The sequence below is a fragment of the Pezoporus flaviventris genome, unplaced genomic scaffold, assembly GCF_033815535.1.
Source record: "Pezoporus flaviventris isolate CSIRO_AGI_PZ_B2104156 unplaced genomic scaffold, CSIRO_AGI_Pfla_v1 ptg000025l, whole genome shotgun sequence".
Lineage (NCBI taxonomy): Eukaryota > Metazoa > Chordata > Aves > Psittaciformes > Psittacidae > Pezoporus > Pezoporus flaviventris.
The window spans coordinates 33,229,495-33,298,534 of NW_026892573.1; the positions used below are offsets into that span (position 1 = coordinate 33,229,495).

The 69,040-nt window shown below is 47.1% G+C and overlaps 1 protein-coding gene across 4 annotated transcripts; it reads left to right on the top strand.

Annotated features, from left to right (window-relative positions):
* Positions 1-16,144: 16,144 nt before the first annotated feature.
* WNT11 (Wnt family member 11) lies at positions 16,145-46,020 on the top strand. 4 transcript variants are annotated; one of them, XM_061458141.1, is made up of 7 exons: positions 16,366-16,705; positions 20,477-20,703; positions 29,752-29,987; positions 30,682-30,795; positions 30,880-30,959; positions 32,411-32,703; positions 44,656-46,020. In XM_061458141.1, exons 2-7 carry the CDS (start codon positions 20,621-20,623, stop codon positions 44,828-44,830), a joined length of 981 nt encoding a protein of 326 aa, XP_061314125.1. In that variant the 5' UTR covers positions 16,366-16,705; positions 20,477-20,620; the 3' UTR covers positions 44,831-46,020. The 4 variants fall into 4 exon arrangements, with proteins under 4 accessions (XP_061314124.1, XP_061314125.1, XP_061314122.1 ...); XM_061458140.1 differs by lacking the exon at positions 16,366-16,705 and adding an exon at positions 16,145-16,359 and having other exon boundaries at positions 30,682-30,959; XM_061458138.1 differs by having other exon boundaries at positions 30,682-30,959.
* Positions 46,021-69,040: the final 23,020 nt, after the last annotated feature.

The window sequence follows — 69,040 nt, forward strand, 5'->3', positions numbered from 1 at the left end:
TCTGAACCTGTTTTGTCGCCTTCTGTCTGATGCATAGACCTATATAGCATTATCCCAGCAGGCTTCACACCCTCAAGCATCAGTTTCGTGCTAGAAACCACCACTCCGGTGGTCTGCAGCACACCCGCATTGTATTTCAGACAGCTTAACTTGGCCAAAACACACAAAACAGTTGTTATGTCCTGGGGCCAGAGGGGCAACATGTGAGCTGGGGGAAAGCTGTCGTTGTGTGCAGTGTAAGGGGTATGTGCTCCAGAAAGGGACACCCGCTGCTCCATAGCCCTTGCCTCAGGGCCAGGAACACTTCCTAGGCCCCTCTTATTTGGCAGTATAACTGTGACCTATGAGTCTTTACATGTCTCTTTATATGATCTTCATGCATACCTCAACATTAACTATGGCTCCTTGGGTGAAGATGTCTGGCCATACCCACAAAACTAGGCTTTGAGAAGTGAAAAAGTGCTGAAGACTTGAGATCTACACTTCAAAGAGGGGTTTTCTGGTCCTGTAGACTTGTTCTTGGTTGGCATGTGGTAGGTGCTCCCCAAGAGTGAGCTGAAACATCAATGGAGATGTAGGCCCTCCCCTTGGAGAGGTGCGATGGTGAGGAAGACCAGGAAAAGCTTCCCCCCCCCTTAAGTCTGTGTTCTTTGACTTCTGCTTCAGCTTTGAAGTTCAAATAAAAGCAGAAACTTGAAAGAAAACCTCATCCAAAGCTCCCCAGAGGCAGCTTCACCCTTGCAGCCATAGTGAGACCACAAGCTGTTTGCTTGGGGAGGTGTACCTTGGCCTGCAGAGTCTCACCTCCATCTCAGATCCCAAGTCCATATGATCTTTGTCTGCCCAGCATTTAGCTTTTACGTTTGACCCCTCTAATAATGCCATTACTATTCATAGAATCATAAAATCACAGAAGGGTTTGGGTTGGAAAGGACCTTAAGATCATCCAGTTCCAACCCCCCATGCCTCACACTAGACCATGTCATCCAAGGCTCTTTCCAACTTGGCCTTGACCACTGCCAGGGATGGAGCATTCACCATTTCATTCCAGTGCCTCACCACCCTCACAATAAAGAACTTCTTCCTTATATCTAACCTGAACTTCCCCAGTTTCAGTTTAAATCCATTACCCCTTGTCCTATTGTTAATGTCCCCAGTCATCTTCAGTAATACAATGAATGTCTTATCTCTTTTTCTCTGAGGATGAATTTTGCTGAGTCTATTCAGCTATTACTTTAAGGTGCATTATGGATTTACTGTTATCAGTGCTTTCTGTCTTTCTAACGCGGATGAAACCTCCACAAAGACAATAATCAATCGTGAATAAATACACATTGCCACACACTTCACAACAGATTTACAACCTGAATACCCTCAAGACTTCTAAGTGAAGACCACATCAGGGATTTTTTTCCCCAAACACTTTATTTGGAAGGTGTTCCTGGAAGACCAGGGCTCTGAGTAGGACTGGGAGCTGACTGAACAAGACCCGTAGCCATGCTTATGGGTTTTTAATGCTCTTGGAGAAAACACCAAACAAAATAGTTTGGAATTAGGTTGAAGGCACTTTCTCAAGGCTTATTTTACCCAGAGGCAAAATATATCAGGCAAGACTCTTGTCTTTCTATCGCTCACAGATAGAGAGGAAGGGAACTCATTTGATGTTCGCTCTGAGTAGACCTGCCTCAAGCCTACCATGCATTTTTAATATTAGCCCTAAAAGCATTCCAGGTACAGTTCTAGATGCTGGAGGGATTTCAGAAATGCTTTTGTGCTGCATGCCAAACTGCTCAAAGCAGGGCTCCATTGTGTCATCGGTTTGCAATCAAGCCTCTCCGTGACTCTTTTTGGGAGTTGCTAAAAGAGTTCCACATAAAATGGTGAGCAAAGACTTTCCATAGAGCCTAAAAACTGAGGTTCCTCATCGCAGCTGCTGTAGGTGGGTTGGGGTGCTCTGCTGAAGGACCTGGTCCCGTCTGGGTTCATATGGCAGTGGCGAGAAGAGGGGAATACTTTAGTTTGGCTTAGTTTGCACATTAGCTGGGTTTTGCACCAAATTTGATCATCATATTTTACAGTTCCATCCCAAGCAGGAAATCTAGACTATGGATCAGTGGCTGCCCTAATTTTTATTGGCAAATCATGATCTTTATTGGTGGAATTATGAGCTAGCTGGGCTTTACAGTCTTGTGTAATGAAGCCAATATATTACTACCAGCATGATGTTTTAAATTTAATGTAGCAAAGAACAAAGGTTGCTTTCTCCTTGCTTTTCTTCTCTTTCTTTCTTTCTCTTTCTTTCTTTCTTTCTTTCTTTCTTTCTTTCTTTCTTTCTTTCTTTCTTTCTTTCTTTCTTTCTTTTTCTTTCTTTCTTTCTTTCTTTCTTTCTTTCTTTCTTTCTTTCTTTCTTTCTTTCTTTCTTTCTTTCTTTCTTTCTTTCTTTCTTTCTTTCTTTCTTTCTTTCTTTCTTCTTTCTCTTTCTTTTCCTTCTTTCTTTTTCTTTCTTTCTTTCTTTTCTTCCTTCTTTCTTTCTTTTTTTCTTCCTTCTTTCCTTCCTTCCTTCCTTCCTTCCTTCCTTCCCTTTTCTTTTCTTTTCTTTTCTTTTCTTTTCTTTTCTTTTCTTTTCTTTTCTTTTCTTTTTTTCTCTTTTCTTTTCTTTTCTTTTCTTTTCTTTTCTTTTCTTTTCTTCCTTTCCTTTTCTTTTCTTCCTTGCCTTGCCTTGCCTTGCCTTGCCTTGCCTTGCCTTGCCTTTTCTCTCTCTTCCTTCCTTCCTTCCTTTCCTTCCTGCCTTGCTGCCTTCCTGCCTTCCTTGCCTTTCCTTGCCTTTCCTTGCTTTTCCTGCCTTCCTTTCCCTTTTTCTTCATTTTATTCTATTTTGTTCTTTTCCTTCCTTCCTTCACAGAATGGTTTGGGTTGGAAGGGACCTTAAAGCTCATCCAGTTCCAACCCTCACACCATGGGCAGGGACCCCTTCCACTGGAGCAGCTTGCTCCAAGCCCCTGGGTCCAACCTGGCCTTCAACACTGCCAGGGATGGGGCAGCCACAGCTTCTCTGGGCACCCTATGCCAGTGCCTCAGCACCTTCACAGGGAAGAGCTTCTGCCTAAGAGCTCAGCTCAGTCTCCCCTCAGGCAAGTTCAAGCCATTCCCCTTGGCCTGGCCCTACAGGCCCTTGTCCAAAGTCCCAGCACCTCCATTCCTAAGCCAGGATCAAACCCACCAAGTTGCTCAGCAGGACTTTGTGTTTCACTTCCAAAAAGCTCAATGAAAAAATAAATAATAATAATGATGAAAAAGACATTTTTGTGACATTTTTGTGTGTTTTTGTCGTGTTTTCAGAATGAGAGTGCTCACAGCAGTGATGTAAAGGATGAGAGGATCGGGCTCCCGATGCTGCCAGAGGTACTGCTGTAGCCAGGGGAGCACATCTGGCTTCTCAGATCCTGGGACCGTGGGTTGGCAGCATGAAGGAACTGTGCTTTACTTGTAAACCGCACCAAGTTACGGTAGTGTCACCACAGAACCATAAACGTCGAGTCCCACAATACCCATTTTACAGCCTCCATCCAGCCCAAAGCCTCACTTCAGTATTGCTTGCACATAATCTTCGGTTTGTAACATTTGCTTAATTCCTTCTTGTTAAAAACCCCAGAGGAAGAATAGGCTTGTCCTAACCTCTTCTGGCCTGCAGTTCTGAGCTATTAATCTGTCATGTCAGCATATTTTATTAATACTCTTTTCCTGCGGACGAGAGGTGGAATACATCATAAGTCACTAACCATCTGCTGTGCAAGTGCGTTGTAAAGTATCTTTCTTCCATAGATTATTGCTTTGATAGATTAGGGGCTTGTACAGCCGTGATGCCTCATCCCATCAATTTTAAGCTCCCAGAAGAGCCTTCACGGCTGAAGTATCTGATCAATGTAAAACTCTTCAACAGCATCTCACTGTGCCTCTGCGGGTTAAGAGAGTGCTATTACACCCACCTTCCAGATGAGGACATGGTGTCCCAGGTTTCTGATGCATTGCTTAAATAGAGTGCTTTCTCCTTCTCTTCCATCCCTGGCAATGGGGAGAGATATGCAGGTCTAGAGGAGAACAGCCTTTTCTCCAGGTTGAATCAGGGGTGGATCTGGATTCTAGGGGTGCCTCGTAGCATCTCAGCCTGTGAGCCATCTGCTCTGCATTTTGGAGCTTGAACACATCTACACCACCAGCTCCTATGGTCAGAGCTGCATCAGTGCCGTTGGGGTGCTGCAGACCTAGCTAGGGCAGCAGCATCTGTGGGTGCAAAGCTCACCCGTTGCTGTCAGAATCCACCTCATGCTGTTTTAGCTGTATTTAAACCTAGCTCCTTAAGAATGAAGAATTGTGCTGAGATTAAAAAAAATGAGAAAGAGGGAGGCCCCAGGACAGAAGGGGTTTATTTCCAGCCTAAAGAAGGCATCTAAAGAAGGAGGATGACCCTGAAGTGTCTTGCTCCATCTCACTGAAACTGCAAGATGGTGTCATCCCTTTCATTGCACTTGTTTATTCGCATTTACAGAGATGAGGGATCTGTGGGCAGCTGATACATCAGCGGTTCCCATTCTGCCTTCCCTGATGCAGTGTCTCACAGCACATCCGTAGCCTCCTCTGGCCTCACTCCAAAAGCTCCACATCCCTCTTGTGTTGTTGCCCCAGAGTAGAGGGGGAGAATCCCCTCCCTGAAGAGCTTTCTGAGCTGCTGGTACATCCGAGCCACTGACTGCATGAGTTTGGCCCCAGAAACCAGCAGTTTCTGGTGTACTGGAGCTGGTGTCGGACCTGAAAACCACCTGAACTTAAGTGGTCCTTTTGGGAATACTCAGTCTTTCTGAGGAGGGCTCGGAAAACAAGGGCTGATCAAAGGCCTGATTGAGCAAGATGTAGAGCAAGGGGCACAAAGTGCTTTTGAGTGCCGTACATAGAATCATAGAACAGTAAGTTCATAAGCCTGGGGTTTTGTATGAAAGCATGCATTAGCTGCATAAAGAAATTCAGTGTGAAGACCTCAGGAATAGATCAAACATGAGGCACCCATGAAGATGGGGAATAAAGGTGTCAATCAAAGGAATAAGGCTTATCAGTCTGTAGTCCAAGAGTTGCTGAGAGGCCATGGTAGTTGGGATGTAGCATTGCCCACCTGGATTTTCCCTGTATCTTGCTCTCCAGATACCACAAATCAAAGTGGACCACCCCTCCTTGCTGCCCTAAGCCCTCATCTCCCTCACCTTGGCACGCTTAGCACTCCAAAACCCTCACCTACCCAAAAGCAGTTCAGCATTCTCAGGGTTAAATCAGATTTGGTATCCAACCAAGACCTGGCAGCTGAATTTTAGCCCAGCATGAGATTTTTTATGATCAAATTATAGACCCCAGAAAAAGAAGGAAATATACCCCAAAAAGTCCAGTCTGAGGTTTATAATGGAAATCATGACAGAGCCCTGATTGTAGTAGCAGGAACAGCATCACTCTTACACAGTCGTAAACTGGTATTGTCCTGTAGGGTATTGTAAAAGGAAATAAAGGCGTCTAAAGTGCACTTGGTACCCACAAAACCTCTGAGGGGGTGGGTGCCATGACTGGATGGGAAAAGGGCTGCTTGCCAAGATGAACTTTAAAGGATTAAATCTACTCCCTGGTGCAAATCATCATCCATGGTGTCCCTGTATCCCTGTGTTGAGGGAGGTGAGATGCTGACCTGGCCTCTTTGCAGGGCTCATGGTGATTCTTTGCACCCTTGAGGTAGGGAAAATGAAACATGTCCATTTCCAGGATGGATGGCTGTCTATATGGGAGTAAATTCAAATTATATTGGGCTAAGAAAAGCTGGACTGCAGTGATTTTTCATAATGTGGGTCTAACAACATGGAGGCTCAGCCTTTTCGTAGAATCATAGAATAGTTAGGGCTGGAAAGGACCTTAAGATCATTCCAACATTAAAGTAGAAAAGCAAAAAGTAATAAAGCTTCTGCACCTCATCTTTATTATTATCTGGGCCATAAAGGGAGGCAAAGCATTTGTGAGCTGCTTGCAAATCCCAGCTTCTGAACCCCTGCTCTAGATGCTGAGTTTGCAATGAGTTTGGTTCATCGTCTCCAGGACCTCTTAAAGATCTACTGTGAGATGTCCCTGCCCATGGCAGGGGGGTTGGAACTGATCTTAAGGTCCTTTCCAACTCAAACCATTCTATGATTCTATGGAGCAGAAATGATGTTAGGCTCCAGCAGAGAGTATGATACAATAAAGAACAAAATACTCACATTTTATTGCCTTACTCACGCATGGTTTCTTGAGTATGACTTATGGAAGCTTTGATTTACACTGGTGCAAGCTTTATCTGCTGCTGTCTTGGCCAGCTCATTCTTAATACTGAGACCTATGGGCCTCTGCTGACTTTCTTGGTTAAATAAATTCAAGCAAATATAAATGTTAATGGAAGGCTCTTTATTTATGGCTAGATTGGAGCACAGCCTCTTACACCATGGGTCCAATCCAAAACCCATTAATCCAAAGCCTACCGACATCCCTACATCGGGCCCTATCTTTGGGCTTTTCCTTCTCACTATAAAAGGGGCAGTTCAAAATTCACTTTAAACCCGATTACATTATCCCACAAAAGCCATTCTGCACAAAACTCCCAGCCTTTGGCCCCTCCAGGGAGGCCGAGCATCGGGATGTTTTAGTGGCTGTTGTTTGAAGGCTGAAGATATTCCTCCCGCAGCAATGCCTCTCCCCCTTCTCCTCTCCATGCCAACCATCCCACACTCTGAATATCTCCTCATGAAGCGTTTTGCAATGCATCACGAGCTGTTTGTGGCCAAACACATTTTTGGCTCTTCTGGATGATACGGGACCTACTTGCAGCTCTTCAGACACTTTCTCAGATTGTTCCTTGCCAAACCTTGATTTGTTTTGGCCTGGTTGGATGGGAGAGAGCTTTCTGCTGCTTTTATTAGCATTATTAGTATTGTCTTGTTATTGTTTATTCAGGGATGCTTTCTGCCACATGTGCTTGGATAACCGCTGGGTTGTCATTCCAGTGTCTGCCTGAATGCGTTCTTAAGCTTCTTCCCTTCGCCCCTATATTTTACTTTCTCCAGTTCAAAAAAAACCCAAACTAACCCCAAACCACCACAAAAGCAAGAAAACAAAACACCACCCCAACAGCCAAAGAAGAGTTGCGTGCTCTTTTGGTGCAGAAGAAGGAAGAAGCAGCACAAAATGTTAAAAGCATGGAAAAATATAGGAGTTGTCCCACAGCGGATTAAGATGAGTCAGTAATTGAAGCTGTTGTGTTTTCACATGGAAGTAGCAGGTTCGGGGTTATTCTCTTAGCATAAAGACTTATTGTTATCACAGCTGTGGGAGGGATAAAAGGAGCAGTGAGAAGGAGGATCAGCTCCTTGGTGAATATGAATTATTATAGTTTATTAAGGCTGTGGCTTTTCACATCTGATCGTGCCTTGCTGGTATCAATAGAGCTTTTACACGGAGTCAAGTGGGGACTGGACTCAGAAGCTAAAAGACAAGAAGAAAGTGTTTGGTTAGACCTCCAGAATGGTGAGAAACAGGGAATCTACCCAAAGCATCAAGCCCTAAACCTCTGTGCGAGCAGAAATGCATCCTTTAGGATGGCATCCAAACTTGTTGGGTTTATAGACAGCGTGGTCCTTCCCAGCCATGCCTGTTAAAGCATGTGGGCATCCAGGCATGGTATGTGTGGCTCTGCAGGATTAGGAAGCTGCCAATCTGACAGAGTGGGATAATTCAAAGCATCCTGATGCCTTTATATCCGTGTTTAAAAATAAAGAATACTATTTATATTGCAGCAGTGGTGTTTGGGAGCCCTGGCTTGCTTTGTGCCAGGGAACTTGTGTGCATATAATAAGAGGGATTTTGTACCCTCTGGTGTACCACGCTGCTATAGTCCAGTTTACAGACCAGATCTGGGGACTGCTTGCAGGTTGGTTGCACTATTTCTTACTGAATTTAGGATAACAATCCTGACTCCCAGGGAAAATGGGGTGTTAGGCAGGTGGGATGGGATGTCCTCTATAGGACACAGCCTATGTGAGCTGGTGAAACAGCACTATACTCCCAACTAGGTCATACCAACGTAGCCACACTCTGCCACACACATCCTTTGGAGGCATCCAGAATCCTCCTTAGACCCATCTCACAGGGCCTGATGGGGACCTGGGATGCAGGTGGGATCAGAAGAGAGGATTTTGCCTGCTGTCTTCAGGCTTTTGTGGATGCTGGGCATGTAACTCAGCATGGGAAAGGTCTGCTTGTATTTTGCCTTCCTTTTCATGCTCAACAGCACTGGTGGGACGGGGGTATGTACCCGGGTATCACTGAATCATAGAATGATCAGTTCCAACCCCCTGTCATGGGTAGGGATGCCTTCCACTAGAGCAGGTTGCTCCAAGTCCCTGTGTCCAACCTAGCCTTGAACACTGCCAGGGAAGGGTCAGCTAAGGTGGCTCAAACAAAGCCCTATTTCTCTTTCCCATTACCTCACCTTAATGAACTCCCTATAACCACCCTCCTGCCAAGCCCTTGACTTTTTGAGCGAAGTGACAAATGGCTTTCAGATCTGCCCTGAGTTTTGCTGAGGGAAAAAGGAGCTTTGTGAATATTTACCCTGCAGATTTCCTCAATTAAAATAGCTTGGAGAGTATTTGTTCTGGAGATTCCATGCAATTAAGTGAATAAGCGATAAGGAGCAGCCCATGTTTTCCAAGAGCAGGATGATGTCCAAGCGATAGCGCAGCAATGGCAAGAGGAGCAAATGCCTGCCTGTGTTTTTATGCCAACCTATAATTAACCCTTGGAATAACTATGGAATAAAATTCAAGAAACTCAGTGCAAAGTCAGGCCCTGAATCCATACTACAACCTCAAAAGATTAACCAAGCCAAGTGCAAGGTCCTACACCTGGGTCGGCGCAATCCTGAGCACAGCTACAGGTTGGGCAGAGAAGAGATTCAGAGCAGCCCAAGGAGAAGGACTTGGGGGTGTTGGTCCATGAGAAAATGAACATGAGGCGGCTTCAGTGTGCGCTCACAGCCCAGAAAGCAACCGTATCCTGGGCTGCATCAAAAGCAGCGTGACCAGCAGGGCGAAGGAGGTGATCCTGCCCCTCTTCTCTGCTCTGGTGAGACCTCACCTGGAGCACTGTGTGCAGTTCTGGTGTCCTCAACATAAAAAGGACATGGAGCTGTTGGAACAAGTCCAGAGGAGGCCACAAGGATGATCAGGGGCTGGAGCAGCTCCTGTATGGAGCCAGGCTGAGAAAGTTGGGGCTGTTGAGCCTGGAGAAGAGAAGCTGCGTGGAGACCTCAGAGCAGCTTCCAGTATCTGAAGGGGGCCTATAAGGATGCTGAGGAGGGACTCTTCATCAGGGACTGTAGTGACAGGACAAGGGGTGATGGGTTCAAACTGAAACAGGGGAAGTTTAGATTGGATCTAAGGAAGAAGTTCTTTCCTGTGAGGGTGCTGAGGCACTGGAATGGGTTGCCCAGGGAAGCTGTGAATGCTCCATCCCTGGCAGTATTCAAGGCCAGGTTGGACAGAGCCTTGGGTGCCATGGTTTAGTGTGAGGTGTCCCTGCCCACGGCAGGGGGGTTGGAACTGGATGATCTTAAGGTCCTTTCCAACCCAAACCATTCTATGATTCTATAATTCTATGGTTCTAAAGTACTCTATCTTGATCAGTACTTACTTCACAGACTTTTCATGATTGACATGCTCGGTCATGGAAGATGAACCAAAGCCTGTAATCAGGTGTTTGTCAGTAAACAGGAAGCCTATCTGAACCAAGAAGGTGGAATCTGAGAGAAGTCACCCCAAGATCAGGAAGAAATCGCTCAGGAAAAGAAATCAGTGCTTTCAACAAAAAGCATTCACCTCCAGCAGGGTTTTCCTGGTAGTTTTAGTTAAGAACAAAACAACCAAGTCTGTGTGTTTCTGGGAAAGGATGAAGGGATTTTGTACCTGGAAGATCATTCCTTAATAAAACTACCTGGAAGATAGCTAAAGCTGGGATGGCTTAAGAATGTGTGAGGGATGTCTTAAAGGATGCCTAAGAAAGTAAGAGACCAGGTTCTTGGAAGCTCGGCTGGAGCAAGCTGCTCTAGGGGAAGGTGTCCCTGCCTGTGGCAGGGGGTTGGAACTGGATGAGTTTTAAGGTCCCTTTCAACCCAAATCAGTCTGGGATTCCATGAATCCATGAAGCAGAGTCATCTGGGACAGATTTTCTTTGCCCAAATGGTTCCCGGCTGAGTTTCAAAGCATTGTACTTTGCCTGGTACCTTGCCAGCTCTTTTCAATTAGGTCACGATGTGATTATGCCATTAATTCCCTTTCTGTCCCCAATCTCCATCAAAAAAAACAACTTTTTCTCACAGTTACAAATAGAAATACTTGGCTAAGATGGGGTTTTGGGATCCTTCACATTCTGGGTGCTGTAGGTTCTCCATTCACTCCATGGATTGCAATAAACCAAAGCGACCCGTGTCTCATCTTGGTTTTGCTTTATTCTGCCTTGTCTGAAAATGTGTCCCATCAGCAAAGTCATGACTGGATCTTTAGGAGTGTTCAGCCCCTTTGATCACAGCTGGGTTTGAAGGACGTGCACACGAACAGCATTGGAATAGCTTCCCAGGAGCTTCAACAGCATAAAGTCCACCTTCTTTCCTGCAAGGAAACTTGCTTGAAAGCCTCTCCAAAAGCCCTTTGGATAACCTGGCCCTCATTCTGCCTTGCATGAGGTGGTCCCAAGACCCATTGAGTCAGAGCAAAACCTGGCGCAGCTCTCTCCTGGTCCCTGCTTCCCACTACAGAGTCAGAATGGATGTTGGGATCAGGGACGAGGTTAAAAATGGGCAGAAATAGGGATGTCTAACAAATGTCTTGCTCACAGATGAGGTGTTTTTACTCTCGGCCAGCATTTGCAAAGCCGGGACCATAATGGCAGATGCTCCCCTGAATATTTAACACTATTCCCTCTATTCCAAACAGGCTATTCAGACATTTTATCCTTTCCAGTCAGTCTCCATCTCTTCACTCTTGCAAATCACTGTTATTAATTATGCACCCACTGCTAAGCCCCCATGTGAGGAGGACTCACAGCACCATAGCAAAGGAGGGGTTACTGGGCTTCATAGGGAAGAGAAAGCACTACCCCACCCTGAAGGGATCCTTCAGCTTTGGAGAGAGGAGCTGACAGCTGGTTTTTATTAGGATAGAGGCCTTTTAAAGGCAGCATTGGGGTAGGGGTGGGACCTTTGGTCCGGAAGGGAAGCGTGTTCTGCTCAGTCCCAGGGCTGGAAGGTCGGGCTTGCGTGGTCTGCAGCCAAATGGTGCAAGAGTCATGAAGCTCTGCTTTGGTTTTCCTCTGGATGGTGATGGGAATGGGGCTGGTGCAGTGGGACAAGAGCTGGCCACTGCCGTGGCTTGGACTGGGCAGGGACTGGGCAGTCCTGCAGCATAGGTGATGAGTGATGGTATTAAAGACAAGGTGAGGGAGACAAACAGCACTGAAATACAGGGAAAATGAGCTGTGGCTGTGGGTCTGAATGCAATCCCTTTACAGGCAGGTAAGCAGGGTGTTAGTGCACGAAAATCTCTGTTACTTAATGGCAGGGTAGGAGGAGAAAAGGGGCAGAATAAAGCAGAGCTGTGAGGCTGCAGGCTTGCGTTTTACCCTGGGAAATGCTATAATCTTCTGTAAGGTGTCTGGTGGGGGAGAAACCTCAGGTTGCTGCAATCTTGCTACTTTATAGGGACGGCTTTGCATGTCAGAGGAGGATAAAATGTGGCCTCTTCCCCTTTTAAAGCTGTCCATGCTATAGCTACAAAGGAGTTTGTCTATGGGCTCTGTAAGATCTGGCCTCTGTCACCAGGGTTTAGGCTCTACAGGAGCCACAGAGCATTCACCTCCCTCTGAGTGCACCTTCTTGGGACAAAACCCCCATTTCCATCATTTCCCTCAGAGCTGCCATGTACCACCGAGGTGTAACTGGAGCTGCATCCCCTCCACATGCATAGCAGTGATGCGATAGATGCTCACACATTGCTCCGCTGCACCCCGTTACCTGCCATGGTGTGCTCCTGTTTTAACTCCCTGGCTGGCCTCAGAGCAACCTGATGTTAAAAAGGGAATAATCCATTTCTGAGGAGCTGTTTTCCTTTTTCCAGACATGTGGCATTTCCCCCTGGATGCTGCACAGACCAGGAAGGGCTGTATTGTATTGACCCCTGTATTGACCCCCTGTATTGTATTGACCCCTCAGGAATATCAATGCTTCCTATAAGGCAATCTAGAGAAAGCACTCCTTAAGTCCAGAGTGCTTGAGCGAGTCCAGAGGTGGCCATGGAGATGCTGCGAGGGATGGAGCAGCTCTGCTCTGGAGCCAGGCTGAGAGAGCTGGGCTGGGTCAGCCTGGAGAAGAGAAAGGGGAGACCTTATAGCAGCTCCAGTGCCTAAAGGGGCTCCAGGAAAGCTGGAGAGGGGCTTGGGACAAGGGCCTGTAGGGGTGGGTTGGAGCTGGAGGAGCTTTGATGTCCCTTCCAACCCAAACCAGTCTGGGATTCTGTGAAACCAGTAACTGAATAGGGTCAAGAGCACAGACCCGTCACTGACCTCTAGTTCATCATTAATAGGCATTGTTCAGTAAAATCTGGCAGGGCTTGGGGGAATTAAGGTAGATATTTCTCAATGTGTGGATGTGATCGCCCTGTTTTGGGTACCAGAGCTTAGTTTCCCATGCCAGTTGTGCACCAGGCCGGTAAATGACCATTAGCCTGAAGTTATTTATATTTATAGCTGAAGCCTATGTCTGAAGATGGCCAGAATACTTGTTTAAAAGGGAGGAATGTCATCCTGTCCCTGGCTATGCTGCCATATGGCACCTTCCAGCCACCATTCCCAGCTCTGTGATTTAAACCACCCCCCTCCAGGACATTTATCAATGGCTCCTTTGAGCTTCACATGCAGAGCACACCCCGACACCGGGTGAAGTGCTATCCTAACCCCTCTGCGGGTGTGATGGCTTTCATAGCTCATTCATAGCTCACAGCACCTTGAAACTCACTGATAAAACCCTAATACCACAGCCCACAGCGCACATAACTATGTCATAGTGATAAATATTTGCAGAGTGCCACGACTTGGCACAGCTCTATAGAGATCTGTTAAATAAAGGAGCGCAGCCGCCTGCTCCAGGAGAGTTTATGCTTCAGTCCCAGCTCTGCATATGTTTAATGTTATCCTGAGTCATCCATAGAGGGCCTTCTCCTCTAGGCAGGATGGAAGAAGAAGAAAGGGTGAGGAGACACGTGCAGAGAAATGACTGATAAATGATGCCACTGAAACAGCATGGGTGGGCCTGTGGGTTTAGGGATGCAATATGAGCCCTCAGCATGTCATCCCACTGGAGGGAAGGGACGGGATCCAGAGGGACCTGGACACGTTGGGGAGGTGGGACTGTGTGAACCTCATGGAGCTCAACCAGGCCAAGGACAAGGTCCTGCCTCTGGGTTGGGGCAATCCCAGCACAAACCCAGGCTGGGGGAGACTGGATGGAGCAGCCTGAGGAGAAGGACTTGGGGTGCTGGGTGAGGAGAAGCTCCCCATGACCCGGCTTCAGTGAGCGCTTGAGCCCAGAACCCCCCCCGTGTGCTGGGCTGCACCCCCAGAGCTCAGGGAGGGGATCCTGCCCCTCTGCTGTGCTCTGGGGAGACCCCCCCCTACAGACCTGATCCAGCTCTGGGGCAGCAGCACAAGAGGGACGTGGAGCTGCAAAGCCAAAAAGGGTTCTTTGCTCAGCAACCACTCATATCCCCTGGGTTAAATGCATTTGGAAAGCCCAGCCCTGATTTATTTATGGTCACACCGGTGTGGTGAGTTCTCTTTCATGAAAGAGCCTGGAATATGGTGAATCAAGTTATCTTCTAATGGTGAAAACTGTGATAGCTTTGACTCATAGAAGCAGTGGGAAAGGTAATGGTTGCTAGAAATGAAACCCCAGATGTATCCCTGTATGTATCTCCTCACTTTCCAGGTGTCCCCACAGCATCCTTGCTTTGCCACCAGACGCCACTGTGTGCATGAGGAGCAGGAGACAAAGATCTGCAACGTTTCAGTTATGGGCATCCCTGATTCATCAAAGCACTTAAAGCACACACTGTCACATAGGAATTAAAAGGAATTAAAGATGTGCTGAAATTTTTATGGCATAGGGCCTGGGGGCTTCTCTGTGCGCAAAATTGTCTCAGATTAAAGGTTTTGGTTGGTTTTACAGTTCCTAAAGTTCTTCCTGAATAGCCACTATATGCATGGGGTTAGTCCAGAGCACAGATGATCTAAAGGTCTTTCCCAACCCTAACCATTCTATGATTCTGTGGTAATATCTTTCATGTATACATCCTTTCTCACTAGCCTTCTGGTTTCTTACCCTTTATCCCACCTTTTGGCTTCTGCCTCCTACATCCTTCTGTCCGGATGAACGCTGTGGACAAGCAGCTCTCATGAGCACTGCAAGGAGCAGATAATTCTGCTCCTAACGCCATTATTTATGGTTCCCCAGCGTGTTGTCCTGTCAAAAGAAACCTTAACAAACTGTTAGGGCTCAAGACAACCATGCAGAAACATCTCCTCCTTTTCACATTCCTCCTCTACACCATCATTTTGGGCCATTCAGCTCAGAGCCCTCATATTTAGACCACGGAGGGCTGGTGGTAGGACTTGCCTTGGTGTGTTGTGTCTGCACAGCTCCAAGCACAGCAGGTGCCTCCTGCAAGATCATGACTATTATGACTACCACAACTCACTACTTCTGCTCCTATTGATTAATAACAACCTCATTTCCCCAGCAGCCCTTTTAAAGATTAAGGTAATATGGAAAAAGGCTGTTTGTACAGAAATCAGGGCAGTTGCAGAGCGAGCTGCACTGCAATCGGTATTCCAGGCAGTGTAAATAAGTCCTCCTTGGAGAACCCTGACAAAACCTCCTCCTTGTAGGTACATGTATCTGGGGGGCACTGGGGTGGAAATGGGGGTCTGTAGCAGTCTGAGCACTTATGGGCAGCTGTCACGCATAGAAAAATGGACACACTGTGCAAAGCTGCTGGCAAAACCGGGTCTTAAATAAGGAATATAGTGCCTTGGGGAGCTTGGGGTTGTGTGTACAGCGTTCTTTGCTGTTCACATAGGAAAGCCCATTAGCGACCTGTGCATATGAACACGATCTTTCCGGCACAGGGACACACGCATAAACATGCGATGCTGTATAAATAGCTGTTCCCAAAATAGACCTTTAGGAAATGTATTCTGGGTCTCTTGGTGCTGGGACTAAAGCGTTTATTCTGCTCTTTCCTTCCACCTGACAGTCACAGTTACACTCAGTGGTCAAAATGACACCGGTGCTTTCGCAACCAGCACCCGTTAGTGCAGTCCACAGCTGACACAGACTCATGAGGTTTGAGGTTGAGGAGCCAGTTGTGCTTTACTTTCTTAAGGGTATTTTTTCTTAGCCTTTCTTTTTCCTTTTCTTTTTCTTTTCTCTTTATCTTTTTCTCTTTTTCCCTTTCTCCTTTTCTTTTGTATTTTCTCCTTTCCTCCTGTCCATTTCCTTTTCCCATTTTTTCTTTTCCTGTTCCCTTTTGTACTTTTCCTTTTCTTCTACTTTTCTTTTGCTTTTCCTTTTCCTTTTTAATTTCTCCTTTTCCTTTTTTCGTTTCCTTTTCCCTTTCCTTTTTCTTTATTCTCTTTCTTTTTCTTTTCCCCCCTTTTCATTTTCCTTTCTTATCTTCTTTTTTCTTTTCCATTTCTCATTTTTTTCCTTTCCCTTTTATATTTTTTCCTTTTTCTTTTTAATCTCTTTTTCTTTTCCTTTTTATTTCCTCCTTTTTCCCTTTTCCTTTTTTCCCGTTTCCTTTTCATTTTCTCTTTTTTTTCCTTTCTTTTTTTTTCTCTTCCTCATTTTCCCTGTCTCCTTTTTATTTCCTTTCCTTCTTTTCAATTTTATCTTTTTCTTCCTTTTCCTCTACCACGCAACCCCCATCCCCAACCCTGCCGTGAAATCAAACCCCCAATCTCAACATCTGAACTATCCCACCGCTTTAAAGCCAGATCAAAGAGCAGGAGGCTGAGGACCCCGAAGGCTGCGGCAGCACCCGGCGCGGCAGGACGAGTACCCGCACCCCGCGGGGACAGTGCAGGGCACTGATTTCCTCAATGCCCGGAGAAGGAAATCCACCTGACGGCATGAAAACTATCTTTGTGCTGTAATCGCGGAGCGCAGCAAAGCGCTGAGCGCCCTCGGGAGAGGTAACGGCGGAAAGTTTCCGGTGACCACACGAACGAGCTATTTCTGCTGCTAATCATTAACCGCTCATTACAATAACGCCCGTAGCACTTGCGGCACCGGCTCCCGGCCCCTCGGTGGGGCAGAGGAGGGGGGGGGGAATCGATCCCCAAAGGGGGATAACTCAAACCCCGCGGAGCCCCGGCCCTGCCCGCGGGGGGATGCGCGGGGCGCGGAGCCCTTTGTTATGCTAATCCGGGCTGACATCACGCCGCATATCAAAGCCGAGGGGGCCGCATATAAGGAGGCTCCGCGGGCTGCCCCGCCAGAGCCGGTCCGGACCCCCGCGCAGCCCCGGCACGGGTGCAGGTAAGCGGGGAGCGGGATGGGGGGGGTTCGAGCCGCTGCTGGGATATGGGGGAGCGGGGAGTGACCGGATGGAGCACCCCGAAACGCTGAAGGGGTGGCCAAGAAGAGGGCAAAGAGACTGGGGGGGGGGGGTAAAGGGAGGGGATGGCTTGGAGGATGCAAGGGAGATGGGAGACCTCGGGAGGGAGGTGCAGGGATTGCGGAGACCCGGTGGGATACGAGGAAAAGTGAATCTTGGAGGCTGCAAAGGAAAGAGGAGACCCAAAGGGGCTGTAGGGGTATAGGAGGTTTGGAGGCTGCAAAGGAGAGGGGAGACCCAAAGGGGCTATAGGGGTATAGGAGGTTTGGAGGCTGCAAAGAGGTGACCCAAAGGGGATATAGGGGTATAGGAGGTTTGGAGGTTGCAAAGGAGAGGGGAGACCCAAAGGGGCTATAGGGGTATAGGAGGTTTGGAGGCTGCAAAGGAAAGAGGTGACCCAAAGGGGATATAGGGGTATAGGAGGTTTGGAGGCTGCAAAGGAGAGGGGAGACCCAAAGGGGCTATAGGGGTATAGGAGGTTTGGAGGCTGCAAAGGAAAGAGGTGACCCAAAGGGGATATAGGGGTATAGGAGGTTTGGAGGCTGCAAAGGAAAGAGGTGACCCAAAGGGGATATAAGGGTATAGGAGGTTTGGAGGCTGCAAAGGAGAGGGGAGACCCAAAGGGGCTATAGGGGTATAGGAGGTTTGGAGGCTGCAAAGGAAAGAGGTGACCCAAAGGGGATATAGGGGTATAGGAGGTTTGGAGGCTGCAAAGGAGAGGGGAGACCCAAAGGGGCTATAGGGGTATAGGAGGTTTGGAGGCTGCAAAGGAAAGAGGTGACCCAAAGGGGATATAGGGGTATAGGAGGTTTGGAGGCTGCAAAGGAGAGGGGAGATCCTGCAGAGGGAGGATGCAGGGAGAAGGGAGACCCAGGGGAATGCAGGGAAAGGTGGGTCTTGGAGGCTGCAAAGGAAAAGGGACAGCCGGGGACATGCACAGATTTAGGAGGTTTGAGGGCTGCAAGGGAGAAGGGAGACCCCAGGGGGATACAGGGAGAGAAGATACCAGGGGGGTGAAGAGAGGGAGGAGACTCAGGAACCTGGGACCTGGTGGGGTGCAGGAGAAAGGGGGGATCTAAGGGTTGCAAGGGAGAAGGAGACCCACAATGTGTAGAGAGACCTGAGATGGACACGCTGCATGGCAGAGGGGTTGCAAAGGTCCCATCTGAGGGTTGAAGTGAGAGGGGAGAGCTGGAGGCTAAAAGAGAGGGGGAAGATGGAGAAGGGTGTGGGGACACCTAAAATGCAGGGGCTGCAAGGGAGGGGGTGCAAGGGACACATGTGGGTTGCAGTGGAGAAGGGAGATGGAAAGAGGAGACCTGGGAGCTGCAAAGGAGAGGTGAGGCTGCATAGAGAGGGGAGACCTGTGGGCTGGAATCAGCCCCACCACCTTGTCCCTGCTCCCCATCCTCACTGCAGGTCAATTGGGGATGCGCTACCCCTGGGGAAGAACTGGAGGGTGGCACCAGGTTCAGGGAGATCTTTCCTTCTTGGGTGGGAAAGCTGGAAAAATGAGATGGATACTCACACATTTCTATATAATTCATATTGCCTATTCTTATCTTTGGGATCAGACTCTTGGAGGTGTTGGATGGGAGCCTTCTCAGTGCACAGGAGTGGGACTGGCTGCAGACAGCCTCGGGTAAAGAGAAAAGAGAGCATTGAGTTAAAACCAGCTCCAGTTTTTAGGAGCCCACAGGCCACTTGCTGCTGGTTTGATCAGTGACCCAGAGCTCTCCAGAGCTGTAAACATCACGTCTGCCCCTACGAGTCTCCCTCCCCTCCCCTTGCAAATTCCTCTTGCAAACGTAACCTGTGCTGGGCTGAGTGGAAAAAGGCATTATTACCTCCCCAAGTAACAGGGGTGTGATTGCAGGCCAAGCTTGCTGCTCTTAGAATGGGCATAGGGGGGTACATCACTTCTATTCCTTCCTGGGGGTCGGAAACACCCCCCAGAATGTGTGTTCTTTAAGGTAGGGGGTAAAGCAGAGGGTGATGTTGTCTGGTCAGGGTTAGCGAGAGGGTTTTAGAGCATCTGAGACATTTTACACCCAACTCTTGTGTTGTTCAGCAATTCAAGCAGAGGGAGATAAGGGGTCTGAAATATCTAAATGGACACTAAAAGGCATGGGCAGGATTAAGGGCTGAAGGTTTCCAGTGTGCTCATGGAGGGGTGGGAAGAAAAGAGCTTCCAGAGATTAAGAGATACAGAAATACCCTGAAACAAGGAGTCTGCCTGGATGCTCGCGGGAGCGCTGCCTGCAAGGGACACATTGAACCCAAATCCAAGCAGGCATTAAGGAAAAACAACCCACAGTGATGAAATCCTGCCTCCCTTGTAGTCAGTTGGAGTTTTGTCTCGGACTTCAAGGGAACAGGGAACTTGCCCCTAGAGGTTATTAAAATCCTTTGTAATAACAGCACTTCTCTAGTAACCCTTTACATCAGGCGCTGGGATTGGGGTAGCCAAAAATGAGCCTGAGTGGAAAAATACACTGCAGATAGCAGAGAAAACACCCCAAAATATGCCTTCCCCCAACCCAATTGCTCCCAAAATTGAGCTATAGGGGCAAAAAGCTGCAGATGGGACAAATCCCAAGCCTGGGGGCAGGTGGGATGTGCTTTTCCCAGGGTAAGGGGTTCGCTGAAGTGATGCTGACTGCTCCAGCCATTCCCAGTCCTATCCCGAGCCCCTTTGAGGGTGCAATGAGGGGGCACACCAGCATGCAGTGCGACCCCCGAGGCGCAATGTGGCAGGCAGGGGTTTCTGTTTATTGTAGTATTGGCTTTCAGCTGGGGTGGGAAATCACCGCAAAGACCACAAAGAGCAGCCCGGAGCGGTGTCTGAAGTGAGTAAGTGAAGGGAAACCCATTTACTGCTATTAATACCACTGCTAAAATAAGCAAGCAGTGCCCTGGAGACACAGAGGAACCCCTCTCTAAGAATTTAAGCCCTGCACCTGGTTTGTTTGTGTGTTTGGGCTGAAGAAGGGAACAACAACAGTAAAAGGCAGAGGGAGGAAGGATCCTTGAGAGCTTTTGTGTCCTCCTGGCTGCTCCCTAGAGCCAGAAACGTGATTTCATGTTTACGGAGTTGCAGCCTTTTCCGTGAGCTCCAGGTGCCCGAGGACTTGGAAGGAGTGAGAGGCAGAGTTAATGAGGTGAGAAGGAAAGCAGAAGGGAAAAGAGCAAAAGGCATTTTGTTGTAAGAGATCAGACCGAAACATCTGCAGGGCACGGGCACCTGCGTTGAGCTGGGCCGTGCTGCCCCCATCATTTGTCTTCTCTGCAGGGAAAGAAGGGAGAGGAATAAAGAGGGAAATCTGGAGAGATGAATTTGGGCTCGTTTAAGGATTTATCTTCTTTTCTTTTTGTTACACAAACCTTTTGGAGAGAGAGGGGGGAATAGAAAACCTGAAGCAGCGAATGAAGCCTTGCCATGTGCAGGGTTAAATGGAAACACACAATCAGACCATAACTCAGGGTGTAATTCAAGCCATACGGTTTGTCTGTCTGTTGACTCGGAAGGTTCTATCAAGGCTTGGCGAGGGAGGGGACTGAGAGGGGAGAATCCAAACTCTTCGTGATTCATAAACCACTCCTTTGCAATTGGGATAATAGAGCTCTCTCTTGCGACGGCTCGCTCAGCCTCGGAGCTAACCGTGGCTCGTGCTCTTTCTCTCTCCTTTCAGGTTGCTCAATCCCCAAGGACGAGCGACACCCAAACTGAAGGGAAATACGCTGTGCAGAAAATCAGGAAAACCCCTTTTTTTTGTGTTATTGTTTTTCCTGTGGAGAAGCCGATTTCCTTCATCAAGTGGGGGAAAGTGGAGAAAATGAAGCCGAATCCGCGATTTTTCTTAGCTGGTTTTCTGTCCTTGATTCTGCAGACGGGGCTTTGCCATGGGATAAAATGGATGTAAGTACCTGCCTATCTCTCTCTGCGTTTTTAAAGCCTTTGTAGGCATTGCTGTTCTCCTCCCCAGTTTTTGCTATTTGAGGCACGCTGTGAAGCTGTTTAAAGAGCAGCGAGCGCTGCGTCTCTCCAGGCATTCATTGATTTCAAGTGTGTGTGTACTAGGGGCTTGTGCTAACAATACGTCTCCATCTTCTTTCCAAAATATGCATGATTTAGGCTCTCTTTTAATCTTCCCCTCATTGATACCCAAGGAAAAGCACACACTTGAGCGCTCACATGAGCCACTTCATGAAGTTTCTAGCATTAGCTCCTACCACGCTGGGAAACTCTCCCTCCGGGACCGCTGGTCGTGCTGAGTAGGAGATGAGAGCAATAGGGACGGCTGCTAAGATAATGCCGCCAATCTCCAGCCACAGGGGATGCTTGACAGATAACATGGGTGTTTTTTTGTGGACCTTTTAACCTTTGGATTTCATGAAGGGTGTTAAAAACGACGCAGGGGGGAGGAAGGAGGGTGAAGAAATACCAGGGAGTGTGGCCAAGTCTGGATTGAGTTTCCCCGGAGGTAATGTCACTGCAAACAAAGTGAAAACATCACTATCTCATTTCTTTGCTTAAGCAAGCAATCAATTAGTTGCTTGCTGCAAAATAAACAAACAAGCCCCTCCAGCACCCATCTGGTTTCGTGGCCTCGATGAGTGATCTGTCTTTTCTACTTGGGTTTGAAGCTGTGCACAGAATAAAGAAGGGGATGTGGGCTAGCCCCAAATGAGCATCTTGCGTAGAAAAAGCCCAGTTAAATGCAATGACAGGAAGAGTTTGTTGTGTAGGGTATAGCGTGCCGAGGTGAGGATCTTTGGGTTAGGTGGAGAAACGGAGATGAGAGGTCCCTGCTTTGTTCTCCTTATGACACTGGCCCTGTGCTACCTCTCATTCCCATTTCACTGTTCCGATCATTGTCATTTGAGGCTCTCCTGGAGTCACCTTTTATAAAGGCTCTCTGAAATCTGGATATCTGCAGATTAAAATGTCTTGTTGGAACCAGTGTTTTCAATGCCCTGCATGCAGTCAGGGGAGAGATGACCTTCCAGGTGTCAATTCACCCTCTTCAAAGAGAGACATCCAGCACAAGTGTCAAGAGATGCAGGGAGCTGCTTGAGACCACAATTATATGTGTAAAGAGAAGCAGGGTGAATCCTGTAGAGTGCTTAAATGCACATGACTGGGGGGGGAAGGAATAGGCAGCCTACTTTAGAGCATTTTTCACTTGCTGTCTCCATACTCTAAGGACCACCTTGGAAATAGAGGAGAGTCAGGATCTGATTTGCTCTTCACTGTCCTTGCTTTACACCTTGTAGTAGTGACCATGGCTAAATTACACAGCCCAGCTATTTCTTTCTGTCAGCTTCCTTAAGTATTTAGGGTCTCAGCTCTGCATCTATCTATCTATCTATCTATCTATCTATCTATCTATCTATCTATCTATCTATCTAAAATATGAGATAGATATATATACATCCAGCACCCTGCACAGGGTGGGCATCTCCTCTCTGCAGGGCATCACCATGCCCATAAGCTGGCAGAGCCTGGACTCACTCAGAACCTTTATTTCTATGCAGCACAGAAATCAAGCTGGTTCGTGGCACCCTGATTCCTCAGGGCACTTACATACAGACCCATAAATGAGTGGAGGGGCTCTCTCAAGCACTTGCCATTAGGGTCACACATAAGCAAGATGCTAAATCCGGAGCAAAGAGCCTGGGTTTTCCCCAAAGGGCAGAGGTAAGATGAGCTTCAGAGGGAACCTGATAGCATTGTGACAAGCCATAGTCATGAAAAACAGGCTGGAAGGCAGCGCAGGGTCCCCATTACTTTGCTGGCAGAAGCAGCTTTTTGGCTGGTAAGTGGTTAAGTGCAAGAGTTGCTTTTGGGGATGGGGGAGAAGCAGTTGGAGGAAAGACTCTGCAGTTGCCGCTCCTCCCCTTCCCAGCAGACATATCCCCCCTATTGCAGAGCGAGTGGGGAAGATAAAAGCGAGGATTAAAGTGGCATTTGAAGCACGAACTGCATCCAGATGTGCTCCGCTCACACCTGTTTAAAGCCTGGCAGGGACCTGCACTCCCTGTCCCAGGGCACTTCACCACTGGGATGCTGCCAGTTGGGATCTCACTGAGTTTTTTGCTTTCATTTGCTGTTTTTCCTCACTTCTCCACCCTTGTTTTTCTATGGAAACATGGGCCAATTTTCCCCTCCTCCCCATCACTCTCTTTTGCCTGCCACCACTGGGGCTAGGGTACCATCCTTGGAACCCCCTGGGTAAACTCTTACGGAACAGAGATTGTTGCTACTCAAGTAATACCTCAGAGCTGCAATCACAGCCCTGGACTCACATGCTGGGTGCTGCACAAATCAAACCCTGCCCTTTCCAATGCTCGTGGATGGAGAAGGAGGTGTGGGGGGAAAGGGACGGGATGAAGAGGGAGGAAAGCGCTACGAGATGTTTTCAGTCTTAGGCTTGTCTCAGCGGTCTGCCCGCTGCGATGTTATTGTAGGCACAGTGCCAGGGAGAGCTTCAAAGAGGGTTTGGGAGGGAAGGGGGGAAGATAAGGGGGTGGGTTTTGCCAGCCTGGGGAAGAGGGAGCGACTGATAGGAGAGGCGATAGGAAACTCAATTTTGATGCAGGGTGTGATGTAATTGCAGGGAAAAGAAAAACACCCTCTTCAGCTGTTTAGTGCTTCCCTGTAACGCAATTACCCCCCATAAATTAGGAGAAGCAGGGAGAAGCTAAAAGGGAGTTATTTGTTTTGTTTTAGTTGGCTTAGTTTTACGAGTTCTATGGTCCAGACCCCCATGGCTGTAAATCACCACTGTGCCCTTCCCTGCCACAGATGCACTGCCGAGCATCCAGCGTGGTGCATGGATGGTGAGCAGCTCATAAATGTGCTCTTGCTGCTGGAGAGATTGCATTTTGGCCCCTTCCATCTGAAATCCAGGGAACTAATGGAGTATGGACAGATCTTTGCAAGATCAGGGCTGTCATGAAGAGGCAGCCTTTCAATTCGATGCATATAAGACCCGGAGTCTAATTTTTGCATGCTGCATTCTGCAGCCACTTTCCCATCCTAGAGCAGAGTTTTATTGCATCACTTTGTGGTCCTCAAGGCTTGTTTTGCATAGGGAGGCGAGGCAGCCATCGGTTTCCATGGGATACATCTTAGTGCCAATGCCTGTAGGGACTCTTGTCACACTACCCACCTCCCTTTGCACCCCCTTTAGCTTTCCTAGGGGGGCTTGGGTTTGGCCAAGCAGGTTGCTGGAACAGTGGTTTTGGGTAGATCTGACAAATAGATGAGCGCTAGAGGGAGCTGCAGCCAGATGTGCACGCCGCAGGTCTGCAGATGTTGGGATGTCCAGGCACCAAGTCGGTTTTGAGACACTTCTGTCTCCTTAGGGGTTGGCATCTCCTCTGTTCAGGACACAGGTCGGACTGTCCCTTTGTATTGAGTGTCAACTACCTTCAGTACAATAGTAGTTGTAAAGAAGCCCATTGCAGCAAGTGGTTGTGTGGCTTTTGGGATCAGCCCACAACAGCAACTGGTGGTGTTAGGAACCCCATCATTTATGCATGGAGCTTGGCCACTTCGAGAGAAGCCCCTGTTGTGGTGCCCTGGACGTGCCCCATGCCCTCTGGAGCCAGCCCAGCTTTGCTGCACATGGTTAAATCACTGCACTTCGGGATCACTTTGGTGAACTCAGGATGTCCCCCAGCTCCCCAGCCTCGAGCAGCACCTCTCTGCAGCCAGCAGAAAGCAAGGAGGGAGGGAATGGAAAGGGTTTGTGCTTCCCAACACTGTCTGCTTCTCTCCTTTAACCAGGGAAGGGGGGGAACTGGGACACGGGGGCACGGGCGCCTGCGAGGAGCCCGTCTGCCTGGCAAAGGGGCTGCTAGATGAGCTGCCGTGAAAGGACTGCAGGACGGGGAGCGAGGGAAAGACGAAGGGGGGGGACAACACACAACGGCTTTGAAGTTTGCTCTTCGCTCAGGAAAACTTGACAGAGCTCCATGGCCTTCCCCAACGCTCGGGGAGCCAGCGCGCCGCTGGCATCCACTTCAGTGGAGCTTGGGGGGAAGTCAACAGCCCTGTGCCCACTGCTGCCAGCGCTGGGTTTGGCACCGTGTCTGAAAGCAGCTCTTATTTTAAGCTTTTACTTCTGGGTTGGTTCTCCCCCCCCCCCCCCCCCCCCCTTTATTTCTTTTTTTTCCCCTCTTTTTCTATATAAATCTTGCTGCTCTGTCTAAAAACTCTTTGCAGATGCAGTGGGATGTGGTGGCTTTTCCAGCGCTTGTTGGTCCCGAGACCAGAACTGATGCAGGGCAGGGCAGCAGGAGCATGGGCTTCCTCTGATTACCAGGACAAGGTTATTGTAGCAGTTCTGCAAGGCTTTTCCAGTTGAAAACTTGGGAAATGAGGCTTCTGCAGGTTAAAAACCCTCAATGAGATCGAATGTGAGAAACCCACAGACTCAATCTCTGCCTCTATTACAGTCTATAGCACAGTTCACTGTGCTTAAATCTTTCTTTTCCCACCCAAATCTCTGCAAGATCGAGCTGTTTAAGAATAGGCATAAAAGAGTGTCTTTGCAGAAAACAAAGTGGACAGTTTGGAGGAGAAGTTCATGGTTTCACTAACAGTCCTTCCGTGAGGCCTTTCTTGGGTCACATCACATAAGAGAGGAAGGGGAGATGCCCTCCAGAGAGAGCCCACGTTAGAAAGAGAGAAGGTTCTTCCCCCCTTTAAGGGTGGTTTAAAGGGCACCAGTGCTTCACTGCTCAATTCAAGGAGTTCTTCCTCCATCTGGCTTGACCAGGAACAGTTTCGTGCTCACAGTGGTCCTTGTAAACCAAATAAAGTATGGCTTTTACTGATACCTGCTCAGATCTGGTGGTACTTATCCCAAGATGCTGCTCTTATGAATAGTCTCCTCACAGAGCCCAGATGTGCAGGAATGGGCCCATACCTCTCAAAGGACCTGACACTGTGGAGCATTCATGTTTCGGAATGAATTTATTAGCTGGCTGAGATAATTAAAAGAGTAAATGAAAGTCATGATCCATCCGTGCATCATGTTTCCTCTGTAATTACGTTTATGGTTTGCTGTCAGTACCCATAACTTCAGTTGAAAGCTCTGCTATGCTATATATAAAGCAGGAGATGTTTGGCTTGGGGCCTGTTTATTTAAAGGGATGGGTCAAATATGTGTGTATAAAAAAGCCCAATCATCTCCTCCGGTGTCCTCAGCTTTCTGGAGAATGAAAGATGGGGCACGAGAATCAAGGGAGGAGATCATGACATTAAGAAGAGGAAACAGTGAAAAAACAGCATTTATAGGGTGGTGGCAGGTAAAAGTCTGAGTCCAGATAAAGGTATTTAGCAGGTTATTTTTTGCCACCAGATGGAGGACTAAAGGGTATTCTGCAAACTATGCCCTTGAGGGCTGCTTTATTCAGGCTGGCTGTGCCCTATTGGCCCCAGTTCCCCTTCCATCGATGGTGGTCAATGGAGACTGGGTAGAGATAGGATAGAAACCACTGAATACCACCATGGACAAGCCTTATCTGGGGGAAGATGATTTCCTTTACACTGCCCCACAAATGGACTTTGCTCCCCATCAACGTCCTTTGTGGGCGGTGGGCATCCCTCTATGGTGCTGCCAGAATGTGGGGAGCAGGGAGGGTTGGTGCCTTTCCATTGGGAGGGTTTGGAGTGGCAATGAGTGGAGAAGACATTTCTGAGTGCAGGACAGAGACTGAGCAAACCTGTGCTGTCAGGGCATGGACCAGATGACCTAATAGGCCTCTCGCATTCCTGATCCGTGATTTATCGATGCACTTTTTGGGCTCGGCAAGCGCCTGCAGTAACTGTGAGTTTTCTTTTCCATCTCCATCACCCTTTACTTTTTCCTCCTGACGCTTGGAGATGTTTCCAGTTATAGGTTCTCACAAGCAAAGGCACGAAGGTCAGGCCTGGGGATGTTCGGAAAACACCTTTCTGCCTCTTGGATCTTTGTTCCTGGGGGATTCCCTGGAGCTCAGTTCATTCAATGGGAAAAAGCCACTGCTGCCATTTAGTGAGCTCTCCTCAATGGGGCCATGGTCCTTCCTCTCTTTACTGGCTGGCAGATATTTTCCCTCTTCCATGAAGCAAATTTCTTTCTTGTTGCATTATGTATTTGCTTCTGTAATGGTGATCGTTTCAGGCCATCTGTAATAACATGATCTTGTTGTATCACGTCCCCTTTTATCACAATGGGGATGAGTTTCAGTCTGAATTCAGCTCTCATTCCATCCTGCCAGTGGTTATGTCTGCTGTTCCAGACTTGTCTGTAATGATGAGATCCAGGTGCCTCAATGTAGGCTCCCAGGTCCTTTAAAGATGCTGAAGACATCTATGCAGGACTAGAAAATGTAGTGCAGAACCTAGGAGGAACATCCCAGGGCCTCTAAAGCATCACTTGGTACCTCTGATTAGAAAACTGAGCTGGTGCCCTGTAGCACAGCATCTCCCAGAGCATTCCTCATGTGCCTGGAGCTCAGAACATGAAGCTCTCTCATTTCTCTGCCTGCTTATTTTGCTGCAGGGACAAGCTGTGCTGGAGTATTTGTCATTTTAACTCTATTGGTGACGAGCTGCTTTGGCCTCTTGCCTGGTTTGTGTTTCAGCCCATTCCTGAGGGTTGCTGATAGGCTTTCTGGGATAAGTTTTCACAGGTCGATGGTGCCAAGTGCTAAGGGTTGGACACATCTCACCCAGCTCTGCGCTTATACAGTCCAGATGTCTGCACCCGAGCTCGATGCCTGGGTTCCCTTTATAGTGCAGAAATGAGCACTCCTAGGGCATGATGCTATCCTGTTGTAGATCTTCAAAGCACATCAAGCTGATTGCTCTCTAGATGTGGCCTTTCCTTTCCACGGGCTGAAGGAGGACCCTGAAGGACTACCATGAGGTCCAAACTATGGAGTTTTGCAGCTAGGTGATACTCACATTGTCCAAAGACTCATGGCTCTACCTTGAAGGACATGATATATCTGAGATACCTGAGCATCCAGAATGTCCCTAGTGGGTTTCATCTCCATGAGCTCAGGTCCAGCACTGGGTCACATCTAAGGCAGGATGAGTTGCCTTCTGAAGGTGCACCTCTTTAGGTAAGGGAGCATTGCATGGGCAACAGTGAGCAAGGGACTGAGATGAACTACAGGGCAACTAAATACTCCCCTTTCCCTTCCCCTTGAAACTCACTGGCCAAAACTTCTGCTCGCTGTACATTTAATGGACCTCTTTAAATACACGTATGATGTATACATTTGCATAGCTAGCAGAGTGGTGGTTTCCCTTCCAAGTCTGTACCTGATCATCTAGTGCCAACAAAGCCAAACTCCAGCCACCTGGGAATTTGTCAGTGCAGACCTAGTCAGCCCTAGCAAGGATCATAGCTTTTCCCAGCTGGAATAGTGGTTGGGGTTAGCAGTTATGTGCAGCCCAGAGAGAGCTCCAACATACACAGCAGCTAGTTCAAGCCAAGCTTGAGGGAGCTGGTGGAACATAGATGTGTTTTCCTGAAAACCGGAGATCAGAGCTAATACCCACGGTCTTGGTTAGGGCTCAATTTTAGCTCCGTTTCCATCTCATTTAACTTCTGAAGGATGTGGATGTTACAGTAATAAAGTGAAATGCACCCAGAAATGTGTCTGCTAACAAGCCAAACTAACCAAGATGGCTTAGGATGAAACTGAAAGGCAACACGTTTAACAAGGAGAGAAGGAAATATGTGTTAAGGCACTTGTGTTGCCAGGATCAGATGCCAGTTACTGATGCAGCCAGCTAGAAAGTTGTTTTATGGGAATGAATAACATTTATGACTACCCTAAGCAGGTCATAAAGATACAAAGAGAGTTACACACCAGGCCTCTGCTGCTCACTGTGGGTGCTTGGGGAAGAAGAGCATGAGTGGTAAATGCTCCATCCCTGACAGTGTTCAAGGCCAGGTTGGACAGAGCCTTGGGTGACATGGTTTAGCGAGAGGTGTCCCTGCTCATGGCAGAGAGGTTGGAACTGGGTGAGCTTAAGGTCCTTTCCAACCCAAACCATTCTGTGATTTTATGATTCCATGCATGGCAGCATTTGCTGTTTTCTTTTTCACTTGGAAACGTTGGCAATTACACACTGGAAGAACCAGTGAGGTCTTTGGGGTGCTGTTGGCTTCTTCCCTGGTGCTAGTGGATCCCTCCTCAGTATGTGCTTTCCCTGCACATACTCTCGTTGTGCTTCCGCACTACGTTTTTGGAGCCTACAGAAACAGACTTATCTACATGTAGCAGTGATGGATTTGGTGAAGGCCCTTGGCGTTAATGCTAAGGGAAAGCATCTGTTTTGCAAACGTGGTGGCTTTTCCCTGGGCCTTGCAGGGGATTTTCTCTGTAATTAATTACATGACATTTAGCATAATCCTCAGAGAGTGAGTGAGACAGATGCTGAATGCAAAACCCTGATAACACCAACTTCACTGTCCCTCCCCCCTCTGAATGCCACAGTCTTGGAAGTTCCAGCTTTCTGTTATCGTGGGAATGAGGGGTCATTTTTCACTCTGTTGGGGGGTCTGTCCTCTTCATTCTTCAGCAAAAACCCTTCCCATAAGGATTTACACGTTCAATCAACTTGGCATGTGCCCCAGGAGCTTTGTCCAGGCTCTCCGAGATGATGGAGAGTGCACTTCTAGAGGGTGTTTCTTCCCACCTACCTTAAATACCTACTTTAGATGAGGTAAATCACTCTTCATAGTTGCCTATCTTTCTCACCAGCTTAAACTGAACACCTATTTGCAGGTAGCTAAAATGAAGTCAGATGAACTTCATTTGTAGTTCACTAGATTGGAGGTGATGGAGAAGTGCTCACTAGACTGGAGGTGATGGAGAAGTTCACATTGACCTGGAGATTAACTGGGATTTTTTGCAGGTTTTAATGCCTTTTTGCATGTGTTTGCCTCCTCAGAGCCTTGTCCAAGACTCCTTCAGCTCTGGCCCTGAATCAAACCCAGCACTGCAAGCAGCTCGAAGGCTTGGTGGTTTCCCAGGTACAACTGTGCCGCAGCAACCTGGAGCTAATGCAGACCATCATCCAGGCAGCACGGGAAGTGATAAAGACCTGCCGTAAAACCTTCTCAGACATGAGGTGGAACTGCTCTTCCATTGAGCTGGCTCCTAACTACCTGCTGGACTTAGAGAGAGGTAAACAGCACTGCTGTCAGCTGGGGACATGAGTGAGTAGAGTCAGTGCGTGTGTGTATGCGTGATGGGGCTGGTAGGGTCTTGCTACCAAGGGGATGTTGAGGAACTCCATAGCCTCCTTGTCCTGTTCTCTGAGACCATGTTCATTGTTATGGGGCCAGTCATGCCCAGGTGGTCTCCAGTCCAAAGTCTTCCACAAAGCATGCAGGCCCATCTTGGTCTGCTCATCTCACTAGGAGTCATGGTGTTCTTGCTCACAGCCTTGCAGCTGCTGCTCAGAGCATGCAGGCTTGTCAAGCAGCAGGCTGCACAGTCATATCTCATGGGTCAGAGCATCCTTGCATGCTTATGCTGCAGCTCTGTAGCCTCCCATACTAGCTTCATGCTAGCTTCATGACCTGCTGGCAAGCAGCATCCATCACAGTGACAAAAGGAGGCAGGAGAGTCCATGGAGCGGCTCCAAGAGTAGATCACACCGTGACGGACAAGTTATATGTGCCTCCTTGTCCTGTTGGGATGTTGCATGATGTTGAAGAGCTCACTTAGGTGATGCTTCAAGCTAATGATGCCATGGGAGGTTTCAGCTGCAGTGACTTGTTGTGTTTACTACTTTGTGGGGCACAGATTGTGTGAGTCTCTTTTTGAGGGACTTAAAGCTGTCCCAGGAGGCTGAGCTTGTTCTTGTCTCTTCCAGGCACAAGGGAGTCAGCATTTGTGTATGCCCTTTCTGCTGCTGCCATCAGCCACACCATTGCCAGAGCCTGCACCACCGGGGACCTCCCTGGCTGTTCCTGTGGTCCCATCCCAGGTGAGACACCTGGACCTGGGTATCGATGGGGAGGATGTGCAGACAACCTCAACTATGGTCTTATCATGGGGTCCAAATTTTCAGATGCTCCCATGAAGATGAAAAAATCAGGATCACAAGCCAATAAACTGATGCATCTGCACAACAGTGAAGTAGGGAGACAGGTAACAATTCCACGAGAGTTATTGTACTTGTACAATCATCCGTAGTGGTCGGTCGCTCTGTGAGGTTCAGTGTCTCTATCAGCTAGCAAAGGAGCAGGCTTCTCCCACATTGCTCTGAACTCCTTTGGCCTGCTGAAGACTGTGGTGCTATAACCCCCACTGGGACTCAGGAGGTCCTGAATGCTGTTATCAGCCCTATAATATAGAACCATGGGTGGGATGTCTCACTGCCACCCTCTCCACAGCCAAGGATGGCTCTGGCTTGCTTATACCCCAGGAGGCGTGCTGGGGATGGGTCTCGTTGTGCTCTGCCAAGGGCGTTGCACAGGCAAAGTGCTGTGTAAGCGTGGAAGATTATCATCTGCCAGATGCATGCAGCAGCAGCTGCCTCCCTCCCAGCCATCCCCTGCAGCCAGGAGGGATGAATCTTCCTTTCCAAACTGCTTTGCTAGTGATTATTCCCATATCTGGCAGAAGCTGCTTTTGACAGCTTGCATCCAGCGGAGGGATAATGCTTACCATGTGCAGCGCTTGGTGTGCACCGAGGTGTAAATCCCTATCTCAGCCCTCCACACAGTGGAGAAATGAGTAGGGGGCTGTAAAGCTGAGCCCTGCACCCATCTCTGGGGATGCAGTGTGGTTCCCAAGGCTGGTCCTACCACACAGCTTGGACCTTTCCAGGGCACTGGAGAGGATAAACCTTGGAGCATGTTAAGCTCATTGGCAGCTTCCTGTGTAGCAACAGGCTGAACTCACCTTTGCAGAGCACAACCATGACAAACCTGCCTCCTCTGGGTGTTTTACTCTACCATTCCCACTCTATCTGATTTATTTTTCATAATGTTTTAAGCTTTTGTTTTATTTTCAATGGGAAAATCTTCGTTTGGGGCATAGCATTGCCATGGCTGCTGGATTCAGCCCTTCTTAGCAGTGTCCCACCACAATTAAACCAGTGCAGACCCAAAGTAAAAGGCTCTTCTGGCCCCGTAGCCAGGAGAAAGATAGGGGTGAGAATGCCCTGAATTCATCTGAGCCTTGACATCTTTTCCCAAAGAGCTGCTGGGGGCAGAAATGGATGTTAATGGCATATTTAATGGATTGCTTTGATTTCCAGCTCCTTAGGAATTTAGAGGGGGGAAAATGCAGCCCTTTTGTAGATATCTGATCAAAATTCAAATGCCTTTCTGTCTGCTGGCTGCAAAAGTACCTTGGTGAAAGCAGTATTGCGATAACCCTAACTATTCCATGATCCCATGATAGCGATCGCCAAGGAGTTGTTTGGTATCTCATTCCCTTTGCGCAGGAGCTACTCTAGAGTGACTGTGCAGAAATCAGAGCAGCATTCCTTTTCTATAGCACACTCTACTAAGAAAGCGCTTTCTTTAGCAAGCTTGTGAGATGTTTGGAGGTAAGAGAAGGGCATTTCCTAACTCCTGCATTCCTTTTTGCAGGTCTTGAAAGCCTCTCTTGAAATGAAATGTAAGTGCCATGGAGTTTCTGGGTCATGCTCTATCAAGACCTGTTGGAAAGGCCTTCAAGAGCTGCGAGACATTGCACTGGACCTCAAAAACAAGTATTTATCAGCCACCAAGGTCGTTCACAGACCCATGGGCACACGCAAATACCTCGTGCCAAAGGATATTGATATCAGGCCGGTTAAAGAGACAGAGCTGATTTACCTGCAGAGCTCGCCTGATTTCTGCATGAAGAATGAAAAAGTGGGCTCGCACGGGACCCAGGACAGGTGAGGGTTTCTGCAGTGGGTGCTGACTGTGCTCTGAGGCCCAAAGAGGGAAGGGGAAGAGGGGAACATGTATGGGTGAGAGGCAAATATCCATATGCGTGCAGGTCAAGGGTAACTCTAGCACATGGTGTGGTCTATGGATACCTAAGTGATGGCTGTGGTCAAAAAAAGGGCTGCAATCCCTTGCATTATACAGGCAGGCACAAGATACCTTCTGAAATCCCACACACCTCCACAGCAGCTTATAATGATCAAGCAGATGACTCTCCAAGTCATTTCCTTCCATCACTGCTGATGTGATGAGTTGTTACTCTACTGTAAGGCTCCTCTAAGTAGGCAAGTGTTGACTCCATTATGACCAGCACCCTTTGACATCATTAAAAAGCCCTGATAACTACAAAGGTTATTTTTTAGTTTTTTTTTTTTTTCCATTTAATTTAAAAAATCCAGGTGTGTTTGTGTTTTTTATGTCTCTGCAGAGGAATTTCTTCATCTCATTAATATTAGTGATTTAAGGTCATCCTACCCAGCCTCCACTGGGTACGGTCCTGTCTCCTTTCACAGGCAGCAGACATTCTTGTCTCTTCCATGATCCATTTAATTCCACCCAAGACAAACCATTTCCATGCTTCAGCAGCCTGAGCATTTCTAGGTGGGCAGCAGACCCTTTGACTGCCAAATAGCTGTGGTTTTCAAGATGTCCCATTAGTTGCTATCTGCTGGCTAGGATTTCTTTACGTAGTTCTCATAACTCATCTTTGCTCATAGTGTTACTTTATGGTGGAGACTTGGACAGTCCAGATGCAAGGAGCATGTGCCTGCCCTTTTGTGGGGTGTTTTCATTCTAACTCTTGTTGGATATTGTGGTCATTGGACAGCTTTGGTTCAGTGGATGGAAGGCTTTGCTGTAGTGAAAATGAAGTAAACGACCCAAATGAAGAAAAGATACTTTTTGGATATCTTTGATTCATAGAAAGTATTTAGTGGGGGACTTTATAAGCTATTGTTTTGGCAATGGCTATTTAATCTGGAACTGCAAGTCTGTAGACAATATATCACCATTTAACTGCTGGAACTGATCAGGAGATGAAGACAGTTGAGTGAGACAAGTGTTTCCTTTATGTTGTCTGATGTTTCAGGCCAGTTTTAGTTTTGTATCCTCCAAAAACCACTGGCTTGACTGCTCTACAACAGCACTTGTCTGGCAGCTTTGTGGTGGGAACACCAGGCTGATGCTCATTGCCAGCCCAGTGGTGGAGCAGTGATTAGCAAGTGAAGATGTTTATGAGTCACTGAGGACTGTAGGGAAAATATGTGTGTTCAACCCGGGGTTTCTGAGGAAAAATGTAATCTGAGTGGAAGCTGTGTTTTTGTAGATTTGTATGGATTTTGACAAATTTGTGTCTCGAAAAAGGCCTCTTTGTTGTGTGCTTTGCAATGAAAAGAGCTGTGGAGGTCATTTGGAAATTAATTTTATAGGAATTGTGTGAAATCAACAGACTGTGTCAAAACCAAACCGAATCCATTCCAGATTCGCCAAGCTAAACATTTTCCATGAGCTGAAATCCTTTCAAGGGAGAGGCATGGCTGCTTCTTCATCTAATTTCATTTCACTGCAGATTTCTGCCTTTTTACCCCAGCTAAGGATGAAAACTATGTCAAGTTCTTGACTGATGTGTTGTTTTCTTTTCCCTTCTGAGGATAGGAAAATGTGTATTGCAGGCATCCGTTTATCCTGAGCTGGGCGACAGCAGTGATTGTGAGCCTGCCAGGCGAGGGTCCAAAGGAAGTGAGATTGAGTGAGGATTTAGAGGCCCGAGATATTAAGGCAGGAGAGGATGGCTTTCAAAAGGAACCTGTCAAGAAATGCTCCTGATGTTCAAGACAATGATGGCTGTGGGAGGGGAGGAGGGTGAGATAGTCCTGTGCTGAGCTGCAGGCATCTCTCAGGCCAAGTTTTAAGGTCATCTGTAGTTAACGCTCATTTTCATCACAGTGCATCTGCAGGCTCTTGAGAAGATGCCTGGTGTCTCCGAATTGGCATGAGTAACACGAGCCATAGCATCCTCCTTTCTGCATGGAAATAGCAGAGGGAGTAAGTGTAAAATGCACACAACATGTTTGCAGATCAGTTGGTGCTTTCTGAGGGGAGCAGGAAGAAGAAGGGGATCTGGCTGGATGTGGATATGAGCAATATGGTCTAGTGGAAGGTATCCCTGCTCATTGCAGGGGGTTGGAACTAGATGAGCTTTAAGGGCCCTTCCAACCCAAGCCATTCTATGATTCCCTAACCTTCTCCTCCCATGGATGCCTTTTTCCCTTCACAATTATTCTCTCATGAAGATGATATCTAAATGTATTTTAAATGCAGTGGCTTTGTTCCAGCCAGCCGTGGGGCTGCAGATAGCGCCTAATGACAGGGATGAGGAAGAAGGAACACAAAAGGGATGCTGTTAGAGAGGGCAGGGGGAAATGCGGCTCGTGTTCACTCTGCTAAGTAAAACACTTGCATGGAAATAACCCAAGTAGCTTTTTATTTTATAAGTAAAGTCCCAGAGGCATTTTAACACTTTATCCTTGTGCACATTAATTTCTTCTGGGGGGAGATCCTGCTGCTTCTTACTAGGCCGATTGTTAAGGTCTTTTATGGCAAATGCAATCAAAAAGGGATTTTTTAGTAGTGGTCCCTCAGTTCCTTTTCTCTCTTATTCCGCCACCTGCCTATTCCCTCCTTGGCTTTATTCTGGCCATGAGCGTGGGTGCAGGGATCAGCTCACAGGGTGTTACAGAGCACACCCTGATCAGCACGGTCCAAGAGACTTTGGTTTGGGCATCTCCAGCATCTTTCTAGTCCCGCTTTCTGCCTTCGATGGGGGGCAGAGGGGAGGAGACACCATTAACAACCTCAGTCATCATATAATTGTTTGTGTTGGAAGGGACCTTAAAGCTCATCCCGTTCCACCCCCTGCCATGGGCAGGGACCCCTTCCATAGAGCAGCTTGCTCCAAGCCCCTGTGTCCAACCTGGCCTTGAACACTGCCAGGGATGGGGCAGCCACAGCTTCTCTGAGCACCCTGTGCCAGCACCTCAGCACCCTCACAGGGAAGAGCTTCTGCCTAAGAGCTCAGCTCAGTCTCCCCTCAGGCAGGTTAAAGCCATTCCCCTTGGCCTGTCCCTGCATCCGTTGTCCAAAGCCCCTCTCCAGCTTTCTTGTTTCTTGTCCTCAAAAATGGATAGTTTTACATCATATAAAGTCCTTTCCCTCCACCCTTTCCCCCAGGTCTGGTGCTTGCTCAAAGCATGCTGGAAGGAAGACAGCGGTTGATGGCTCAGTTGCAACACCTCAGACATATTGCTTTTCAGTGTATACTGCAGGGAACAATCCTGCACTGGCAGGTGGGTGGAAGGGATAATCTAATTGGTAGCTTCCATCTCTACAATTATCCCTTGCATTGTGCGGACTTGTGTGGTTTTCAGGCAGGAAAGGGAATTGAGTTACCTTGTAGTGGGATCGCGTGAAAATCCACTTGGAAAAGGTTCACTTGGGTGCACAAAAGCCTTTCAGAGCTCTTTGCTGAGAGGATTTCAAAGTCTTCTTTGGAGCAAGCCTGAAATGTTTCCTGAGATGCCTTTCCCTTTCTCAATCAGTTGAAATTAGAAATGGTTTGGAAATCCGCTTGCCTCCAAGCACTTGGGGTGCACCCAGACTCCAAAGTCAGGGAGCTGGACCCAAACCTGAGATTTGAAGCCTCTTTGAAGTGCTCAAAATCTGATGAAGGAGCTGAGTTTTGCAACCGGTGTCCAAGGCTCCTGCAAACAGGCTTGTTGCAACCACAGCCCTCATCGACTCCAGCCAAACTCCTTGTGCTTCTGTGCCACCATCAAGGTTTCACAGCCAAAGAAAGAATGGTCTGGATTAAAACCTGAAGGAGCTGATCTGCAGAGCAGTGAGTGGATTGTACAGATTCCCATACAACAAATTAGCCACTGGGGTTGGAACTAGATGATCTTAAGGTCCTTTCCAACCCTAGCTATTCTATGATTCTATGTTCCCATTTCAGAGCTTTCTTGGATAGAAGCTCCCTATAGCTCACCTTTTAACAAGGTAGTTCAGTTTCCCCTGCCTGGAAATTTTGCTGCTGGCTTTGAGTAAATGAGAAATAGTAATTTATTGCCCTAAATGGGTGATATGATTTAGCGTTAGGTGTCCCTGCCCACGGCAGAGGGGTTGAAACTAGATGATCTTAAGGTCCTTTCCAACCCTAATGATTCTATGATTCTATAATAGCAGATTATAAACTTGAGATCTCTTGTGTGAGAAAAGAAGCAAAAGTATTAACCTTCTTTATCAGTTGGGTGCAATGTATCATGTTTCAAAGGCTGTTTAAGGTCCCTTAAGGGATCCAAGGCAAGGGAAATTCTGCCATGCATGCAAAAGCCTTGCAGAGATAACCAAGCTGCTTATTACTGATCTTTCCCAGAGCAGCCTTGGAGCCAAGTGAATGCTGTTTCCTCCCTGCTGAAGATGGGCAGGAGCTCTCTTACACTGCAGAAATGGGGCTGCAACCTTGTGCTGCAGCTCATCTGGGTTGGTTAGCCACCACTCCTTAGGTGATTCACTCTGACAACGGATGTGGCTGCTCTTTGGTGGTTGCTCCTTGCTTATGTATTCATCCTTTTTTGCAGCATTATTAGTCTTAAGTGCCTCCCAAGCTGTCTTAGGCTGGTATATTTTCTTGTATAGGAACACTCATGAGCATGCAACTGGTGCTTGATGATGACTGCAAAGACTTCATGGCTGGTACCTCTTTGGCATCTTGGTGGCCCCAACAGTGGGGCTGGTCAAATGCTGCAGAGAACGGTGGTTTTCAGAGTTCGATGGCAGCCCTTGCTACCACTTGTTCACTGCCATCTCAAAGATATGCTTTGCATTGCATGGGTGATAGAATTTCTTAGCAGAAGCACTCATATTTAGGCGACATAGTGGTAGTTATGGGTAGACAGCAGCATTTGGTGTTTGGTTTTTGTTACAGCCTCTTTCAGTTTCTGTCCCTCAGTACGGGCGCAAGAAGTGATGCGATGAGCTTTGCCTTTGAGTAGCTCATAATGTGTGATGATTTAGTCATTTCAGGAGCTGTTTCCATGTGTGCTACCTTTTTTTCATGGGATCCAACAAATGATGAGTAACAAATAGCAAATAGCTCTTCTGTGAGTGTCCTAGGAGCTTAAACTGGAGGGAAGTCAGAAACAGGCAGCTTTCTGTTCCTCCCACCTGCAGTGCTATTTCTGCTTTCCCAGGGCAATGCGCTCATAGCCACTGCCCATTTCAGTATTTGGGCCAGCTGTGTTTTTGGGGGCTTTTTGTAGTTAATCCCTAGGGAAGTCTGAATCCTTCCCACTTTGAGAGACCTGGATTTGACCATAAAGTTTCCCAAACAGATTGGTGAATCATAAAATTAGCAGTGGAAAGAGTAATTTCACAAGGTAAAATTACAGTGGGCAGTGAATTAATGAACAAAACATTGCAGCCAGCTCTCCTAAATCTCTTCTGCATCGAACCAGTGTTAGAGTTAAGGAATATCAGGGTTAGGAATGCCTTTCCACAAAGCCTGATTTTATTTAGGAGCAAGACTGAACTGAGATTACCTAGTTACTGAAGATATTTGTGTACTCTGGTTGTAAAGTTTCCCCAAACAGCCTGTTTTAGGGTTTTATTATCCTTAGAGTTACGTTTTTCTTAATCTGAATTCAAACTAATCTGAAATGAAACTCATTTCTTGTCTTCTTTCCTCTGCGTATAAAGAACATTTATTCTCTCCTTTTTGCAATGATCTTTTATAGATGGGAAGAGGCATCTTACAAACTTCCCTACATCAGTTCCTTTGTCCTTTTCCTCTTTCTCCTGTGCTCCTCTGGTTCTCCTGGGAACACTCCCACATTTATCTGTATCTTTCTCAAACTGTGCTGCTTACTTTGCATTTTAATCCATGCTCTCAGCTCCTTTTGCCCCAGCCTTATCCACAAGTTTTTAATCTCATTCTCTACTCCTCATTAATGAAAATACAGCCTGGTTCCCGGATCTCCCTCGACATCTCCTCGCTGACATGTACTATCGATAACTCTCTTTGGTACAGTTGTTCAACATCAGTCTCTAGGCATTCCTTGTGGATGAGAGAGCAATTTAAAAGCAGTTAAGATTCTGCCCTCAAAATCTTCTGTAAAGCTGTACACTTTGATGTATTTTTAGCATTGTCCGTTGTGCTACACGTCTCCAGGGACATTTGAGTTATTTTTCTCTTTCTTTCTTCTATATACTGCTGTAAGACTTGACATCACCAGAGCAAGGGGCACCAAAGGAATGAATAGGAATTTGATTTAAAAGAGAGAAAGTGAATTACCTCTTTACGCAGCAGTACTGTCTTTTGGGACTTGTGGCTGCTGGAGTTCATGGAGGCAGATGGTTTCCCTGAGGTCAGAAAGGGATGAAACAAGCCCACGGCCAAGTCGTCCACAAGGGGATACTGAGATGCCTAGGCAGGAATATACTTTCTCTCATCCTTAATGTAACAGCCCAGGTGCCGGTGATGTATGAGGAAAAGGACTACAGAAAGCAGCTGGATTTGTGTTTTCCTCCCTAAAAAAACTTCTCCCACAGACACTTGGAGATGTATTGGGCCAGGCAGGCAGTTGTTGTGATTCAGAATGAGTTTTATGTATACATATGCATATATATAAATATAGGTATATATATAAGCAGCTTCCACTTAGCAATAGGACTGGTAGGATGAAGTCCCAGTGGACATCTGGCCCATTACTTTGGGTGAAACATTACAGACCTGGTCTCGGTGGGGCTCTCAGATGCCAGATGGGCAACCAAAAAGATCTATTCTTATATCTGCTGGTGGGACAGAAATGAACTGGCATCCCCAGCAAAACTAAGTGTGGCTGCACCATCCCTGGCAGTGTTCAAGGCCAGGCTGGAAGGAGGCTTGGAGCAACCTGCTCAAGTAGAAGGTGTCCTTGCCAATGCTAGGAGATTGGAACTGGATGAGCTTTAAGGTCCCTTCCAACCCAAACCATTCAATGATTCTATGATCTCCCCATAGCTTTTAAAATGAAAATCCCCCAGGAGGTAACTATGAGATGGATTATCTTCTCCACCTGGAGAAAGACTCTTAGAAGTGCTGTGATGTCCTTCCCCATCTCTTCTGAGGAGCCACCCCATGATGATGCTCTATGATGTTTCTCCAAACGAGGGCTGGAGGGGGTTGATTTTGGACAGGCCTATTGAGTAGGATTTGTCCAGTCAGCAGGGCTGACCTCCTCCCTTCTTACATGAAGAAGGAAAACGCACTGTGACAATGTGAAAGCCTGTTCCTGAGCCAGAACCTTGGCCGGGATTATGCCTGAAGCATCATTTTTCACCGGTCTTCCAAGTGCTCGTAGAGGTTACGGTGTTGTGTTAAGATGCAATCGCCTGCCTTCGTGTTTTCTCTCCGGGGCTCAGGAGGAGGGCATTTCTCTGACTTGCTGGAATCGTGCTGGACCAAGCCCAAAACAAATGAGATTGAACTTAACCCGTCAGCGGGGAGCTTGGTGAGATCGCAGCCGCGGGCTCTGAAAGCAGATGCTCGAGGGCAGCTTCTGTGGGTAAACTCTGGTCTTTGGGCTCCTTTGTCTTCTCCCACTTGCTTTTTGTGTGTGTAGATACAGCTGAGAAAGTAACTCTGTTTCAGCTTGTTTAAAGAACAAATAAAGATAATTCATCCAGGCCTATACTTTAAAATAGAAAACACAATCTCTGGTGAGTGGCATTGTAGGGAAAGTCTTCTAGAAGCCCATTGAGGTTCAGGATGGGGTCAAAAGCTTTGTTTTGCCTATTCAACCCATCCATCCAGAATGTCCCTGTTCTTTTATCCAGAACTGAGGGAAGATTGTGGATTTTAAAGTGAGATTTGTTTGGGTTTTTTTTATTTTTCTTTCAGGCTGGGTAGGATGGAGACATCTATGGAAAGGAATATCTCATAGTAGATCCACTCATTTTCTACAAACTACAGGAGTGGGTGCAAGGAAAGGGAGATTCTCAGGTCCCAACAGAGCATGTAGAAGACTTTTGCTCCATGAGTAGGGTAAATTTGACTGTTGGGTGCTTTGTACATCTGAGAAATGAATGTTTCAGTGGTGAACTGGAGTCAGAATGGACCCATAGAATCATAGAATCATGCAACAGTTAGGGTTGGAAAGGACCTTAAGATCATCCAGTTCCAACCCCCCTGCCATGGGCAGGGACACCTCACACTAAACCATGGCACCCAAGGCTCTGTCCAACCTGGCCTTGAACACCGCCAAGGACGGAGCATTCACAACCTCTTGGGGCAACCCATTCCAGTGCCTCAGCACCCTTACAGGAAAGAATTTCCTCCTTATATCCAATCTAAACTTCCTGTTTCAATCTTAACCTGTTACCCCTTGTCCTATCACTCCAGTCCCTAATGAACAGTCCCTCCCCAGAATCCCTATAGGCCCCCTTCAGACACTGGAAGCTGCTCTGAGGTCTCCATGCAGCTTCTCTTCTCCAGGCTCAACAGCCCCAATGTTCTCAGCCTGGCTCCATACAGGAGCTGCTCCAGCCCCTGAGCATCCTCGTGGCCTCCTCTGGACTTGTTCCAACAGCTCCATGTCCTTTTTATATTGGCAACACCAGAACTGCACACAATGCTCCAGGTGAGGTCTCACAAGAGCAGAGCAGAGGGGCAGGATCACCTCCTTCGCCCTGCTGGTCACGCTCCTTTTGATGCAGCCCAGGATACGGTTGCTTTCTGGCCTGCAAGCGCACACTGAAGCCGGCTCATGTTCATTTTCTCATGGACCAACACCCCCAAGTCCTTCTCCGCAGGGCTGCTTCTCTTCTCCAGGCTGAACAGCCCCAGCTTTCTCAGCCTGTCTTCATATGAGAGGCGCTCCAATCTATTCCTTTTCTTGGCCATTTTAATGAGCTGTCAGCAGGAGGTGGCACGGATGCACTGCACATCCATCACCACACCTCTGCAGACTCCCCATCCTCCTTAGGTGAAGAGCCGGGCATCCACCTTTCCATCCACCGGTAAAGCTGAGTAAGGATGTCAAATACCCTCCCCTCTCCTTATGTCAACAGGCCCATATTTGAACCTGTGCTCTGAATATTTAATGCATTTACTGATACATTTATGAGGAGTCATTTGGAGGTTTCCTGGCGGAGGGGCCTTGGCTCGCAGGGGCGGTAACAACGCCTTTGGTTCAGCGTTCGGCAAACACGCTCAGTGTGGCTGCAGACCTCGGCTTCGGCAGAGGCTTTCAAAGGTTGGTAAATATTTACACAGCTCCGAAAAGAGGGGGAGCAAAAAGGGGAGGGCCTTTAGACGCTGAACCTGGAGAGGAATGCGAGTCAGGAATAACAAACAGGAGGCCCGCCTGAGTCAGGAGAAAAGAAAGGAAGAACGAGAACAAAATCTCAACACCTCATTAATCCCGTAACTTCTCCTAAAGCATTACCTCATGAGGAATTCCTATAAATCTCATGGATTTGTTTTCATCTATTAATGGAGTGCTCAGCTCATGCTTCTCTCTCCTTTCTTTGCCCCTGAACCAGCCATAGAATGTTTCTGGCCAAATAGCCATGCAGAACAAGATTTCTCCATCCTTAGAAGTGTTCAAGGCCAGGTTGAACAGGCTTGGAGCAGCCTGATCTAGTGGAAGGTGTCCCTGCCCATGGCAGGGGGTTGGAACTGAATGAGCTTTAAGGTCCTTTCCAACCCAAACCATTCTATGATTCTATGTCAGCAATTGCTCCACTCTACATCCCACCTTTCTCACAGTAGTTTCAAGACTCCATAGATTTCACAGCCCCATGGTCTTGGGTGCATAGTGAGACCTGTTACTCTACAGTGCTAGTGTCCAGCCAAGCACCTGACCAAACAAGAACACTTCCACCATGGGCTGTTTTTACAGCCCATAGAGAAGCAGCATCTCTAGGACATGCGTCATTGCATCCGAAATGGGTTGGATGGATTAGAAGGAAATTCTTTCCTGTGAGAGTGGTGAGGCACTGGAATGGGTTGCCCCAAGAGGTTCTGAATGCTCCATCCCTGGCAGTGTTCAAGGCCAGGTTGGACAGAGTCTTGGGTGCCATGGTTTAGTGTGAGGTGTCCCTGCCCATGGCAGGGGGTTGGAACTGGATGATCTTAAGGTCCTTTCCAATCCAAACTGTTCTATGATTCTATGATTCTATGATTGACATGACCTTTCATGTCAAGTGTGATCCAAATGACTCAGCTGAGTAAGGCTGGGTCAAAATATGCCAAGTTGGGTCCAAATGACCCAACTTCGCATATTTCAGGGGAAAGAAATAGCTGTTTTTTGAGAATGACTGTGGATCCATGATCAATGGATCAGTTCTAGGAATGGCTGTGGATCCATGACCAGTGAAAGAGAATCCTCAATCCACAAGTTACATCTGCAACCCTCAACCCAGCCACCTGCAAGTGAACAAAGCGAGGGAACCCAACACAACGGGCGACTTATCCCGATGAGTCTGGCTTTAATTAAAAGCAGAAGCAAAACAAGCAGTGGAGGTCCCTGTGATATTTGTCGACTTGTCATCCTACACCGTGCTCCCGCTGTGCCGCCTGCCCCTGGGTCAGCGCTCGGGGTGTTATAGTGCCAGCTCCCCGGTTGCTCTACCGTGTTGGGAGACACTTTGAAGGGAGAAAGTGCAGAGTCCAACCCTGCCAGTATCGGTTGTGATTTCCCTGATAGTGTCAGGGCTGGATAGTGGCTGTAACAGCCTGTTTGGGAGCTTTCCCAGCCCTGAATCTTTGGCATGGAGCCTGTGCAAATATTCTGTGCCTGCAGGGTTTCTCCTCCATCCTTTGCAGGTTAGGTAGTGTTGGACAAACACCGGTGTTTGGTTTTTAAGGTATCATCTCCTTCTAGCTTCTTTCAAACGGCTTTGGAGCCTGCCTGGGGATGCAGATTGCAGGGACTATGAGGTTTTGATTTGGTGGAGGTATCATGATTTGCTTGTCTGCCTGTACGTGAGCTGGGTCTTGCCTTGCCTGACAGGGAGCCTGAATGCTGCTGAGCTCGAACTGAGAGTCAGAACAGGAGTTTAATGTTAGTTTGGGTGTCAGAGCTGGTGATGTGAGTGGAGCCCTGGGGTTCTCCCCACCTCCTTTGAAGGTGTCAAGGGCTGCTTGGCTGGGTGCTCACCCCTGCCATGTGCTGGCTGCAGCTGAGATGCAACTGTGCTGGCTTCACCCAGCGCCTTGCAGAGCTGTCAGATCCCAGCACCACCACGAGGCAGTGCTTTGGAAAGCCCTGCAGGGAAAGGAGTGTGAGCAGCAGGTTGAAGGAGGTGATCCTCCCCCTCTGCTCTCGTGAGACCCCACTTGCAGCCCTGTGTCCGGTTCTGGAGTCCTCAACATATGGAGGACATGGAGCTGTTGGAACAAGTCCAGAGGAGGCCACGAGGATGAGCAGGGACTGGAGCAGCTCCTGTATGGAGCCAGGCTGAGAACGCTGGGGCTGTTGAGCCTGGAGAAGAGAAGCTGCGTGGAGACCTCAGAGCAGCTTCCAGTGTCTGAAGGGGGCTACAAGGATGCTGGAGAGGGACTCTTCATTAGGGACTGTAGTGACAGGACAAGGGGTGATGGGGTCAAGCTTAAACAGAGGAGATTTAGGTTAGATGTAGGGAAGAAGTTCTTTACTGTGAGAGTGGTGAGGCACTGGAAGATGTGGCTGCCCCATCCCTGGCAGTGTTCAAGGCCAGGTTGGACACATGGGCTTGGAGCAAGCTGCTCTAGTGGAAGGGGTCCCTGCCTGTGGCAGTGGGTTGGGACTGGAGGAGCTTTAAGGTCCCTTCAACCCAAACCATTCTATGTTTTGCACTTGCTTACTGCCTATTCTTTCTTGCAGGCAATGCAACAAGACCTCCAACGGGAGCGACAGCTGTGACTTGATGTGCTGCGGCAGAGGCTACAACCCCTACATGGACAAAGTGGTGGAGCGATGCCACTGCAAGTACCACTGGTGCTGCTACGTGACCTGTAAAAAGTGCGAGAGGACTGTCGAGAGATACGTGTGCAAGTGAGATCCCTCCTGTCTCCACCCGGGAGCTGAGATGCCAGCGGCAGCTCGGCACTATGCAGAGAAGAGAAATCATTTCCTCAGCTAGACGTCGTTTATCTTGTAAAGACACAGACTTGAAGGAAGATGGTAGGAGGAAAACAACAAGCATTCACACCAGTAAAAAGAAGACCCTTTAAACCCCCAAAACCAAATGTTTCCCCCGCCAATAAAATGCTCTCTGAGAAGACAAAAACTCATTCGGGATGTTATCTTCTTCCCGAATATTTCCTATGGTCGCCAATGATGTTCAGCCATCAAGTGCCTTAGTATTCTGAGAAACAAAAGGAGTAAGCAACTCCTGTTTGAAAACAACTAAGGCTCACATTTACCTTCCAGCACAGGTACTCAGTCTGCATTAGGACCATCCCAAAGGGGATAAAGCTACGACTTCTCAGCAATAACTGCCTTTGTTGCCAAAGACTTTTAGCAGGGAAGCATCCATCCCGGATGATAAAGGTGGAAAAATTTCAGGTCAATCCCCTGAAATGAACAATTCATTTTAACCTTTCTTTTACACAGGTCTGAGACTTTGAATTCACTGCTGCAGGAAAAGCTGTCCTTGGTTAACCCAGGCTGGATGGGGTTTTGAATTCAGCCATGCAAAAAATCCCCTGGGATCACGGAGGCAGAATAGGAATTTGTTGGGTCTGTGAGATAGTAGTGGGGACATTAGGATAAAATATCAAAGCGAAGGCAAAATCCAGTGGGAAAGTGGAAACAAAACCAGCTCCTGCTCTCTTTCTATCTTGCCCTCTGGGTACAATGCCCTTAGTCACATTGGGCCACACTGGGCTATCAAATCCTTAGGGAATTATGTCGCTGCCTCATTTTTCCCTATACAAACTATTGTCCCAACCCCAAGAAACTGCAGAGAGCGGAGCAAGTCTGGTCCCAGCTGCAGGGAGCAGGGCAGCAGCTATTCCCAGCAGGAAGGAATGGGAACGTGTCAGTCCTTCACGTGGCCCTGCCTCGAGACACCAGAGAACCACTATCTGTGGCTGTACATATTTTGTATGAGAACATACAGAAATATTTATATCTCCTGCTTTTGTCTACTCTACTTCCTACATAAATATATCGCTATGTTATAAACGAGCATTAACAATAGTATGAAATAAATGCTGAAGTTACTGGTGCAACAGCAAAATGTTAGATCATTATGTTTCACTCTCCTACTTGGAAAGCAACCCTGGTTCTCCTTCCCAAGGATGGGAGAAGAGCATGGCTCAAGGCACTCGCTGGCATGGGATAGAGAAGTTCCTTTATTCCCTGTCTCCCCAGCCTCTTCATTTGGAGCAGAATTAGCCAAGATACAGTCAAGGCAAGGAAACACAGCACTTGCAGAAAGTAAGAGTCACCGTTCTTGCTTTGCATCAGCCATCATTGTCATCAGTAAAACACCTCAGTGCCCCCAAAGGAGCCTGATAACAAACGTGACTAATACCTCTCATGGTGGTTTGCTCCTGTGTGTGAAGAGAAGGTGCTGTGCAGGGGTTAGGTTCCATTCCTTGCTCTTTTACTCTTGTAATAGGCAGCCAGCTCTGTGTCCCTGTTAGGAAAGGGGACGTTGGAGGAGGGTGTCTGCTAGAGGAGTAGAAGGCAGTGGAGCCTTTGAGGTTCTTCAGATCATTTTGGGAACCCCATTCTCTAAGGAAGTGCTGTACACAGCCAGAAAATCACTCCTACAGAAATGAGGGGAAACAGTGGCTCTTTTCTATGGGGAAATATGTCCATAACACTGCAGTCTTCATCCAAATCCCCTTCTGTCCCCCTCACCCAGCTGCCTTCTAGGAGGCAACTGCCTCTGACATCAACCTGAGCAGTCCTGAGACCTGGAGGAGAAAAGCATTGCTGGCTGTAGAGCAACATTAGAGATATTTTGCTCTCCTCAGCTACTTTGCTTTGCTGTAATGGATTTGGTCTCCTCGCCTCCTTCCCTCCCCCAGCCACGAGCAGGCAAAAAGAGGCCTTTGGTAGTTTGTCAGTGGTTTGTGTTATTGTCACCCCATAAAAGCTGGTGGACTAAAACGTCTCTGCAGTGTGGTGTGATGAGCGGTGGGTGTCTTTAGGCTGACATGCAGACAGGCTGGTGGCACAAATCCCACTGCTCTCCAAAGCCAGGACTTGGCTTCAGTTGAGATGTAAAGAAACGGTCCACTTTCATTCTTCTAAGGAATTTTTATTTCCAGTTGCTGATGGAGCCAGCAAGGCAGGGATGTTCTGAGCAAAGAAAAATCTGAGCATTTCAATGCTATTCCGTAATGACTCCTTTTCTTGCTCCCTTGCTGATGTCCTGAGTCTTTCTGCTTGGCGAAAAAAAAGCAGTGAGGTGGAAGAAATGCTCTATATGCACATTGCTTTCAGCTGTGTTTCGCTCCTCCTGTGTTAGAGCTGTGCTCCTCAGCTGGTTTTCTCATGTCAGAAGAAACTTTGCAGATCATGAGAAGATCTGGGGAAGCCTACCAGGCATCTGCAGGTCCATCTGGTGGGACATGACCCTTCAGCAGACCTTGAGCCATGGTGGTACCTCATGTTTTATGTCTGCCTCTGCCCATAACTGTCTGTTACTGAAGATAGCAGCCTCCCAGTATCTGAAGGGGGCTACAAGGATGCTTCTTCGTCAGGGACTGGAGTGATAGGACAAGGGGTGATGGGTTCAAACTGAAACAGGGGAAGTTCAGGTTGGAGATAAGAAGTTCTTCCCTGTGAGGGTGCTGAGGTGCTGGCACAGGGTGTAAATGCTCCATCCTTGGCAGTGTTCAAGGCTAGGTTGGACAGAGCCTTGGTGACATGGTCTAATGTGAGATGTCCCTGCCCATGGCAGGGGGGCTGGAACTGAATGACCTTAAGGTCCTTTCCAACCTAAACCATTCTATGATGATTCCATGATTCGATGCTGAACTGAAATGCTGTGCTCTTTGGGGGTTTGCAGTTTGGGGCATCCAGGCTCAAAATCTACCTGCTCCTCTAAATAACTAATCGTAGGCTTCATCTGAATTGTGCTTTGAGCTGACACTGTGTGTCCCCAGCCCATACTCTAGGCTGTTGGTCTATGAACTAACATTGTTACACCCCTTTTCCCATGAATCCTAAGTTTCAGAGCCCTTGTCTTCTTTGAAGCAGCTGCACCCTGCATTGACAATGTGCTTTACCAAGACAAGAGTAATGCACAGGGCAAGGTCTGATGATAAACCGCAGCTTCCCTTGTTACACAGCCCTGCTTCATCCTGCAAACTAGGGTCATCTCCCTCCTGATGCTCTGGCACCTTCTATTTTGCCCAGAAAATAGCTTTGTATAAGAGGAAGACAAGGGTTTTCTGTTTTCTTTTCCTTTGAATAGAAACTAGGCATAAAAAGAGAGTCTATAACACAGAGTCGATATCACGAGACCATACTCTGGAAGGTCTAATGGTGCATCTTGTTCCTTGCAACCTTGCTCTGATACTTTCCTCCCAAAGCATAGAGAGACCAGAAGAGAGGTGCCTTTGCTCTCAATTGCGATTCTAACTGCAACAGGACTCCAGGCCGTAGCTGCCAAGTTATTTTCTGTGTGGTCTGAAAGATATTTGGGAGAACATTTGTCACAACCCAGTTTTGCAAGGAAAATATATCCCTAACAGCAGGGCAAGACCTTCATGTACCACTCTCCTTCACTCCCCCAGCCCCTCAGCAACCAGTTTTCAAGCCTTTGCTTAGAAACGCTGAGGTCTTTCAGCTTCTCAATGAAATGGCTTTAATTACTGTGAGTGTCTCAGGTGATGCTGCAGTTCTCTCTCTTATAACATTCCCCTATCAGATCCTAATAGCTGGTATAATTTGGCCAAGGCCCATGTCCTGCTACGCAGCTCTGTTGATTTACATTAGTTGGGAAAATACAGCTGATATGTTCCCATAAATACTATTATTTCCAACTATTACAGTATTAGCCCTGAGGGAAGAAGACAAGCTATCTCAAGAAGTATTATATCGGTGGCTTTGTAGCATTTAATCACTTGAAAAAATAGCCACGATTTAATAAACCAGTTTGGACTTAATTCTATTTCTATATCTGAGGATTTAAACCTTATGTGCATCCAGCTGGATTTATATGTTTAGATGAATTCCTCGTCCAGTCCTCACCCCCTTCCAGTTTTATATCGTTTAGGTTTCTCCCTAAGGTAGGCAAATGATATTCATCATAGAAAACTCCCATTGGATGTTTTAGTCCGTGAAATGGAAAGTATCTTAATCACACTAAAGCAGTAGCCCATGAGTGTTTCATAAGCAGCTACAAAAGCTCTTGCTCAGGGGAAGGGCAGTGAGGAAAGGAGGCAAAAATCAGAATGGAACGGAATGGAACAGAACGGAACGGAATGGAACGGAACGGAACGGAACGGAATGGAATGGAATGGAATGGAATGGAATGGAATGGAATGGAATCATGGCATCACAGACTGATTTGGTTTGGGAAGGATCTTAAAGCTCATCCAGTTCCAATCACCTGCCACGGTCAGGGACACCTTCTACTAGACCAGGTTGCTCAAAGCCTCAATACAATTAACAGTGCCTTTGTCAGGAAAGAGATAAATGAATCCCTAAGAGGCCATTCCTTTTCCTGCTACAAAACAGATCTCTGTAGACAACCATTAGCATCCTCCAAGTGAGCTGGGCTTGTGCTGCCTACCTGCTCAGGGAAGATGTGGGAAGAAGCTCTAGAGGTACTTGGGGGCATGGGGAGCAAGAGGAGAATTCAGCCCTGGGATGACTTGTCCTTAACACCCTTGCCCCACCACGAAGGATTCGCCTTTCCTGCATGAGGAAGGGTCATCAAACACCATCTCAGACGCGACTTTGTCCTCGGCACATGGGAGGCAGAACAGAAACCAATACCTGGGAGAGGGGGAGAAGGAACAAGGAACTTAAAATCCACCTGAGATTAATGACTTTAACATGTCCACCGTGTTGTGTTGCGGTTTGTTTTCCCCTCGGGTCCCATTTCATCAGTCAGGCAGAGTTTGATTAAATATCTCAGCAGAGCCATGGTTTATTCATCTAGAGCAAAAGTTCCCCCTGTTCAGGGGAGCAGCGTTAGCTTTGTGTTCTGATTGTAAGAGCAACTATGATAATAAAAACAATAACAATAGCAAGCATTGTGGATGGGTTTTATTTGCTTCTTGCTCAGAGTAAGCGGACTGGGTTTGGTCTGCATTGTAAAGATGAAATGAGTTATTTTAAAGATCCTTTCTGGGCCCTGTGGAAGGGTTTTTTTTGCTCTTTTAAATGGAATTTTTCAAGGTATTTACCAGAACCACATGGCCTTGAATTGTCTCTCAAGAAAACAGAAAGGCAGAGGGGGTATAACGCAAGTGCACAACTCCGAGAAGCTGGAATGTGAAGGAACACGCTTTGAAAGCTGCAGAGCTTATGGGAAAGGCATCAGATCCAGAATGTTGGAGCTCTTGTGCTGCCATCAGGGAAGAGCTTGAGACCCTCAGATTGTCATGGGTTGGGTTACTTTGGGCGTCTGCCCACCAGTACAGCAGAGCGACAGCTTGAACTGGGATGGCTCCTATGTTGAGGCTAAACATAAGTGTTTTTCTGGATAAGGGCCAAAGCACTGAAAACTACAGAGAATTGAATCCTATAAATGCCAGTTATGGATATCTCAGATCTGTCTAAGTGGTAACTGCTGACAAACATGGGCTTGTTTAAATGGAGACCTGGATTTCTCTGGGATTTTCTAATGCTGGGCCCCAAATTCACTCAGTCTGGGATCAGGTCCGTAGCGTTGTGCAGTGGTGATGGATGCTGAAACTAGGCTGGACCAAAGGTGGGACTATAGAATAGAAACAGGTAAAGTTGAGTGCTTACAGCCCCATATTTGAAGCTCTAAGGATGTGTGAGAGCTCAACTTCAACATGCTTGAGGATTGGCTGTTTTATTGAAATTCATATTGAATTTCACAGAAAAGAGAGATTTTAAGTAAGTCCATCAATCTTTGGGGTTTCCTTCTGACCCCGTTGTTTCTCATCCTATATTTCAAGCAATTTGGAGTAAGTCCAGAGGAGGCCACAGAGCTGCTGATGGCTGGAGCAGCTCTGCTCTGGAGCCAGGCTGAGAGAGCTGGGCTGGGGCAGCCTGGAGAAGAGAAGGCTCCTGAAGGGGAGACCTGAGAGCAGCTCCAGTGCCTGAAGGGGCTGCAGGAAAGCTGGAGAGGGGCTTGGGACAAGGGCCTGTAGGGCCAGGCCAAGGGGAATGGCTTTAACCTGCCTGAGGGGAGACTGAGCTGAGCTCTTAGGCAGAAGCTCTTCCCTGGGAGGGTGCTGAGGCGCTGGCACAGGGTGCCCAGAGAAGCTGTGGCTGCCCCATCCCTGGCAGTGCTCAAGGCCAGGTTGGACACAGGGGCTTGGAGCAAGCTGCTCCAGTGGAAGGGGTCCCTGCTTGTGGCACGGGTTGGAGCTGGAGGAGCTTTAAGGTCCCTTCCAACACAAACCAGGCTGGGATTCTGTGATTCTATTGAGGGCTATCCTAAATTAGCTTGAAATTTAGGATAAGAGGCTATAATTTGGGCCATTATAAAAGGCATTAATAGCAGTAACTGCATAACCCAAGGAAACCAACCTGTTGTCATATCTCAAGCCAAATGCCCTTCAGGTCCAGGAGGTTTATCATGGAAAGGAGAATCCAGACCTTTGCTGCATGCAGACACCAAACACCCAACCACCTGCAGCTACTTCCCCCTCCTCTACCTGCTCAATGTGCAGTTAATTTTACCCCGTGGTGCACATGTTGACCAGAGCCAGGCTGAGGCAGGAAAACTGCTTCCTTTTCTCAACTCCTGCTCTATCGAGGGCTGCTTCCCTCGTCTGGTTTGCACAGATTAAAATACCACCTCAGTGCTCACCTCTGCAGGTGCTTCCTTCCTTGCTGCAGGCAGCACTCAAGCTGCAGGAAGGGTGAGCTGGAAGTGCCTTTGCATTGGGAAAAATGGGAAGTGATGTTTAGTAATTCCCTCTGTATCCATGCTTGATGAGCAACCCTCGGTGTGACATAAAAGTGGCAAGCTGACGGTTGCAAAGAATTGGCTGATGTAAGGCATCCACAGCTTCCCTGCTCACCCTGACCCCTGTAATAACTCTTCTTCCACTGGACATATGGCTCCTCTCAGCAGTCTGTAGTGAAGCATCTGGTGCAATCTGAGGCTTTGCTCAGGACTCTGAAGTGACTTTGGTCCCACAGGAGTCCCCTGTGCGCAATGGCTGGAAGAGCAACATCAAGGGGACACCCAAAGACATTTCAAATAGAATTAACCTTAAGTAATTAAATTGTACCCCTGCATCTAGTGATGCAAGGACTCAAGGATGCTACAGCACTGATCCCAAGGGCTCTTCCAGATCCACTGATGACCAATAGGCTGGGTGACACTCAAAAATGAGCTTTGCAAAGCCGTCAGGGCAATCCTGCCTCATCATTGCCGCTGACACACATAGAATCCCAGACTGGTTTGCGTTGGAAAGGACCTTAAAGCTCATTCGGTTTCAACCCCCTGCTATGGGCAGGGACCCATTCCACCAGAGCAGGTTGCTGCAAGCCCCTGTGTCCAACCTGGCCTTGAACACTGCCAGGGATGGGGCAGCCACAGCTTCTCTGGGCCAGGTCAGATCTGGTCCTTGCATCCCAGATTCGTCAAAAGGGATGCTGAGTTAAACAGGATCTTAGTGAAACATCCCAAATTGTTGAATGAATTCCCGCAGGAGGGATTCCCCTGCTCTGACACTGCACAGGTTGCGTTGTCCTCTGCTCCCTGCTCTGTCAATGAAGATATTTCCAGAGTGCCTGAATCCTGGCGTGCCTCCAAAGAGGGGGTCAGGATAAGATGAGTTGTGTCCATTGGGAGTCAGCATGACCCTTTTCATGTAGACATGATAGAGCAGATGTCAGAAGTCGGCTGAGATTTATCCTTAACCTGATGCTTGTCATATAGGTCCTTCTGTTTTGATGTTTGATGTTGTTATAAACCAAGCTAATTAGTTGTTAAGCATAGCTGGACTATTAGAGCATGATCCTAAATAACTCCTATGCCCCAAATGATTGCAGCTGCCATCTATTATTTTACATAAACTGCTTAAAGACACTTCCAAATAAAACAATGAAACACAATGGATGAAATCAAGCATTGTAAACATGAAAATATAGCTGGTTAGATTTAACTTTTCCTCTTCTCTCCATTAGAGGGAACATTTTCATCTTGGGATTTGCACATAATTCTATGGAAACCCGAAAATCTTACTTTTTGTGGAGTTAATAAAGAAATAAAACCATTCAAGTGCATTGTCCACGGTGCTTGCAATCAAATGTCAGGCTCAAGGCCCCTGAACTTGACTCCTATTGTTAATTGCTCTGGTACAAAGGAACTTTCTTTTCCCAACCATTAACAGGGGTATTCCAGATAATGAAGTATAAACAAAGGAACTTCAAAGAGCAAAATGAATGCCATGCAGTAAGTGTGTTTTACATGAACAGTGAATCGCTGGTAGAAGATTTCTCCTTGCAAAGTATTTCCCATTGCTCTGTGTAGGCTGTTTAACAGCCTAAGTGCCCTGTCTTACCTTTAGGAGACTTAGATAAGTTGAGAGATCCTCCTGCATAGAAATACACTGATCATCCTTTCAACATCATCCTTTTTCTGCTCAAAATGATCTTGGCCAGTCTAATGAGACTGACCTTCTTTCTTGTTGCTGATATCCTGATGGTACTATTGAACTCTCAATGGTGTACTGGATGGAGGAGAATAAAGGAATCATGGAGGATGAGCTAATATACTCCAAAGCAAACAAATAAGCATTCAAAGAGAAGATGCTCCAAAGGGCCTTTTAGACACCAAAACCAGTGAGAATTGAGTGCCTCAGTGACTAATACATTACTATATTTTGTCTTTTTTTAGTCCAGACCAATTGTTCCTTCCCAGCTTGACAGTTGATGTAGGTTTATAGAATCATAGAATGGTTAGGGTTGGAAAGGACCCATCTAGTTCCATTTACCATTTCTCTGGGCAACCTGCACCAGGGCCTCACCACCCTCACAGGGAAGAGTTTCTTCCAAAATAGAAGAATTCTTATACATAAAATTGATATAAAGGAATTGGGTTAAGGAATTCACCAAATACATTCTTAAATAAGACTTTCACATCATTTTAGCACAACTAAATGCAATTCCACAGATCTTGAATCCCATTCAAGTTTTCCTTCTACTCCATATCCCATGTCTTTTCAGGTGCTCTCATGCAAAGAGATGAAAATCACCTCATACAGCTTCAGGTGACAGTGATGAAGGCACCTATATCTGAGCTAACCCAGCACTTGCCTCATGATGGATGGCTGTGCTCCCTCTCTTATTCTGCCTTTCATCCTAGTTTGGGGTAGGAGCATATGATTTGAGTTTTACCTGGTTTGCCTCTGAGATCTGGCCTCACCTAATTCTGGATTATAATTGGATCCAGGACTGGGTCTACTGCGTTCCATACTAAGGGACTCTTCAGTGAGCTGAAGGTAGGTAATGGAGTTATGTTACATTAGAGATCCAGTGGAGGTGGGTTTATATTTATCATCACCCTGTAACTAGGACTGACACAAAAAAGATTAAAGCAATAAAACCCAAAATAGAACATCTTCGTGCAGCATGGTTTTTCCTTAAAGGCCCAAAGTTTTCAACTAGGATTTGCCTTGACAGGATAAAGCACATTTTCAGACTCGGCTTCTTAATGGGCTACGTCTGCTTAATGTAATTTTGCATCTCAACTGTGTGTCTTGTCAGACACAAGCACAGTCAGAGCTGCACTCAGCAGTACTCACTTTCCCTGGAATCAGATAAACTCAGGCCAATAAATTAGTTTTACTGCTCTCGGTATCACCCTGTTATCACTGTGAATGATTTAGTCTGGGCTTCCCAAACTTTCCCATTCTTTCCCAATGAAAGGAATTGAACTCCCAAAATAAATAAAGATTATGTTTATTTCTTTCTCCTTTTCTTTCTCTTCCCTTTCTTTTCCTTTCTTCTGCTCTCTTTTGCTCTTTCTATTCTATGCTTGCTTTCTCACTTTCTTTATCTTTTTATGGGCTATACAAAGTAACTCACAGTTACACTTCTAAAAGTATAGCTTTCTGCTCAAAGAGAAGCTATTTAATTAGGCAGTTGTGACCTGGTTCTCAGCTGGTGTCAATCAGCAGCAGTGATTTATACCAGCTGAACATATGAATTCTGGTGTTTGGTAGCAGGTTTTAGAGGCCCTGCCTTGTAAAGTGCATTGGACTGTGTATTATATTAGCTACAAAAACATTTTGTAAAAATACAGTTGTGTTTTATGCCATCTTTTATTCATATCCTTTATATTCCCATGTTGTCTACATGATTAAACAAGAGGAAAGATGGACTCATCGTTGCAGAGCAGGAGCTGGGTGATAATGGTCTAAGCTCCCTCTTACATCATAGGCAAGCCACTTGAAGGTGAGGTGCTGAATATCCCATATGAGGTATTGACAGCTTGCAAGCCTTGCTGGAGCCCACAGTGCTTTACAGGGATCTAAGAGGCCTCCAGAGGCATTCGGAGCTGTGGTGGATGCAGCCCGCAGGTTGGAAACTCAAGAGGGAAGTAGGTGGTGGATGGGAAGAATGGTGCTGGATGGGAAGAACAGTGCAGCAGGAGGGGAAATAAGAAGCATTTGGGGTGGTTTTTGAAGTGTATTTCATTTTCTCAGAAAGGCTGATGGAGCTGTTCCTGGGGCAAGTGAATTCACAGGGTGGCAGTCAATATATGGACCCCTGATTCGGGGCACCTGAGAACCTTGTGAACATCTACTCCTCTCACAGTGTTAGCTAGGCCTGCCAGAGGGTTAGGAAAGCAGTGAACACTTGAGAGTGGGAATATCCTAAATCTCCTAGCTAATTTGGCCAGAGTTGTCTATCAGAGCTGTAGGAGAGGTGGCAAGTCCTGGTAAGGTGCAGGGACTGTGGTTAGGACACTGATTTGCTAAGGGTTTAAGCCTTTAGCAATATTCTTCTTCTGCCTTCCTATGTCTGTCCTCCACTTCTTCTGTCAGTGGCCAGTTCCAGCAAACTGGCAAGGGACTGAGGTTTCAAGAACATCCAAGGTGGACAAGATCCTGTCGGTACAGATATGCTAGCTCTGTCATTGAGCTAGTTGTTTCTAGACTCCTTCTATAAGCAGTGATAAGAAATTGGCATTAGGGACATGCTTTATCCGTGTGCAAAATAACCTTGAAGTTCTCTTAAGTTATCTCATTGCCAGGGTAGCTCAGGATCAGTCGATTAAATGATCAATTATACTTGGGATGCTTGGAATTAAAAAAACAAACCAACTGTACTCCTTGTAGAGCCAAGTAAATTAATTCAGTTATAATAATCCCAAAGTCTTGAGCTCCTGTGTCTATTCCTGTTAAATATCCTTCGAAACATGCTAGACCTATGGGCATAAGAAGTCAAAGAAAGGCATTTCTCTATGAAACAACAATTAATTTTCCTGCTTTCTTTTGGGCTCAATTATAACCACGATTTCTTGAGTGTGCTTGAGAGTGGAAAACTTGTAATCCTTTAAATATGGTGTCCCAGCTATGGCTGAACTTTCTGTTTGGACTTTGACCAAGCTGCTGGGCTTAAATCCCAGCTCTGGAGCTACCAGATGGACCACATTATTCTCACTTGCAGGAACCCCATCGGACAAATTGTTTCGACCAGAAAAGGCCTCTTGCTCATGGAAGGTGAGAGGTGCTAATGAGATGTTGTGTTCCTGCTCCTTCTGGTACCCATCTCAGCTTGCATCTTGCTTGGTTCGTTAAATTACCTAGATTAGAGGAACGGGGAAAGGTCTAGTGGAGATACAACCTGGCTAGCAGATGGGGCAAGGCCAGAGGACCACTGGCATCTCAGCATCACAGCAGCCTGAAGTGCTTCACAAGGGATTGTCTCAGCCCGGCCAACTTGCATTGCCAAACAGAGAGACGTGTTGGAAATCACACTTCTTTCTTGGACTCAAGTGCCTGTGTACAGCCCCAAGATACCTGCACCTTTGGCTGTGTTTGGCTAGTAAATGAACCAGGTTGGAGCCTGTTGACTAGCTGCCCATGGCAAGTGGCACTGGAGAACCAGATGGCTTTTATCACTCAAAGAGATGACTTCACCCTTGCTGAGTTTTGTCCACGATCCTTGCTCTTTACTAGCATGAGCATGTGTAGATGTTTTCTGGACTCACTAACTGGTGTGGGCTTCAGACATGGTGGGGTGTAAGCTAAGATATAAGCAGCCTGCATAATCATGGAACAGAGCTGGAGCCACTGCTCTAGCTCTGCCTGGTTCTTTAAGACAGACACAGTCTTGGAGACGTAAAGCATTTCATTACCCTTTTAATTCCCTTTCCTGAAATCATATGCTCTCCCCTTGAGCTGCTATCATAGAATCATAGAATGGTTTGGGTTGGAAAGGACCTTAAAATGATCTAGTTCCAACCCCCTGCCATGGGCAAGAACTGTCACCTTTTCATATCCCAGCAGTCCTGCAGTTCAAAGAAGAGCTAACTCCCTTGTTTGTCATGAACCTGGCTCCCACTGCCTTCATTTGGTGTCCCCTTGTCCTCCTCCTACAACAGAAAGATCCTGTACTGAAAGAATAATCCCTCCTTTTAAATATCTTAATCTTTTAAAACTTTAAATCCCTCTTGGATGCCATTCCAGGATATCCTCCTATTTTCATGTAGCTATCACCCTCATAATCCTCAAGGATGCATAGCACAGACATGAGTGGGATATCCTGCTATAGCCAGTAGCCGAGTTGGGTCACAGCTGCTTATTTTTCTTGTCCCAGTGCCTCCCAGGAGATGTTATACCTAAAGGTCAGAGTTTAAACAGTGCTATGGGCCACAAGTTGATGAAAGGCCAGGAGAAAGTTATCCGCAGTGCATGGACCACATCATCCTCATTGGTGGTATCAGGTCAGGTTTCGATATAGTCATTTACCTTCTTGCTTAATAAATCGGAGGCTGAGGAAGGAGACTGAAAAGAAGTGGTGGATCCTTTACTGGTTCTCCTGAGCTACTGCTTTTTCTCCATAGCCCTTTGCAGGCAGGCAAAGAGGATGGAGGTGCTGGCAAGCCCCAAGCCCCTGCAGCAGGTTGGGGACAACAATCAGTGCTTTGCCTGCACATAAATGAGATGTAGTTGGAAAGGCTGCCCAGCCAAATGTTCTTCTGGAGCAAAACCAGCATGTATCACCCTGGGAGGTACTAACAGAGGTCACAAAACCCCTTTCTTCCATACCTCCCAATGGGTCAGGAGAACAGAACAGCTAACCTGGAGCAAACTGCTCTTTTCTGCCTTGCTCAGATTTGGTAGAAAACCTCTGTACCCCTATTATACTTGGTCCTCCTCCATAAGACCCCTTCATATATTCTCAGAGAGAAGGGCACACAATGAGGACCAGAGAGTGATCCCAAAATGCTTCAAGAGTTAGTAGCTTCCCTATCTCCTCAGCTCAGCTAACTTTAAGCATTGGGTGTTCAGTAACAGACTCCAGAGAGGATCATTGCATGGGGTTCACCTGGACCACACAAATCTGTGCCTCAGAAGGAGGTTTTAGCACCACCCCTGAGACTATAGAGTCACGTTCAGGTATCACAAGGTGGGGTCTGCAGGGAAAGCAAAGGGCTCCTTGCCTCAAGAAACTAGTCAGGAGCTGGTGAATCAGGCCACAAGATCTTCATGGTACCACCAGCCCTCACCAGTGCCCAGCATCCTCCATCCTGGTGCACTGGCAGGAGGGTGAGGAGCTGAGCTCCACAAGCATCTACGGAAATGAAAAGCCAACTGGTTTTTCTGGCTTCATGTCAAGATGGAAAACAGATGGGATCCTTGTACTGTGGCTTTCTTCCTCCTTGGCAAGCGGATGTTGTACCCTATTCTAGAGCAGGCTGGAGAAACGTGCCCTCTTCTCCAAGCTCCCTGCCAGGAGAAGGAAGGTTAAGAGACACAGACCTCTTCTTGGCCCAATTCACAGCCTGCAGCCCCACTGCCCTGCAAAGAGGGTGCAAAAGAGCATATACAGGGGCACTCACACCCTCTTCATCACGGCTTTGCATCCGTGGGAGATCTGCAAAGAGAATCAGGAGCGTTGGCTGGCTCAAGACAGAGTTCCCAGCACAGCTCGTATGGGGTTGTTTTAAGCATGTGTAGTCAATTGTGAGTTGCTTGCAGGAATGAGTGGGAAGCCTGGGTCCTTTGTGTGCAGGAAAAGGCAGGTAGTAAGCAGGTTTAAGGGTGGGCTGGAAGGCAGAGCGTTGGGAACCATGGAAAGAAAGTGCAACAATCGAGGAAAAGAAGGGAATGAAGTCACTGAGGCTGTATTTTAAAATGTCACCAGATTGGTTTTCAAGCCAGAAAGGTTTCAGGTCCAGTGGGTTTCCAGTAACGATGGTAAAATAAGGAGGAGCGCTGAAAGGAATTTGTAAACTTCGTATTTCTGTCCCAGTTTCTGCAAGTTTCATGAAAAGGACTTTTGTCCTTCCTGGCTTGGGATCAAATTGGGAGTAAAAACCCATCTGTGTTCACCAAGAGAAAAGGCTTTTTCTCAGCAAGATTTCCAATACTGGGATTTGTAAAATTGGATTTTCTTTTTTAAGAAGAAGAAACATTTTTCTGTGTCTCTTTTGCAGGATTTCACGTCTCTGTGTGGAAGCAGCCTTTTTGTAGGTAAAGTCCCCATAGCCACAGGTTTCCAGTCCCAGGAGGGAACTGAGACATTTACAGTGAAGATACAATGCTTCCACCTCAGTCATTTCAAGATAGCATTGCAAAGTGCATGGATGTCTTCCAACTGATCTGAGCTCCATCAGCTGGAGCAGTGCAACCACTGCCAAGGGTTCTTCTGGGTCTGCTCTTCTCCAGCCACATCTAGTGTCAGTGCAACCTGCAAGATGTGTAGCAATGAGGTTCTGGAGCCCCCATTAATCCATATAATGATACATATTGGTTATATCAGACCATGGGCAATTCACTGCAGGCTTTACATCACACCAGAGAGCAGAGACAACTAGAAAACAGCAGGATGGAAGGAGACATAGAGTAAGTAGAGAGCACCCAGTCCCTTACTAGCACTGCAACAGACACTGGGACTGTGCCTTGACCTAAACCACTTGTTCAGTAAGTCATAGCCAAGCTGGGGTTTCTACAAAGGTTTCTTTTCAAGAGGAGGAAATATGACTTCATCATGCTAGCAAGAAGCAGAGAAGGAATCATGCACTAAGGTCCCAGGGGCATTCAGGAATCCAAAATGTGTAAAGCCAGAGGCAGGGACAGGATTGCTGGAACAGGGAAAATTGCATAACTCTATCCTGGCAGCTTGATCCAGCATTAGTCCTGGAGACTCACCTGCAAACCAAGCTGAACAGCACCAGCTTGTGCAGACCCCAGAGCAGAGGGAGTCAGCTCTTACGTGCTTGGTGTGGAACAGCTTGCAAGGGATTTGGTGAATCCAGTTTAATTTCCACGTGTCCTGTGATGAAATCTGTATTGAAGTCATTATGATAGAGCAGGCTTTTCCAGATGTGACAGTAAATGTCTGCAGGCACACTTTTAAACAGTCTGCAAGGGTTAGGAAGATGTTTTATGATCTAGGTGGACGAGGCTGTTTAATGTCTGAGCAAAAGGAAACTAATGGCAAAGAGCTGCCTAACAAGCCTTTTTCTGAGTGATTGCTAGCCAGGCTAATGCATATTTGGTCATAAACCAGCTAGGAGGTTTGGGGTCAAGTTTGCCAACTTTTGCATAACCTATGCAGGAAGATGCTGAGAAGATAGAACTGGTATGTTATGATGTACTCAACTATCGAGTTTTATGGTATAAAACATGAGTTTCTTTAACAAGGTGACCCCTGTCACTGGTGTGGACATGGTTCATGTGAAAGGCTGAGCTTTTTGGTGTGATATTTTCTTATGATATTTCATCTGTATTCCCTTTTCCTCCCCCTAAGTGCAAGATAAGGTTTTCATTTCCCTATTGGCTTGAGGATCATTCAGATATGACAATAATGAGAGATAGATACTTACCTCCAAAAAAGTGGGGCCACTTCATTTTAGTAGTAGCAGATCAGTGAGTGTTTTCTCACTGTTTGGGAAGCACTGAGTCTGCTACTTCCATGTGAAATTATACTTTTTAATAACAAGCCTTGTTTAGTAATGGGGTTATCTATGTGGAAGAACTCATAGTGATCTTCGCATCTGGAGCGACCTTGTACTTGAAGGTGGACTGTGCTGCTCTGTTGTGTTTCATGGGCAACCATCTAATTTTAGATTGTATTATAAATTACAATCTGAAGTCCTTAGCACTCCCCATAAGAAGGTCTTTACTGCTTCTAAGCCATAGGGAAACTGGTTTAAATACCCCTGAAACCATTCCTGGGACCTCAAGGGTTACCTTCACTGCTAAGGGCAGTCCAGGGTGCAAGCTCAGGTCTTGGAGCATCGGTTGTCCGCGGTGCTTTGCCATTAGCTCACTCCCAAACCCTGCCCTCAAGCAGAGGAGAGCCGAGGTGTTTGGACACAAGCCATGCTGTGACACTTGGCCTCGGGGCCAGCGGATCGGCCCCGACCAGCTTTATTTAGTAGAGTAGGTGTTGCTGATGAGACTGAACCGCTTTTGGCTCCCTTTGCCCTGCTCAGTCCTTCAATACTATCCCGGCAAGCTTTGCACCTTCAAACACCCCCACAAGTCTTCTTGCCACATCTCAGAGCTCGTAACACCTACCCTCTGTTTCTTGCTGTAAAAACATTACTCTGGCAGCCTGCAGTGCAGCCCACTTAATATTTCAGACACTTTGAACTGATCCCCCCCCACCTTTCCATCTCTCCTCCAGTAATTACTATGAACTAGGGCCATGGGGCATCACACAAGACCCAGAGGAGGCTGAAGGCCAAATGCCACGTGCTGTGGACCAGGCAGTCTGCTGGCAACCCTGAGCTGTGTGTGGAGATACAAACCAGGCTGTGGGACTGGACTTCAAGATGGGAACACAACTCTCTTTGCTTTAGCACTACAGAGGAGATGATTGTGGATTTGGGGGGAACTGTGCCCTTAGAAGGTAAGAAAGGCTTTTGCCAGTGCAGACGCTGGAAATAGTTTGTGAGATGTACATTCATCTGACTGACTTCCCAGCTCACTTTCATGCGGTGAAACTTATGGCTTAGAGACATGCTAAGACATGTGGCAACACTCAAACCCCAACAAATCTCCATAAATACCCCTGATGAAGCCCCCAGCACAAAAGAGTTGTTTAATAGGGTTATCAAATCCAAGCTAAGCCATGGCAGCCAAGTGTGAGGTCATTCACATCAACTCAGCTTACCATGCAGAAGTGTCCAACTTCTGCTTGCCTTGACTGGAGAACATGCACTGGGATAGTCACTACATCTCAGCCAACATGTGACAATGCCACATGGGCTGCCACAACAGGGTTGTGTGTTTGAACCCTGGCATCCAGCTGTTCACAGATGATGGGTTGCATCTCCACAAAGGGGTGGCAGATGTGGACTGCTCTTTGAGAAAGCCAACCCAGCTTGTCTTTAATCCAGAACGCATGGGTTTGACATTCCAGGCACATCTTGACATTGCTGCAGATGTTAGAGCAAACCTCTAGGTCCCCATGCAGCATGAGCACACTTATGTTGTTATATATGGGAAAGGACCTTGCACCAAAGCACTTGTGGTCTAAATTTGTTCAATAGCTTGGATGTGATCTACAGCAATATGAGTGCCTTGACTTTATAGGAAGGGGTTGGTAAGTAGGTAGGAAGGTAGATGCCTCAGGGAACACCATAGTATAATATCATGGGCACAGTTTGGGCTCTGTTTGCTAAATGAACAAACAACTGAAAGGTCACCACTGAAAAAGCCACCCTGGCTTTGACCTGAGGAATTTGTATCTCTTGACACAACGGCCTTGCTGTTGGCTTGCAAGAGCCAGCCTGTGGAAGTGTGAAAGTCAACAGCTCATCTCCCAGCCAGCCTTTTCCTTCACCCCTGGGAGTACAAGGACGCTGCTCTATCATTTCTATAGGTGTTGGGACAAGATTCCCCAAACCTTGCATCTGGCCCACCTCAAAGGAGACAGCTGTCCCCATTGTTTTATCTTCAGGCATCCATGTGTGAAGTTGCTCTGGAGCTCCCGGGTCAGGTAGGGCAAACAGGGCAGGTTTCCCAGCTGAGATACCAGTTCCTCTGCAAGCGTAGAAGTGGCGTGCCTCAGTCAAAGGGCAGAGAGGCTTGACACATCTTCGGAGATAACGTGGAAGAGAAAAGGTTTCTGTTGCTGTGAGCCTGGAGGAAGGAGCAGCTCCTTCAGCACCCACCTCTCTGCTGACAAAGTGATCAAGGGGGGCAACCATAGCTTTTATAAGGTGGATATAGGTCTACTTGTTGACTCCAGGCAGTGAGGAGATGGTTTTCACCCTCATCAAACCAGGCTGTATTCAAGCTAGCATCCAAAACATACCCCAGCAGGCTTACGAGCCCCTGAATGCCTCCTTTCTGTACAGCACTCAGCTCTCAGAGGCCATGGGTGTTATTACTATAATAAACATTGATGTTAGCTCTCTATCTGCCAGGTATGTTTCACTTTAGAAATGCCACACGTATTCCCAGCCTTTAGGAATTTCCCCAAATCCTACCTATTCAAAACAGATCCCACAGCTGCTTCCCCTGCAGAAATCCAGCTGCATCTTCTATTGTGCCTTTCCAGTGATTATCAGGTTTTCCTCCACTATAGCAGAGCTGCAGCTTATACAGCCTTCTGAACCACAAAGAGAAAGAAGAAACTAACAGGGCACAATGTCTCCTGTAGCCTTTATTCTACTAGGGCCAACCAAGCTACTGAAATGGAAATCCCTGCACAAATTAAGGAAATTCAATCATGTCTTTCATTCCCAGAGGCATTCCCAACAGAACCAGGGCTTGTTTCCAAAGATATGGCTGCATTCCCGCATCAAAGAAGCTTCATTATGCAAATGTTGACCAGTGTGGAAGGAAACATCAATAGAAGACTGTCAAAGGCGACAAAAGCTATTGCGCTCGGGCTGTAATGTCTGAAGCCGAACTTGGGGAGCATCGTTTCACTGATGAGATGGTTATTGCAAGGAGAGGGTAGCACCGGATGGTTTGTGTTTCTTCTTTTTCTTTTCTTATTACTTCATTTTAATTGGAGAAATTTTAGGCCTGGAAATGATGACGGAAACACCAGCGAATGCACAAACTCCTGTTATTGTCCAGGACTGAGCAAGGATCCAAACAATAATCCAACACGGAGACCAAAACTAATAAAGACCTACCTGGCAGGGACATGAAGAGGAACATTATGTGTTATGGACCAGCCCCAGGAATGAAGGCACTGGGTTAGAAGAATATTGGAAAAAGATGGGAACTCCACCTCCAGTGAAGCTGATGGAAAAGTCCAAAGGAGGCCCTGGAATGATGGGGTAGGAACTCAGTAGTGATATACAAGTTGTAAGGTTTGAGGCGAAAGTCAGGGGTCACACAGATGAGGGTTTAAGTTACACATTGGTGAGGAGTCTGAATATTTGCAGCTTATGTGTGAAGGAGCTAAAGAAGACATAAGGATACAGCACAACCCCGCAAGCTGTGTAGGTGTGAGCTGGGGCAACATCTTGCGCTTAGAATGGCTTCATCTGCCTCCACAGCAGAACTGAATTAAACCCTCACAAGCTGGGGAGGCACACTTTAAATAATCATCTCTGTGCAGAGGGAATTGTCCTTACAGAAGTAATGATAGAAGAATGACTACATTAGACCATATATACACAGATGGTGTTCAAGCTGAAACAGGGGAAGTTTAGATTGTATATAAGGAAGAAGTTCTTTACTGTGAGGGTGCTGAGGCACTGGAATGGGTTGCCCAAGGAAGTTGTGAATGCTCCATCCCTGGCAGTGTTCAAGGCCAAGTTGGACAGAGCCTTGGGTGCCATGGTTTAGTGTGAGGTGTCCCTGCCCATGGCAGGGGCGTTGGAACTGGATGATCTTAAGGTCCTTTCCAACCCTAACCATTCTATGATTCTATGAATATACCAGACACATGTTTCATCCTCAGGAATCCTTACTAAAGCTGAATTTGGCCCTGAGATAAGGGATTCTTTAACTGTTACTCTCTTTCCTGCTGCGTATCTCCTTCTGTTAGACATGCCAACTCTAAGCCATGTTCACAGCTATACGTAAGCACTTCCCAATGGTTCTATAGGATATATTCATTTATTCAAAATAGATCTTTTCCTTTTCCCTTCAAGCTCCCCTCATCAGGTATATTATCAGCAGCATAGACAGTGTGAACTGTAGACTTTACACCCCATCCCTGAGCTGGCATATGAATCAGAAGCCAAGTGCACACATTGCTTCTAGGCATCTAGCCAGAAATTGTTGTCCACATTCCCTCAATACATCATCTTCCGTATCTGAACCATGCTGAATAAACCACCCTCTTGCATTGCCCATCTCCTTTCACTGACTACAGAGACAGTGTAGTTGCACCACACCAAATGCTAATTTGTCATGACAATTAGCAAACTGATCCAAAAGTTCATAGAGGGCATGAGCTTTCCATGACCCCCTTACTCCCTCTGTGTGCATAGGGAGTCTTAAGTGAATGCTTGCTCAACCACGTGATGCTACCTTGATCTGCATATGATATTGCTCTTTAGGTTTGACATCTGGGAGTGTTTTCAGGGCAAGATGTTAACTGGGACCTTTGGGAGCATCACAGGTCCTTCAAAAGCAGCCTGTGTTGTGGTTTAACTCCAGCCAGCAACTAACCCCTGCACAGCCGCTTGCTCACTCCCTCCCACAATGGGATGGGGAAGAGAATTGGAAGAGTAAAAGTGAGAAAACTCATGGATTGAAGTAAAGACAGTTTAATGAGTAAAGAAAAGGCTGTGCATGCAAGCAAAAGCAAAACAAGGAATTGATTCACCACTTCTCATCGCAGGCAGGTGTTTAGCCATCTCCAGGACAGCAGGACTATATCATGTATAACAGTGACTTGGGAAGACAAACATCATCACTTCAAACATCATAGAACCACAGAATCCCAGACTGGTTTGGGTTGGGAAGCACCACCAAGCTCTTCCAATTCCAATCCCCTGACACAGGCAGGGACACCTTCCACTAGAGCAGCTTACTCCAAGCCCCTGTGTCCAACCTGGCCAGGGATGGGGCAGCCACAGCTTCACTGGGCACCCTGTTCTCATGCAGGTGCTTCTTCTGCAACTTCCAACGTTGCAGAGCTGGTGAGGGGAGACAGCATGCCAGCCTATGTTCCCACAGCTCGCTCTTCCCTTCCCTATCATGTTTATTAAGGTGCAGGAGGCTGATCTATCTCTGAGAAGGACTCTGTGTAACCTGACATGGTCTCAGCAGTAACAGAGATGGGCAAAACATTTTACTTTACATTTGATGAAAGGCAGGCATTGAACAAAACTCACCAGGTGACACCTTCTGCAAATAGTCTGCGGTGGGAGGGGGGCGAATCTGCAAGCATACTCCCAAGGAAGATGAGATTTAGAGGAGGAAATAGGGTATAGGGATTGCTTCTTCCTATGTACCAGGCACAAAGTGGTCCAGGGAGCTTTAGCAGTAAGAATCACACATGTACATACACACACAGAGAAGGAGATGCAGAGGAGTCTAGACTTCTTAAAGCCTTTTCCTTGCTGGCTCTGTCTGGCAGAGCCTGAGTTTTAAAATACCAATGCCTTTTCATGTCATTCTCAGCTTTAATTTATTCTTTTTTTGAATCAATAAATATCCCTCCACTCCTCCATCTGGAGGATTCCTCCTTCATCCCACCACTGCCAAGCTGATCAGAGCCACCTATGCAATGCCATTTGATCCAGAACATATTTCAGTCTTGGCCCGTTCTCAAGCTCATAAATTCCTGACATGATTCGGGAGGCGTTCCTGTTGGAAATAGCTCTCTGCTCCGCTGTCGTATTTATAGAGATTGCTGCTGCCTCTGATCTGAGGCCAAACATTAGGAATAACTGCAGCAGGAAGCAGGACAGAGCTCGACATATTGTTTGTCTGGATTGTTTTAATTTCAGGATCATGGAATACCCCCATTTATTGATGTTAGGAGAGGAGGGGAAAAAAAAAAAGAGGAAAATAAAGGCATTGTTCAGGAATTTTCTATTTTAATTTTTTTTTTCCCTTTTTATTGCTTTTGTTAGAGGCAAAGAGGGAATCGTTACGCTTGTGCTGAGGACAGGGAGGTGAATTAGATGTTGGTGACTTATTAATTCAGGAATCCTGTCCCTGCAGATTAGAACAGAGGTTCCCACTTCTTTATTCTCTGCTTGTTGAAACAAAGCCAGGTAATGCACATGGCTCTGTGCACGTGTATGTGTGTCTATGTGTGTATAACGTGTGCACGACAGTGCAGAGCTGTAGGTGGGCCCCTGGAAACCTTGTCCATGCACCCTTTAGCATCACAGAAACACCAAGCACTGGTGAGGGCTGAAGCTGCTCATGGACAAGGTGCTAACGCTGGCAGTTTGGAAGGAGCCACCCTTCCAGCCAGGAGATGGCCCTTACTCAAGGCGTGAAGTCCTTGGCCATGGGCTCGGAGTTGAGTAGGAAAGAGCAGGATGGGGATGCCAGGAGCCTTCAGACACAGCATGTCTGAACTGGGGAGGCTGTGTTTGGAAGAGAGAGACAAATGCACACGCTGGGAACTTGTTGAAGTCGACAGGAAAAGGTTTTTCACTTCAGTAGACTTTGGATGACATTGGAGGTGCAGCTGAGAGGGAGGATGGGGAAAAGGACAACAAAGTCTTCCCTGTACAGGGGTATCAGGCAGTCTATGGGGGGAACAATGGGGTGCCTGGTGTTCAGAAACCCCATCATAAATATCTCCCACCCCTGTCTGACCATCAACTAACTGTGAGGGGGTTTGGGACACTACTGAAGCACAGAGTGAGCTGATGAAGTGGGACCTCACTGCAGAGAGGCACTGGGTTGTCTTCCCCCACCGCCATGCGTTCTTTATAGCATTACTGGGATACAATGGGGATTTAGACTGCCCCAATCCCACTGCCTTCGGAAAGAGTACTTAAAGACTTGTTTAAGTATCTATTGTTTGGTAAAATCATGGAATCATAGAATCACAGAACGGTTTGGGCTGCAAAGGACCTTAAGATCATCCAGTTCCAACCCCTCCTTAGAGTCCTTCTTAGGTACACGTTGAAATACATTCCTGAGAAGGCATCCTGAATTTGTGCTATTGCCTCTCGAGAAAGAAACCTGAGTGTGGTTTCATTGCTGGGCAATAGCACTGGGAAAAGAGGTCTCTTCTGCCAAACCCTGGGCTGTGCTGGTTCAAGCCTACCCCTGTTGCTGGTTACCAAGAGCTCTGTTAATTGAGCATAGAGACAGAGTAAGAGCTGCTGTAAGTTCAGAGGAGAAAACTGTCCACACTTCCAGCAAAAGCTACAATCATATTAGCTTGACACAAGGCAATAATGAAGGGCTCTACTCAGAGAAGAAAATAGCAAGAGCCAACAGCAGGGAGCTGAAGCCAAAAAAGCATTGGTTATGAGCAAGTGAGCCTTGTAAATTGAAGGGGGAGGTTGACAGCCTGGGGCGAGCTATCAAGGAGTGGTTGAAGGGTTGGCCAATCGCTAGGGTGCCTTTAGGAAAAGATACTTTAAACAAATCCAGGTCACTGGGCTCAGTCCAGCTTCGAGGTGAAAGTGCCTGTGCTGTGCTACATGGGAGATCAAATGAGGGGTTTGATGGTTTCTGCCACCCTCAATGGCTCTGAATAGGGAAATGCCAGGAATCACTTGTGGACTTCCTAACCTGATAGAGAAAATGGAGATGAAGCCATCTCACACCGCATCTTGGATTGTCAGTGCTATTGTGTGTTTGCACTTTGCCCCCAGCAACCTGTGAAATAGTTCAGACACAATTCTGCATTGGTGGAGAAAAGGAATAATCTGTGCTGTGTGTCTGGCTTGAAAGGGGCAGAAAGCAACTGCCTTGACTCACTGCTATGTGAAACTTCCTTTGGTATCATAGAATCCCAGACTGGTTTGGATTGGAAGGGACCTTAAAGCTCCTCCAGCTCCAACCCCTGC

Excerpts from the sequence above, each read along its gene's own strand:
- WNT11 (XM_061458140.1), top strand. The coding sequence starts at position 20,621 with ATGAAGCCGAATCCGCGATTTTTCTTAGCTGGTTTTCTGTCCTTGATT. Across the intron at positions 29,988-30,681 it reads CCTGCTGGACTTAGAGAGAG|GCACAAGGGAGTCAGCATTT; the intron begins GTAAACAGCACT and ends TGTCTCTTCCAG. Across the intron at positions 30,960-32,410 it reads ACAGTGAAGTAGGGAGACAG|GTCTTGAAAGCCTCTCTTGA; the intron begins GTAACAATTCCA and ends TCCTTTTTGCAG.